This window comes from Neodiprion lecontei, unplaced genomic scaffold (assembly GCF_021901455.1).
Source record: "Neodiprion lecontei isolate iyNeoLeco1 unplaced genomic scaffold, iyNeoLeco1.1 ptg000065l, whole genome shotgun sequence".
NCBI classification, from domain to species: Eukaryota; Metazoa; Arthropoda; class Insecta; order Hymenoptera; family Diprionidae; genus Neodiprion; species Neodiprion lecontei.
In genome coordinates this window covers 173,132-245,220 of record NW_025791835.1, presented here as the reverse complement: position 1 = coordinate 245,220, position 72,089 = coordinate 173,132, and the positions used below count along the sequence as shown (strand labels likewise).

Genomic DNA, 72,089 nt, shown 5'->3' with positions numbered 1-72,089 from the left:
ACGTATCATCAAAGAAATGATCCATATCTTTAAGAACAAAAGGAACTCTGTTAACAAACGTACAGATATTGAACATCTTAGCCACCTATACTCTAACATTCTCTAGTTTACATTATCGTGTTTTCAAATCATTGGCGCCCCTTATTCCGATTGGTCACTGCCTTTGTACTCCATGACTTTCGAACATAGATCAAGTTCACACGTGATCAACATAGATTTACGGATCGATTCCCGCTAACCTTCACTTCCGTCCGAAATGCTGTACAACTAACAACACCTAAGCATGTACTGGTCGTCATTTTTTTTTGTGAGTAATCTTTTCAAAATTAATTGATCTTTTCCCAATTCCATCTCCTAAATTATTGATAACCTTTTTCTGACATATTTTCATTGCTCATCAACCAATTTCCTCTGATTAACCTATTTTCAAAATTTTGACATTTAACCTAAAACTGTCACTCTGACAGTTTCTTGAAACTGTTTAATCCTCACCTAATTTTGTACAACAACAAATATTGTTTTTAAACATATTCCTTGCTTTCAATTCAGATTTGTTATGCTGAAGCATCCTATTTTTTGTTAATTATTATAGAATTTATCCCTGAGGATGGTCGGCAGGGCCCGGCCGAAACGTCGACTCTTTTTATATTCACGTTTTTCAAAGTATTAAATCCTTCTTCTTCCTGACCGGATTTTCGACGAATTTTCATCTTCAATCTACCTCCTGGTCACGCACTTCTTTCCTAAACACAATGCATCGAAACGGCTTCGTGGACGTCTCGTACCACCGTGATCCTACTTCACACCGCACTTCTAACCTGTGATCACTTTCCTCTACAAATCACTCACAAACCAAGAAGATCTGGAACTACCGGCAAAAACTAGCACGTATCAAAAACCGTAAAGTGTTCCTTCTTAAATGTCGTCAATTTGGAATTATTCCCGAATTCCTAAATTTTAAAATCAAAAACCTTCAACATTTAACAAGTGAAAAAACCTTCATCAAAGCATTACGCTTTTTTCAACACAAGTGTCTATCGCTCGAAATTAAAACATGTTATCGACAGGAAAGGCTGTTAATCCAAGAACTTAATCGTAATATCAACTTTTTCTTCTCGAACCAATTCACAAATTTGGATTATAAAAACTTCAACTTGGACATAAACAAGGCCAATCGTTTATTCGATGCTATTAAGACAGATAATATTAGAAAATTTAACAAACTTAAATCTATACACACTCCTAAAGAGTTTCACAATAATAATTGGTGAGTTAACCTATCTAAAACAGAGTTACCCACTGAAATTAAGGATACCTTATCACTCGGTCCTAATTATGGTTTACCATTTAACAATATTGAGTTACCTATTGATGATATTGTAAGCAGTGTAGAATTAGCTCTTTTTAACAAAAGTGGAATCACCAAAGATAAAGTAAGATCAAATATTAGCCAACTCATTGGCAACAAACTTGGCAAAAATCCTCCCACTTCTCACTTTGAAATAACTTCCAAGGTTAAACAAACCAAAGAATTTTTAAAACAAAATAACCACCTAGTGGTCACCGATGCCGACAAAGGTAACATTACAGTCGTCATGGAAAAGATGGAGTTTGAACAAAAATGCCAAGATATCCTTAAAGACTCGACTACCTATGATCTTATCTCTCGTGATCCCACTTTAAAAGTACAAAAACAAGTCAACGATATGATAAGTCCATGGCAACAGAAAAAAAAATTTATAGATTCCAATTCTGCTAAACACCTCAAAACATACAACTCTCTTCCTCCCAAAATATATTTTCTACCAAAAATTCATAAAGAAAATGTTCCTCTCAGACCGATTGTTTCTAACATCAATTCCCCCACCTACAAAATTTCGAGATTTTGTTCTTGTGTCTTATCAAACATAACAGGCACATCAGACTATCACATCAAGGACACTTGGTCCTTTGTAAACAAAATCAGGGGAAAAACAATTCCGCCTGATCACCTGTTAGTATCCCTAGATGTCAAATCACTGTTTACCAACATTCCAACCAAACTAGCAATATCGATCATCAGTAAAAACTGGCCTAATTTGAAATGTCACACTAACTTTAATAAAAAAGAATTTCTAGCCGCCACCAAACTTTGTTTAGATTCATGCTATTTCGCCTACAAAGATAATTTCTACCAACAAATTTTTGGCGTAGCAATGGGCTCACCGATTAGCCCAGTAGTAGCGAATCTGGTACTCGAACATTTTGAAAAAAAAATCATTTCAAATCTTCCTTTCAGCCTACCTTTTTACTATCGGTACGTCGATGATATTAAAACGTGTGTCAAAAATGAAAATTTACAACTCCTTCTTAACAAATTTAACAACTTTCACCCACGTATTCAATTCACCTTCGAGTTGGAAAAAGATGGTAAAATCAGTTTTCTAGACACTATGGTAATCAACCACAATGACACCATAATCTTAGATTGGCACCATAAATCAACCTGGTCTGGGAGATACATTCATTTCAACTCACATCATCCTATAAAACACAAAAAATCTGTCGCCATATCCTTATTCGATCGCTGCCTTAGAATATCAAACCCTCAATTCCTCAAAAAGAATTTAAAACTTGTAGAAGCAACTCTTATTTCCAATGGCTACCCTATAAAATTCATCAATGATATTAAAAAGTATAGAATAGAAAAAATGTACAACTCGATTGATTGGAATGTAGACTCCAACAATCCAACTGATGTTAATGATAAATTTAAAAACTCTATCTCTATACCGTATATAGAAAATCTATCTAGCCAAATCAAAAAAATTCTTAATGACGAGGGAATTGAAATTACTTTTAGAATATCTAATACTACCAAACTGTCTCTGTTTTCTCATCTTAAATCTGTTACTCCTAATTTAGAGAAAATCAACTGTGTATATAAAATACCATGTCGAGACTGTAGCATGAGTTGTATTGGACAAACGTCACAACACCTAAAAAATAGAATTTCTGGTCACCGTTCTGATATTAAATGCCATGTCACTGACAGATGCGCTTTAGCAGATCATTCTTTGACCCTGGGTCACAATTTCGACTTCAACAACTCTATAACCCTAGCTACAGAACCGAATTGGTATAAACGTATCATCAAAGAAATGATCCATATCTTTAAGAACAAAAGGAACTCTGTTAACAAACGTACAGATATTGAACATCTTAGCCACCTATACTCTAACATTCTCTAGTTTACATTATCGTGTTTTCAAATCATTGGCGCCCCTTATTCCGATTGGTCACTGCCTTTGTACTCCATGACTTTCGAACATAGATCAAGTTCACACGTGATCAACATAGATTTACGGATCGATTCCCGCTAACCTTCACTTCCGTCCGAAATGCTGTACAACTAACAACACCTAAGCATGTACTGGTCGTCATTTTTTTTTTGTGAGTAATCTTTTCAAAATTAATTGATCTTTTCCCAATTCCATCTCCTAAATTATTGATAACCTTTTTCTGACATATTTTCATTGCTCATCAACCAATTTCCTCTGATTAACCTATTTTCAAAATTTTGACATTTAACCTAAAACTGTCACTCTGACAGTTTCTTGAAACTGTTTAATCCTCACCTAATTTTGTACAACAACAAATATTGTTTTTAAACATATTCCTTGCTTTCAATTCAGATTTGTTATGCTGAAGCATCCTATTTTTTGTTAATTATTATAGAATTTATCCCTGAGGATGGTCGGCAGGGCCCGGCCGAAACGTCGACTCTTTTTATATTCACGTTTTTCAAAGTATTAAATCCTTCTTCTTCCTGACCGGATTTTCGACGAATTTTCATCTTCAATCTACCTCCTGGTCACGAACTTCTTTCCTAAACACAATGCATCGAAACGGCTTCGTGGACGTCTCGTACCACCGTGATCCTACTTCACACCGCACTTCTAACCTGTGATCACTTTCCTCTACAAATCACTCACAAACCAAGAAGATCTGGAACTACCGGCAAAAACTAGCACGTATCAAAAACCGTAAAGTGTTCCTTCTTAAATGTCGTCAATTTGGAATTATTCCCGAATTCCTAAATTTTAAAATCAAAAACCTTCAACATTTAACAAGTGAAAAAACCTTCATCAAAGCATTACGCTTTTTTCAACACAAGTGTCTATCGCTCGAAATTAAAACATGTTATCGACAGGAAAGGCTGTTAATCCAAGAACTTAATCATAATATCAACTTTTTCTTCTCGAACCAATTCACAAATTTGGATTATAAAAACTTCAACTTGGACATAAACAAGGCCAATCGTTTATTCGATGCTATTAAGACAGATAATATTAGAAAATTTAACAAACTTAAATCTATACACACTCCTAAAGAGTTTCACAATAATAATTGGTGAGTTAACCTATCTAAAACAGAGTTACCCACTGAAATTAAGGATACCTTATTACTCGGTCCTAATTATGGTTTACCATTTAACAATATTGAGTTACCTATTGATGATATTGTAAGCAGTGTAGAATTAGCTCTTTTTAACAAAAGTGGAATCACCAAAGATAAAGTAAGATCAAATATTAGCCAACTCATTGGCAACAAACTTGGCAAAAATCCTCCCACTTCTCACTTTGAAATAACTTCCAAGGTTAAACAAACCAAAGAATTTTTAAAACAAAATAACCACCTAGTGGTCACCGATGCCGACAAAGGTAACATTACAGTTGTCATGGAAAAGATGGAGTTTGAACAAAAATGCCAAGATATCCTTAAAGACTCGACTACCTATGATCTTATCTCTCGTGATCCCACTTTAAAAGTACAAAAACAAGTCAACGATATGATAAGTCCATGGCAACAGAAAAAAAAATTTATAGATTCCAATTCTGCTAAACACCTCAAAACATACAACTCTCTTCCTCCCAAAATATATTTTCTACCAAAAATTCATAAAGAAAATGTTCCTCTCAGACCGATTGTTTCTAACATCAATTCCCCCACCTACAAAATTTCGAGATTTTGTTCTTGTGTCTTATCAAACATAACAGGCACATCAGACTATCACATCAAGGACACTTGGTCCTTTGTAAACAAAATCAGGGGAAAAACAATTCCGCCTGATCACCTGTTAGTATCCCTAGATGTCAAATCACTGTTTACCAACATTCCAACCAAACTAGCAATATCGATCATCAGTAAAAACTGGCCTAATTTGAAATGTCACACTAACTTTAATAAAAAAGAATTTCTAGCCGCCACCAAACTTTGTTTAGATTCATGCTATTTCGCCTACAAAGATAATTTCTACCAACAAATTTTTGGCGTAGCAATGGGCTCACCGATTAGCCCAGTAGTAGCGAATCTGGTACTCGAACATTTTGAAAAAAAAATCATTTCAAATCTTCCTTTCAGCCTACCTTTTTACTATCGGTACGTCGATGATATTAAAACGTGTGTCAAAAATGAAAATTTACAACTCCTTCTTAACAAATTTAACAACTTTCACCCACGTATTCAATTCACCTTCGAGTTGGAAAAAGATGGTAAAATCAGTTTTCTAGACACTATGGTAATCAACCACAATGACACCATAATCTTAGATTGGCACCATAAATCAACCTGGTCTGGGAGATACATTCATTTCAACTCACATCATCCTATAAAACACAAAAAATCTGTCGCCATATCCTTATTCGATCGCTGCCTTAGAATATCAAACCCTCAATTCCTCAAAAAGAATTTAAAACTTGTAGAAGCAACTCTTATTTCCAATGGCTACCCTATAAAATTCATCAATGATATTAAAAAGTATAGAATAGAAAAAATGTACAACTCGATTGATTGGAATGTAGACTCCAACAATCCAACTGATGTTAATGATAAATTTAAAAACTCTATCTCTATACCGTATATAGAAAATCTATCTAGCCAAATCAAAAAAATTCTTAATGACGAGGGAATTGAAATTACTTTTAGAATATCTAATACTACCAAACTGTCTCTGTTTTCTCATCTTAAATCTGTTACTCCTAATTTAGAGAAAATCAACTGTGTATATAAAATACCATGTCGAGACTGTAGCATGAGTTGTATTGGACAAACGTCACAACACCTAAAAAATAGAATTTCTGGTCACCGTTCTGATATTAAATGCCATGTCACTGACAGATGCGCTTTAGCAGATCATTCTTTGACCCTGGGTCACAATTTCGACTTCAACAACTCTATAACCCTAGCTACAGAACCGAATTGGTATAAACGTATCATCAAAGAAATGATCCATATCTTTAAGAACAAAAGGAACTCTGTTAACAAACGTACAGATATTGAACATCTTAGCCACCTATACTCTAACATTCTCTAGTTTACATTATCGTGTTTTCAAATCATTGGCGCCCCTTATTCCGATTGGTCACTGCCTTTGTACTCCATGACTTTCGAACATAGATCAAGTTCACACGTGATCAACATAGATTTACGGATCGATTCCCGCTAACCTTCACTTCCGTCCGAAATGCTGTACAACTAACAACACCTAAGCATGTACTGGTCGTCATTTTTTTTTTGTGAGTAATCTTTTCAAAATTAATTGATCTTTTCCCAATTCCATCTCCTAAATTATTGATAACCTTTTTCTGACATATTTTCATTGCTCATCAACCAATTTCCTCTGATTAACCTATTTTCAAAATTTTGACATTTAACCTAAAACTGTCACTCTGACAGTTTCTTGAAACTGTTTAATCCTCACCTAATTTTGTACAACAACAAATATTGTTTTTAAACATATTCCTTGCTTTCAATTCAGATTTGTTATGCTGAAGCATCCTATTTTTTGTTAATTATTATAGAATTTATCCCTGAGGATGGTCGGCAGGGCCCGGCCGAAACGTCGACTCTTTTTATATTCACGTTTTTCAAAGTATTAAATCCTTCTTCTTCCTGACCGGATTTTCGACGAATTTTCATCTTCAATCTACCTCCTGGTCACGAACTTCTTTCCTAAACACAATGCATCGAAACGGCTTCGTGGACGTCTCGTACCACCGTGATCCTACTTCACACCGCACTTCTAACCTGTGATCACTTTCCTCTACAAATCACTCACAAACCAAGAAGATCTGGAACTACCGGCAAAAACTAGCACGTATCAAAAACCGTAAAGTGTTCCTTCTTAAATGTCGTCAATTTGGAATTATTCCCGAATTCCTAAATTTTAAAATCAAAAACCTTCAACATTTAACAAGTGAAAAAACCTTCATCAAAGCATTACGCTTTTTTCAACACAAGTGTCTATCGCTCGAAATTAAAACATGTTATCGACAGGAAAGGCTGTTAATCCAAGAACTTAATCATAATATCAACTTTTTCTTCTCGAACCAATTCACAAATTTGGATTATAAAAACTTCAACTTGGACATAAACAAGGCCAATCGTTTATTCGATGCTATTAAGACAGATAATATTAGAAAATTTAACAAACTTAAATCTATACACACTCCTAAAGAGTTTCACAATAATAATTGGTGAGTTAACCTATCTAAAACAGAGTTACCCACTGAAATTAAGGATACCTTATCACTCGGTCCTAATTATGGTTTACCATTTAACAATATTGAGTTACCTATTGATGATATTGTAAGCAGTGTAGAATTAGCTCTTTTTAACAAAAGTGGAATCACCAAAGATAAAGTAAGATCAAATATTAGCCAACTCATTGGCAACAAACTTGGCAAAAATCCTCCCACTTCTCACTTTGAAATAACTTCCAAGGTTAAACAAACCAAAGAATTTTTAAAACAAAATAACCACCTAGTGGTCACCGATGCCGACAAAGGTAACATTACAGTCGTCATGGAAAAGATGGAGTTTGAACAAAAATGCCAAGATATCCTTAAAGACTCGACTACCTATGATCTTATCTCTCGTGATCCCACTTTAAAAGTACAAAAACAAGTCAACGATATGATAAGTCCATGGCAACAGAAAAAAAAATTTATAGATTCCAATTCTGCTAAACACCTCAAAACATACAACTCTCTTCCTCCCAAAATATATTTTCTACCAAAAATTCATAAAGAAAATGTTCCTCTCAGACCGATTGTTTCTAACATCAATTCCCCCACCTACAAAATTTCGAGATTTTGTTCTTGTGTCTTATCAAACATAACAGGTACATCAGACTATCACATCAAGGACACTTGGTCCTTTGTAAACAAAATCAGGGGAAAAACAATTCCGCCTGATCACCTGTTAGTATCCCTAGATGTCAAATCACTGTTTACCAACATTCCAACCAAACTAGCAATATCGATCATCAGTAAAAACTGGCCTAATTTGAAATGTCACACTAACATTAATAAAAAAGAATTTCTAGCCGCCACCAAACTTTGTTTAGATTCATGCTATTTCGCCTACAAAGATAATTTCTACCAACAAATTTTTGGCGTAGCAATGGGCTCACCGATTAGCCCAGTAGTAGCGAATCTGGTACTCGAACATTTTGAAAAAAAAATCATTTCAAATCTTCCTTTCAGCCTACCTTTTTACTATCGGTACGTCGATGATATTAAAACGTGTGTCAAAAATGAAAATTTACAACTCCTTCTTAACAAATTTAACAACTTTCACCCACGTATTCAATTCACCTTCGAGTTGGAAAAAGATGGTAAAATCAGTTTTCTAGACACTATGGTAATCAACCACAATGACACCATAATCTTAGATTGGCACCATAAATCAACCTGGTCTGGGAGATACATTCATTTCAACTCACATTATCCTATAAAACACGAAAAATCTGTCGCCATATCCTTATTCGATCGCTGCCTCAGAATATCAAACCCTCAATTCCTCAAAAAGAATTGAAAACTTGTAGAAACAATTCTTATTTCCAATGGCTACCCTATAAAATTCATCAATGATATCAAAAAGTATAGAATAGAAAAAATGTACAACTCGATTGATTGGAATGTAGACTCCAACAATCCAACTGATGTTAATGATAAATTTAAAAACTCTATCTCTATACCGTATATAGAAAATCTATCTAGTCAAATCAAAAAAATTCTTAATGACGAGGGAATTGAAATTACTTTTAGAATATCTAATACTACCAAACTGTCTCTGTTTTCTTATCTTAAATCTGTTACTCCTAATTTAGAGAAAATCAACTGTGTATATAAAATACCATGTCGAGACTGTAGCATGAGTTATATTGGACAAACGTCACAACACCTAAAAAATAGAATTTCTGGTCACCGTTCTAATATTAAATGCCATGTCACTGACAGATGCGCTTTAGCAGATCATTCTTTGACCCTGGGTCACAATTTCGACTTCAACAACTCTATAACCCTAGCTACAGAACCGAATTGGTATAAACGTATCATCAAAGAAATGATCCATATCTTTAAGAACAAAAGGAACTCTGTTAACAAACGTCCAGATATTGAACATCTTAGCCACCTATACTCTAACATTCTCTAGTTTACATTATCGTGTTTTCAAATCATTGGCGCCCCTTATTCCGATTGGTCACTGCCTTTGTACTCCATGACTTTCGAACATAGATCAAGTTCACACGTGATCAACATAGATTTACGGATCGATTCCCGCTAACCTTCACTTCCGTCCGAAATGCTGTACAACTAACAACACCTAAGCATGTACTGGTCGTCATTTTTTTTTGTGAGTAATCTTTTCAAAATTAATTGATCTTTTCCCAATTCCATCTCCTAAATTATTAATAACCTTTTTCTGACATATTTTCATTGCCCATCAACCAATTTCCTCTGATTAAACTATTTTCAAAATTTCGACATTTAACCTAAAACTGTCACTCTGACAGTTTCTTGAAACTGTTTAATCCTCACCTAATTTTGTACAACAACAAATATTGTTTTTAAACATATTCCTTGCTTTCAATTCAGATTTGTTATGCTGAAGCATCCTATTTTTTGTTAATTATTATAGAATTTATCCCTGAGGATGGTCGGCAGGGCCCGGCCGAAACGTCGACTCTTTTTATATTCACGTTTTTCAAAGTATTAAATCCTTCTTCTTCCTGACCGGATTTTCGACGAATTTTCATCTTCAATCTACCTCCTGGTCACGAACTTCTTTCCTAAACACAATGCATCGAAACGGCTTCGTGGACGTCTCGTACCACCGTGATCCTACTTCACACCGCACTTCTAACCTGTGATCACTTTCCTCTACAAATCACTCACAAACCAAGAAGATCTGGAACTACCGGCAAAAACAAGCACGTATCAAAAACCGTGAAGTGTTCCTTCTTAAATGTCGTCAATTTGGAATTATTCCCAACTTTCTAAATTTTAAAATCAAAAACCTTCAACATTTAACAAGTGAAAAAACCTTCATCAAAGCATTACGCTTTTTTCAACACAAGTGTCTATCGCTCGAAATTAAAACATGTTATCGACAGGAAAGGCTGTTAATCCAAGAACTTAATCATAATATCAACTTTTTCTTCTCGAACCAATTCACAAATTTGGATTATAAAAACTTCAACTTGGACATAATCAAGGCCAATCGTTTATTCAATGCTATTAAGACAGATAATATTAGAAAATTTAACAAACTTAAATCTATACACACTCCTAAAGAGTTTCACAATAATAATTGGTTAGTTAACCTATCTAAAACAGAGTTACCTACTGAAATTAAGGATACCTTATCACTCGGTCCTAATTATGGTTTACCATTTAACAATATTAAGTTACCTATTGATGATATTGTAAGCAGTGTAGAATTAGCTCTTTTTAACAAAAGTGGAATCACCAAAGATAAAGTAAGATCAAATATTAGCCAACTCATTGGCAACAAACTTTGCAAAAATCCTCCCACTTCTCACTTTGAAATAACTTCCAAGGTTAAACAAACCAAAGAATTTTTAAAACAAAATAACCACCTAGTGGTCACCGATGCCGACAAAGGTAACATTACAGTCGTCATGGAAAAGATGGAGTTTGAACAAAAATGCCAAGATATCCTTAAAGACTCGACTACCTATAATCTTATCTCTCGTGATCCCACTTTAAAAGTACAAAAACAAGTCAACGATATGATAAGTCCATGGCAACAGAAAAAAAAATTTATAGATTCCAATTCTGCTAAACACCTCAAAACATACAACTCTCTTCCTCCCAAAATATATTTTCTACCAAAAATTCATAAAGAAAATGTTCCTCTCAGACCGATTGTTTCTAACATCAATTCCCCCACCTACAAAATTTCGAGATTTTGTTCTTGTGTCTTATCAAACATAACAGGTACATCAGACTATCACATCAAGGACACTTGGTCCTTTGTAAACAAAATCAGGGGAAAAACAATTCCGCCTGATCACCTGTTAGTATCCCTAGATGTCAAATCACTGTTTACCAACATTCCAACCAAACTAGCAATATCGATCATCAGTAAAAACTGGCCTAATTTGAAATGTCACACTAACATTAATAAAAAAGAATTTCTAGCCGCCACCAAACTTTGTTTAGATTCATGCTATTTCGCCTACAAAGATACTTTCTACCAACAAATTTTTGGCGTAGCAATGGGCTCACCGATTAGCCCAGTAGTAGCGAATCTGGTACTCGAACATTTCGAAAAAAAAATCATTTCAAATCTTCCTTTCAGCCTACCTTTGTACTATCGGTACGTCGATGATATTATAACGTGTGTCAAAAATGAAAATTTACAACTCCTTCTTAACAAATTTAACAACTTTCACCCACGGATTCAATTCACCTTCGAGTTGGAAAAAGATGGTAAAATCAGTTTTCTAGACACTATGGTAATCAACCACAATGACACCATAATCTTAGATTGGCACCATAAATCAACCTGGTCTGGGAGATACATTCATTTCAACTCACATCATCCTATAAAACACAGAAAATCTGTCGCCATATCCTTATTCGATCGCTGCCTTAGAATATCAAACCCTCAATTCCTTAAAAAGAATTTAAAACTTGTAGAAACAACTCTTATTGCCAATGGCTACCCTATAAAATTCATCAATGATATCAAAAAGTATAGAATAGAAAAAATGTACAACTCGATTGATTGGAATGTAGACTCCAACAATCCAACTGATGTTAATGATAAATTTAAAAACTCTATCTGTTAAAGCGAGTAACAATAGAGGAATTCGGGATCTGGTCTGATACAGTTTGTCACAATAAAAGAGAAAAATAAAAAAAAAACTGCGCGCACTGAATTTGGCAAAAAACAAAAAAATTATAATGATATTTATTGTACACTATATACAGTTAGCGAATTACCCGAATAAATGCAATGCCAAGAGTAACACGTGGCAGCGAATGCACCCAAAACACAATTAATTAAATAATTGATTTAAAGCGAATTTACACACAGTAATTTTGGTTAACAGAAGCCAAGCAATTAGAAAAATTAGCTGAGAGAAGAACACGAGGTGATCTTGAGGTAGCCGAAAGAAGAATAATGGCGGAAACCGTTAGAAAACGAATCTTCTTCCCCGTGAGGAAGACTAAGCATGTCCCATAGCTAAGAGCCAATCAGAAAATTCATAGCGAATGACGTCAGAGAATAGCGAAATGCGCAAGTGTCAGTGAATTTGAACTAGAGATTCATTGATTGGCTATCGATTGTCGGGTGATCTGTGCTCTGCTTAGTGCTGCCTTCTTGCTGCGGGTAAGCCGAACTTCGCTTCGCCCGGGCAGTTTGGGTGTTGACTGAACATTCTCCCCCGGGTTGACGGCTGAGACGTCAAGATCTTCAATGGGCAGAACACATAGTTTCGCAATTGGTCGGGTCAATTCCGTGGTAGCTGTCTTCAGTGTCACTACGCGGGTATGTCCGTCCTTCCCTGGGTGGATAGCGATTACCCTAGCGAGTGGCCATTTGGTAGGTGGGAACCGCTCATCTGTGAGGAGCACCAGAGAGCCAACTTTGATGTCGTTGGACGCCCGATGCCATTTGGAGATGCCCTGATGACGTTGAAGCACTTCGTTGCTCCAACGTCTCCAAAACTGTTGCAACAGTTGCTGTAGCAACTTGTACCCAGTTAGCGTCGATTCCGTTGTTGAAGGTAGCGAAGGTTCCGGAACAGCGGTGAGTGGTTCTCCAATGAGGAAGTGACCTGGAGTTAGTGGTTCCAGGTCGGCAGGATCTTCCGAGAGTGGGGCGAGAGGCCGAGAATTTACCACGGCTTCGATCTGTGTCAACACCGTAGTGAGCTGCTCGTAAGTCATCAGATGCTCTCCGATAGTTCTTGTGAGATGGAATTTGATAGACTTGACGGCAGCTTCCCATTTACCTCCAAAGTGCGGAGCTCCAGGCGGATTGAACTTCCAGGTTGTGCCATCTGTAGCCAGTAAATGTGAAAGTTCTCCCAGTGATTTTGATCCTGATGCGAATTCAGCCCTTAGAGTTGCATCTGCACCCACAAAGTTTGTACCACAGTCCGAATAAATGGTGTGGCAGACGCCCCGGCGACTTGCGAACCTCCGATACGCTGCGATGAATGCGCCTGTAGAGTAGTCCGTGACGAGTTCCAGATGTATAGCGGAGGTCGTGAAGCACACGAAAACTGCAATCCACCCCTTGTAAGTTTTCGCTCCACGACCCTGGAAGGTTTTCAGAGTGACTGGCCCAGCGTAGTCTAATCCTGTATGTAGAAACGCTCGTGCGGGAGTCACTCTAGAGGGGGGCAGTTGTCCCATCAATTGCTGTGCTCGAACACCTCGGTGTCTAGCACAGACTACGCAGCGTAAGATGTGAGATCTGACTGGTACGCGGCCACCAATAATCCAGTAGGATTGGCGTAACGCAGCCAGAGTCAATTGCGTTCCCCCGTGAAAGTTCCGTTTGTGTGCATGATCGATGAGGAGTGACGTCAGCAGTGAGTATCTAGGCAGAATCGCTGGATTTTTCTGCTGACTGTCCAATAGCGAATTTTTCAAGCGGCCACCGACTCTCAAAATTCCGTGATAGTCGACAAAGGGGGTCAGCTTGGCGAGTGGGTGATTTTTTGGTAGGAATCCCCCGTCAGAAAGCAGCTTGAGTTCCGATGAGAAGTACTGGCCTTGTGTATATTTGACCAGTAGCCATTTTGCGGGTTCCAGGTCTCCAGCAGATAGCGGGGTGGCTAGTGAGGACTGTGGCACCTTTTTCATTCGGCTGATGGCACGTAGACAGATTCCAAGCGTTCGAACCAGCGAAACCCAGCGAGAAAAGCGTTCTAAGAGAATTTGCAGAGGATGTGAATCTGTTTTAGCGAATGTCATGAAGGTTAGACCTGGTCTCTCTTCCTGATGAGTTGCGGTCGTAGCAGGTGGTTCAATAGTTGGCCAGTTTTCTTGGGACAAACTGAGCCATTTTGGACCCGACCACCAAAGCGGGTGTTTCAGCAGTTTGCCAACTGACAGTCCTCGCGAAGCACAGTCAGCTGGATTACTTTTCCCAGCGATAAAGGTCCAGCGGCTTCCAGGAAGAGTGTCTTGTATTTTCGCAACCCTGTTGCGTACGTAAGTTTTCCAGCGAGAGGGTTGACTTTGTATCCAAGCGAGGGTTACTGCAGAGTCAGTCCACAAATAGATTGGTATTTGCTCCAAGTTAAGTGTTTTTCGCACGTAGAGAGTAAGTCTGGTGAGAAGTACGGCAGCGTTCAACTCCAAACGTGGAATTGTGAGTGGTTTCAGAGGGGCTACTTGAGTTTTGGAGCATAAAAGTGCAACTGACGAATTCCCCTGAAGATCCGTCACCTTCAGGTAGACCACCGCAGCCATAGCGAGTTGGGATGCGTCTGAGAACCCGTGGAGCTCTGCAGACACATTCTCCTTGAGATTAATCCATCTGTTTACCCGGAGGTTAGCAAGGTTGGTGAGGTCCGCTCGAAATACCGTCCACTTGTGGAGTTGTGTCGGAGCCAATTGATCATCCCAGCCCAGTTTTTCAAGCCAGAGTTCTTGCATGATCACCTTGGCTTTGATGATGATCGGAGCGAGGAAACCGAGAGGATCATACAGACGAGCAATTTCAGACAAGATTGCCCGTTTTGTTGCTGGAGGATCTTCAGCCAAGTGATAGTTGAACTGGAATACATCGTGGTGAGGATTCCAGCCAACTCCGAGGACCTTCACCGTAGTATCTCCGATTTCCCGTAGCGAGTTCACTGGTTGATCGTTTGGTGACATTGTAGCGAGTAACCGAGCGCTGTTACTTGACCATTTTGTTAATGGGAAGCATCCAGCTGCACAGAGTTCCCTGGTTTGTTTAGCGATTGCAATCGCTTCCGTCTCTGTGTCAGCTCCCCCGTAGATGTCATCTACGTAGCGGGTTTCAGTCATTGGAGCTACTGCCAGCGGGTATTTGGATCCTTCGTCCTCTACTAGTTGCAGTAGAGTCCTGACAGAAAGATAAGGAGCACAAGTTGTGCCGTATGTGACCGTAGTGAGGGTGTACGCTTGCTGAGAATTGTCCTTGGTCTTCCAGAGGATGGACTGTAACGGCCAGTCCTTCGGATCTATGTCAATTTGCCGAAACATCTTTGTGATGTCGGATCCAAAAAGTATTGGAAACCGACGAATGCGGAGTAGTACATCGCAGATGTCTACTTGTATTTTTGGCCCAACGTGTAAGATCCCATTCAGCGAAACTCCTGATGAGGTGTTGCATGATCCATTGAACACTACTCTGAGCTTTGTAGTAGTGCTCTGTTCCTTGAGGACACCGTGATGAGGTAGGAAGCAATGTTGTTCCGGTAGATCTGCCATAGAAATGTGTTTCATGTGACCCATGTTCTCGTACTCAGACATAAAGTTGTGGTAGAGGTCACTGTAAGTAGTGTCCGTGCTCATCCGTTTCAAAACCCGACGCAGTGAAAATTGTGCGGATCTCAGTGAATTCCCAAGTGCTTCTACCTTGTCCTTGAGTGGCAAGTGCACCACGTAACGCCCATTTGGGTGACGATAATGTGTGGATCTAAAGTGAGCTTCACATTCGTCCTCCTGCTCACTATAGCGAATGTGCTGCTCATCATGCGGTTCTTCCTGGTCCCAGAATCTGGAGATCAGATCCGGTAGCTGATCGTCGGCTGACACGTGCAGAGAATTGGCCGAATATTTCGTAGCAGTTGGATTGACTGAGCCGTAGACAATCCAGCCCAAGAGGGTTGACTGAGCAATTGGCGAATCAACAGGCCCTTTGCGAATCTTCTCATTCATGATGAAAGCTGCAGGTGCTGCTCCCAAAATGATGTCAATTGGTCTGGACTGCAGAAATTGCGGGTCAGCCAATTGCAGTCCCAGTAGATGCGACCATTTCTTGTCGATAAGGGTGTATGACGGCAAGTCTACCGCCAACACAGAGAGAATGTGGGCCTGTATTTTTAGCGAATTCTTCCCATATAGCGAATGTAGCTCAACAGTGCATGAGCCCAATGTGCGGCCAGCAGATGTGTTGCCGATGGCCCGTAGGCCCACGTTTGCGGATTTCAGAGGAAGTCCCAGTTTCTTGTGCAGCGAATTCGTCATGAATGACAGCTCAGAACCTTGATCTATCAGAAGTCTGGCTGTCAGAGGAGCTCCCGTTGTCGAATATACCCTGCAAGTTGCTGTAGCAAGTAAGGCTATTGTTTCCAGAGAATTGAGCCCTGAGCTGCCCGAAGCAGCGGTCGGTTGAGGATTAGCCCGAGATTCTTCATGGATGGCCGTGTGGTGCTTGTTGCCACAGTGGCGACATCTTGTAGTGGTGCGGCAGTCCTGTGAGCGGTGGCGTCCCAAACAATTCCAGCACAGTCGATGATCTTGAACCATAGTACGGCGCTGTGCGACAGAGGCAACCTTAAATTGCTGACAGTACAAAATAAAGTGCTTTTGCCTACACAGTTGGCAGATGCCTGGTTCATCTGTAGCCTCTTTAGGTGTATAGTATACTTGAGCGGTGGAACCAGAGGGGGTACTTGCAGTCTTGCTGGAATGTGAGGGTGACCGTGTGTTTGGGGGCTTGCTAGAGGTTTTTAGCAGCTTGGAGGTTGAAGCCTTGTCCTCCTTGGGTGAGGTTGGTCGTGAGGTGACTCCGATGGCGCTGATCTCCCAGGCGCGTACCTTCCCGATGAGGAAGTCTTGTAATTTCTGGTACGCCGGCAGCTCATTCGAGATGCCCAGGGTACTCTCCCACTCCTCCCTAAGTTCTGGTACCAGACGTCTGAGGGTGACGAAAACCAGGATAGGGTCCCAGTCCGCAATGGAGACTCGTAAGGTTCCCATCGCATCGATAATTTTCTGTGTCTGTAATACAAGTGCGTTTAGCTGAGGTGCCGAGTGATTAGGCACTGGCTCTGTGGTGAGGAGTTCCTCCAAGTAGGTGTTGAGAAGCCGACGAGGGTTATCATAACGCGCGACGAGGAGATCCCAAGCAGCAGGGAATGCCTCGTCTGTAAGAGGCACGTTTGCGATGAGTGCCAGTGCATCGTCCTTGAGTTGCGTCTTGAGGTAGGACATGCGCTGTGCCCCAGTGAGTTGCTCGGCATCAATTATGAGGGTGGTGAATAAGTCCCTAAACCCACGCCATTTCGTATAATCCCCGTCGAATGTCGGTAGTTTTATGTGAGGCAATTTAGTAGAGGATGGCCCAGTCGCGAAAAATTGTGTAGCATCTGCATGCCTAGGTGTCGCCTCTGCCTTCAGGGAGTTCACCTTGGCCTCCAAGCGGGTCTGCAGGCTCCCGTACAGCGTTGCACCACGTTGATAGACCTGAGCGGTGTGGTACTCATGTTCGAGCACTTCTTCGTGCTCCTCGTAAATGCGTTCGTGCAAGGCCTCAATACGGTCGACGGTTCTATTGACTAAAGCCAACTGGGCCATGGCTTGCTCGAGAGACATCGCCTGAAGTGCCTCAGGCGTGAGTCTTTGATCAATGTTGGCCAGAGAATCAACCCGGTCCTGCTGCAGCGCAGCCTTGTTGTTGAGAGACATGATGCGAATAACAGTGCTGGTGACCCGGAACTAAGTTTTCGGTCAAATGATACGGAAAAGTTCTATGTACCGGTGTACACTGACCGCCAAAGGCGACACCCGATGTGTCCAGCGATGCCTTTGACACTTAGCTTTTCACCAGATTGGCACTGCACAGCGAATACACCAAATGCTGAACACGAATTGTTAACGTGAGAAATAACCCAGAGAATAAGCCAAGCACAATTCTATTGTGACCAAACCAGCACCGATCCGGCTCGAAGGACCAAATGTTAAAGCGAGTAACAATAGAGGAATTCGGGATCTGGTCTGATACAGTTTGTCACAATAAAAGAGAAAAATAAAAAAAAAACTGCGCGCACTGAATTTGGCAAAAAACAAAAAAATTATAATGATATTTATTGTACACTATATACAGTTAGCGAATTACCCGAATAAATGCAATGCCAAGAGTAACACGTGGCAGCGAATGCACCCAAAACACAATTAATTAAATAATTGATTTAAAGCGAATTTACACACAGTAATTTTGGTTAACAGAAGCCAAGCAATTAGAAAAATTAGCTGAGAGAAGAACACGAGGTGATCTTGAGGTAGCCGAAAGAAGAATAATGGCGGAAACCGTTAGAAAACGAATCTTCTTCCCCGTGAGGAAGACTAAGCATGTCCCATAGCTAAGAGCCAATCAGAAAATTCATAGCGAATGACGTCAGAGAATAGCGAAATGCGCAAGTGTCAGTGAATTTGAACTAGAGATTCATTGATTGGCTATCGATTGTCGGGTGATCTGTGCTCTGCTTAGTGCTGCCTTCTTGCTGCGGGTAAGCCGAACTTCGCTTCGCCCGGGCAGTTTGGGTGTTGACTGAACACTATCTCTATACCGTATATAGAAAATCTATCTAGCCAAATCAAAAAAATTCTTAATGACGAGGGAATTGAAATTACTTTTAGAATATCTAATACTACCAAACTGTCTCTGTTTTTTCATCTTAAATCTGTTACTTCTCATTTAGAGAAAATCAACTGTGTATATAAAATACCATGTCGAGACTGTAGCATGAGTTATATTGGACAAACGTCACAACACCTAAAAAATAGAATTTCTGGTCACCGTTCTAATATTAAATGCCATGTCACTGACAGATGCGCTTTAGCAGATCATTCTTTGACCCTGGGTCACAATTTCGACTTCAACAACTCTATAACCCTAGCTACAGAACCGAATTGGTATGAACGTATCATCAAAGAAATGATCCATATCTTTAAGAACAAAAGGAACTCTGTTAACAAACGTACAGATATTGAACATCTTAGCCACCTATACTCTAACATTCTCTAGTTTACATTATCGTGTTTTCAAATCATTGGCGCCCCTTATTCCGATTGGTCACTGCCTTTGTACTCCATGACTTTCGAACATAAATCAAGTTCACACGTGATCAACATAGATTTACGGATCGATTCCCGCTAACCTTCACTTCCGTCCGAAATGCTGTACAACTAACAACACCTAAGCATGTACTGGTCGTCATTTTTTTTTGTGAGTAATCTTTTCAAAATTAATTGATCTTTTCCCAATTCCATCTCCTAAATTAATAATAACCTTTTTCTGACATATTTTCATTGCTCATCAACCAATTTCCTCTGATTAACCTATTTTCAAAATTTTGACATTTAACCTAAAACTGTCACTCTGACAGTTTCTTGAAACTGTTTAATCTTCACCTAATTTTGTACAACAACAAATATTGTTTTTAAACATATTCCTTGCTTTCAATTCAGATTTGTTATGCTGAAGCATCCTATTTTTTGTTAATTATTATAGAATTTATCCCTGAGGATGGTCGGCAGGGCCCGGCCGAAACGTCGACTCTTTTTATATTCACGTTTTTCAAAGTATTAAATCCTTCTTCTTCCTGACCGGATTTTCGACGAATTTTCATCTTCAATCTACCTCCTGGTCACGAACTTTTTTCCTAAACACAATGCATCGAAACGGCTTCGTGGACGTCTCGTACCACCGTGATCCTACTTCACACCGCACTTCTAACCTGAGATCACTTTCCTCTACAAATCACTCACAAACCAAGAAGATCTGGAACTACCGGCAAAAACTAGCACGTATCAAAAACCGTAAAGTGTTCCTTCTTAAATGTCGTCAATTTGGAATTATTCCCAACTTTCTAAATTTTAAAATCTAAAACCTTCAACATTTAACAAGTGAAAAAACCTTCATCAAAGCATTACGCTTTTTTCAACACAAGTGTCTATCGCTCGAAATTAAAACATGTTATCGACAGGAAAGGCTGTTAATCCAAGAACTTAATCATAATATCAACTTTTTCTTCTCGAACCAATTCACAAATTTGGATTATAAAAACTTCAACTTGGACATAAACAAGGCCAATCATTTATTCAATGCTATTAAGACAGATGATATTAGAAAATTTAACAAACTTAAATCTATACACACTCCTAAAGAGTTTCACAATAATAATTGGTTAGTTAACCTATCTAAAACAGAGTTACCTACTGAAATTAAGGATACCTTATCACTCGGTCCTAATTATGGTTTACCATTTAACAATATTAAGTTACCTATTGATGATATTGTAAGCAGTGTAGAATTAGCTCTTTTTAACAAAAGTGGAATCACCAAAGATAAAGTAAGATCAAATATTAGCCAACTCATTGGCAACAAACTTTGCAAAAATCCTCCCACTTCTCACTTTGAAATAACTTCCAAGGTTAAACAAACCAAAGAATTTTTAAAACAAAATAACCACCTAGTGGTCACCGATGCCGACAAAGGTAACATTACAGTCGTCATGGAAAAGATGGAGTTTGAACAAAAATGCCAAGATATCCTTAAAGACTCGACTACCTATAATCTTATCTCTCGTGATCCCACTTTAAAAGTACAAAAACAAGTCAACGATATGATAAGTCCATGGCAACAGAAAAAAAAATTTATAGATTCCAATTCTGCTAAACACCTCAAAACATACAACTCTCTTCCTCCCAAAATATATTTTCTACCAAAAATTCATAAAGAAAATGTTCCTCTCAGACCGATTGTTTCTAACATCAATTCCCCCACCTACAAAATTTCGAGATTTTGTTCTTGTGTCTTATCAAACATAACAGGTACATCAGACTATCACATCAAGGACACTTGGTCCTTTGTAAACAAAATCAGGGGAAAAACAATTCCGCCTGATCACCTGTTAGTATCCCTAGATGTCAAATCACTGTTTACCAACATTCCAACCTAACTAGCAATATCGATCATCAGTAAAAACTGGCCTAATTTGAAATGTCACACTAACATTAATAAAAAAGAATTTCTAGCCGCCACCAAACTTTGTTTAGATTCATGCTATTTCGCCTACAAAGATAATTTCTACCAACAAATTTTTGGCGTAGCAATGGGCTCACCGATTAGCCCAGTAGTAGCGAATCTGGTACTCGAACATTTTGAAAAAAAAATCATTTCAAATCTTCCTTTCAGCCTACCTTTTTACTATCGGTACGTCGATGATATTATAACGTGTGTCAAAAATGAAAATTTACAACTCCTTCTTAACAAATTTAACAACTTTCACCCACGGATTCAATTCACCTTCGAGTTGGAAAAAGATGGTAAAATCAGTTTTCTAGACACTATGGTAATCAACCACAATGACACCATAATCTTAGATTGGCACCATAAATCAACCTGGTCTGGGAGATACATTCATTTCAACTCACATCATCCTATAAAACACAGAAAATCTGTCGCCATATCCTTATTCGATCGCTGCCTTAGAATATCAAACCCTCAATTCCTTAAAAAGAATTCAAAACTTGTAGAAACAACTCTTATTGCCAATGGCTACCCTATAAAATTCATCAATGATATCAAAAAGTATAGAATAGAAAAAATGTACAACTCGATTGATTGGAATGTAGACTCCAACAATCCAACTGATGTTAATGATAAATTTAAAAACTCTATCTCTATACCGTATATAGAAAATCTATCTAGCCAAATCAAAAAAATTCTTAATGACGAGGGAATTGAAATTACTTTTAGAATATCTAATACTACCAAACTGTCTCTGTTTTTTCATCTTAAATCTGTTACTTCTCATTTAGAGAAAATCAACTGTGTATATAAAATACCATGTCGAGACTGTAGCATGAGTTATATTGGACAAACGTCACAACACCTAAAAAATAGAATTTCTGGTCACCGTTCTAATATTAAATGCCATGTCACTGACAGATGCGCTTTAGCAGATCATTCTTTGACCCTGGGTCACAATTTCGACTTCAACAACTCTATAACCCTAGCTACAGAACCGAATTGGTATGAACGTATCATCAAAGAAATGATCCATATCTTTAAGAACAAAAGGAACTCTGTTAACAAACGTACAGATATTGAACATCTTAGCCACCTATACTCTAACATTCTCTAGTTTACATTATCGTGTTTTCAAATCATTGGCGCCCCTTATTCCGATTGGTCACTGCCTTTGTACTCCATGACTTTCGAACATAGATCAAGTTCACACGTGATCAACATAGATTTACGGATCGATTCCCGCTAACCTTCACTTCCGTCCGAAATGCTGTACAACTAACAACACCTAAGCATGTACTGGTCGTCATTTTTTTTTGTGAGTAATCTTTTCAAAATTAATTGATCTTTTCCCAATTCCAACTCCTAAATTATTAATAACCTTTTTCTGACATATTTTCATTGCTCATCAACCAATTTCCTCTGATTAACCTATTTTCAAAATTTTGACATTTAACCTAAAACTGTCACTCTGACAGTTTCTTGAAACTGTTTAATCTTTACCTAATTTTGTACAACAACAAATATTGTTTTTAAACATATTCCTTGCTTTTAATTCAGATTTGTTATGCTGAAGCATCCTATTTTTTGTTAATTATTATAGAATTTATCCCTGAGGATGGTCGGCAGGGCCCGGCCGAAACGTCGACTCTTTTTATATTCACGTTTTTCAAAGTATTAAATCCTTCTTCTTTCTGACCGGATTTTCGACGAATTTTCATCTTCAATCTACCTCCTGGTCACGAACTTCTTTCCTAAACACAATGCATCGAAACGGCTTCGTGGACGTCTCGTACCACCGTGATCCTACTTCACACCGCACTTCTAACCTGAGATCACTTTCCTCTACAAATCACTCACAAACCAAGAAGATCTGGAACTACCGGCAAAAACTAGCACGTATCAAAAACCGTAAGGTGTTCCTTCTTAAATGTCGTCAATTTGGAATTATTCCCAACTTTCTAAATTTTAAAATCAAAAACCTTCAACATTTAACAAGTGAAAAAACCTTCATCAAAGCATTACGCTTTTTTCAACACAAGTGTCTATCGCTCGAAATTAAAACATGTTATCGACAGGAAAGGCTGTTAATCCAAGAACTTAATCATAATATCAACTTTTTCCTCTCGAACCAATTCACAAATTTGGATTATAAAAACTTCAACTAAAACATAAACAAGGCCAATCGTTTATTCAATGCTATTAAGACAGATGATATTAGAAAATTTAACAAACTTAAATCTATACACACTCCTAAAGAGTTTCACAATAATAATTGGTTAGTTAACCTATCTAAAACAGAGTTACCTACTGAAATTAAGGATACCTTATCACTCGGTCCTAATTATGGTTTACCATTCAACAATATTAAGTTACCTATTGATGATATTGTAAGCAGTGTAGAATTAGCTCTTTTTAACAAAAGTGGAATCACCAAAGATAAAGTAAGATCAAATATTAGCCAACTCATTGGCAACAAACTTGGCAAAAATCCTCCCACTTCTCACTTTGAAATAACTTCCAAGGTTAAACAAACCAAAGAATTTTTAAAACAAAATAACCACCTGGTGGTCACCGATGCCGACAAAGGTAACATTACAGTCGTCATGGAAAAGATGGAGTTTGAACAAAAATGCCAAGATATCCTTAAAGACTCGACTACCTATAATCTTATCTCTCGTGATCCCACTTTAAAAGTACAAAAACAAGTCAACGATATGATTAGTCCATGGCAACAGAAAAAAAAATTTATAGATTCCAATTCTGCTAAACACCTCAAAACATACAACTCTCTTCCTCCCAAAATATATTTTCTACCAAAAATTCATAAAGAAAATGTTCCTCTCAGACCGATTGTTTCTAACATCAATTCCCCCACCTACAAAATTTCGAGATTTTGTTCTTGTGTCTTATCAAACATAACAGGTACATCAGACTATCACATCAAGGACACTTGGTCCTTTGTAAACAAAATCAGGGGAAAAACAATTCCGCCTGATCACCTGTTAGTATCCCTAGATGTCAAATCACTGTTTACCAACATTCCAACCTAACTAGCAATATCGATCATCAGTAAAAACTGGCCTAATTTGAAATGTCACACTAACATTAATAAAAAAGAATTTCTAGCCGCCACCAAACTTTGTTTAGATTCATGCTATTTCGCCTACAAAGATAATTTCTACCAACAAATTTTTGGCGTAGCAATGGGCTCACCGATTAGCCCAGTAGTAGCGAATCTGGTACTCGAACATTTTGAAAAAAAAATCATTTCAAATCTTCCTTTCAGCCTACCTTTTTACTATCGGTACGTCGATGATATTATAACGTGTGTCAAAAATGAAAATTTACAACTCCTTCTTAACAAATTTAACAACTTTCACCCACGGATTCAATTCACCTTCGAGTTGGAAAAAGATGGTAAAATCAGTTTTCTAGACACTATGGTAATCAACCACAATGACACCATAATCTTAGATTGGCACCATAAATCAACCTGGTCTGGGAGATACATTCATTTCAACTCACATCATCCTATAAAACACAGAAAATCTGTCGCCATATCCTTATTCGATCGCTGCCTTAGAATATCAAACCCTCAATTCCTTAAAAAGAATTTAAAACTTGTAGAAACAACTCTTATTTCCAATGGCTACCCTATAAAATTCATCAATGATATCAAAAAGTATAGAATAGAAAAAATGTACAACTCGATTGATTGGAATGTAGACTCCAACAATCCAACTGATGTTAATGATAAATTTAAAAACTCTATCTCTATACCGTATATAGAAAATCTATCTAGCCAAATCAAAAAAATTCTTAATGACGAGGGAATTGAAATTACTTTTAGAATATCTAATACTACCAAACTGTCTCTGTTTTCTCATCTTAAATCTGTTACTCCTAATTTAGAGAAAATCAACTGTGTATATAAAATACCATGTCGAGACTGTAGCATGAGTTATATTGGACAAACGTCACAACACCTAAAAAATAGAATTTCTGGTCACCGTTCTAATATTAAATGCCATGTCACTGACAGATGCGCTTTAGCAGATCATTCTTTGACCCTGGGTCACAATTTCGACTTCAACAACTCTATAACCCTAGCTACAGACCCGAATTGGTATAAACGTATCATCAAAGAAATGATCCATATCTTTAAGAACAAAAGGAACTCTGTTAACAAACGTACAGATATTGAACATCTTAGCCACCTATACTCTAACATTCTCTAGTTTACATTATCGTGTTTTCAAATCATTGGCGCCCCTTATTCCGATTGGTCACTGCCTTTGTACTCCATGACTTTCGAACATAGATCAAGTTCACACGTGATCAACATAGATTTACGGATCGATTCCCGCTAACCTTCACTTCCGTCCGAAATGCTGTACAACTAACAACACCTAAGCATGTACTGGTCGTCATTTTTTTTTGTGAGTAATCTTTTCAAAATTAATTGATCTTTTCCCAATTCCATCTCCTAAATTATTAATAACCTTTTTCTGACATATTTTCATTGCTCATCAACCAATTTCCTCTGATTAACCTATTTTCAAAATTTTGACATTTAACCTAAAACTGTCACTCTGACAGTTTCTTGAAACTGTTTAATCTTCACCTAATTTTGTACAACAACAAATATTGTTTTTAAACATATTCCTTGCTTTCAATTCAGATTTGTTATGCTGAAGCATCCTATTTTTTGTTAATTATTATAGAATTTATCCCTGAGGATGGTCGGCAGGGCCCGGCCGAAACGTCGACTCTTTTTATATTCACGTTTTTCAAAGTATTAAATCCTTCTTCTTCCTGACCGGATTTTCGACGAATTTTCATCTTCAATCTACCTCCTGGTCACGAACTTCTTTCCTAAACACAATGCATCGAAACGGCTTCGTGGACGTCTCGTACCACCGTGATCCTACTTCACACCGCACTTCTAACCTGAGATCACTTTCCTCTACAAATCACTCACAAACCAAGAAGATCTGGAACTACCGGCAAAAACTAGCACGTATCAAAAACCGTAAGGTGTTCCTTCTTAAATGTCGTCAATTTGGAATTATTCCCAACTTTCTAAATTTTAAAATCAAAAACCTTCAACATTTAACAAGTGAAAAAACCTTCATCAAAGCATTACGCTTTTTTCAACACAAGTGTCTATCGCTCGAAATTAAAACATGTTATCGACAGGAAAGGCTGTTAATCCAAGAACTTAATCATAATATCAACTTTTTCCTCTCGAACCAATTCACAAATTTGGATTATAAAAACTTCAACTTGAACATAAACAAGGCCAATCGTTTATTCAATGCTATTAAGACAGATGATATTAGAAAATTTAACAAACTTAAATCTATACACACTCCTAAAGAGTTTCACAATAATAATTGGTTAGTTAACCTATCTAAAACAGAGTTACCTACTGAAATTAAGGATACCTTATCACTCGGTCCTAATTATGGTTTACCATTCAACAATATTAAGTTACCTATTGATGATATTGTAAGCAGTGTAGAATTAGCTCTTTTTAACAAAAGTGGAATCACCAAAGATAAAGTAAGATCAAATATTAGCCAACTCATTGGCAACAAACTTGGCAAAAATCCTCCCACTTCTCACTTTGAAATAACTTCCAAGGTTAAACAAACCAAAGAATTTTTAAAACAAAATAACCACCTGGTGGTCACCGATGCCGACAAAGGTAACATTACAGTCGTCATGGAAAAGATGGAGTTTGAACAAAAATGCCAAGATATCCTTAAAGACTCGACTACCTATAATCTTATCTCTCGTGATCCCACTTTAAAAGTACAAAAACAAGTCAACGATATGATAAGTCCATGGCAACAGAAAAAAAAATTTATAGATTCCAATTCTGCTAAACACCTCAAAACATACAACTCTCTTCCTCCCAAAATATATTTTCTACCAAAAATTCATAAAGAAAATGTTCCTCTCAGACCGATTGTTTCTAACATCAATTCCCCCACCTACAAAATTTCGAGATTTTGTTCTTGTGTCTTATCAAACATAACAGGTACATCAGACTATCACATCAAGGACACTTGGTCCTTTGTAAACAAAATCAGGGGAAAAACAATTCCGCCTGATCACCTGTTAGTATCCCTAGATGTCAAATCACTGTTTACCAACATTCCAACCTAACTAGCAATATCGATCATCAGTAAAAACTGGCCTAATTTGAAATGTCACACTAACATTAATAAAAAAGAATTTCTAGCCGCCACCAAACTTTGTTTAGATTCATGCTATTTCGCCTACAAAGATAATTTCTACCAACAAATTTTTGGCGTAGCAATGGGCTCACCGATTAGCCCAGTAGTAGCGAATCTGGTACTCGAACATTTTGAAAAAAAAATCATTTCAAATCTTCCTTTCAGCCTACCTTTTTACTATCGGTACGTCGATGATATTATAACGTGTGTCAAAAATGAAAATTTACAACTCCTTCTTAACAAATTTAACAACTTTCACCCACGGATTCAATTCACCTTCGAGTTGGAAAAAGATGGTAAAATCAGTTTTCTAGACACTATGGTAATCAACCACAATGACACCATAATCTTAGATTGGCACCATAAATCAACCTGGTCTGGGAGATACATTCATTTCAACTCACATCATCCTATAAAACACAGAAAATCTGTCGCCATATCCTTATTCGATCGCTGCCTTAGAATATCAAACCCTCAATTCCTTAAAAAGAATTTAAAACTTGTAGAAACAACTCTTATTTCCAATGGCTACCCTATAAAATTCATCAATGATATCAAAAAGTATAGAATAGAAAAAATGTACAACTCGATTGATTGGAATGTAGACTCCAACAATCCAACTGATGTTAATGATAAATTTAAAAACTCTATCTCTATACCGTATATAGAAAATCTATCTAGCCAAATCAAAAAAATTCTTAATGACGAGGGAATTGAAATTACTTTTAGAATATCTAATACTACCAAACTGTCTCTGTTTTCTCATCTTAAATCTGTTACTCCTAATTTAGAGAAAATCAACTGTGTATATAAAATACCATGTCGAGACTGTAGCATGAGTTATATTGGACAAACGTCACAACACCTAAAAAATAGAATTTCTGGTCACCGTTCTAATATTAAATGCCATGTCACTGACAGATGCGCTTTAGCAGATCATTCTTTGACCCTGGGTCACAATTTCGACTTCAACAACTCTATAACCCTAGCTACAGACCCGAATTGGTATAAACGTATCATCAAAGAAATGATCCATATCTTTAAGAACAAAAGGAACTCTGTTAACAAACGTACAGATATTGAACATCTTAGCCACCTATACTCTAACATTCTCTAGTTTACATTATCGTGTTTTCAAATCATTGGCGCCCCTTATTCCGATTGGTCACTGCCTTTGTACTCCATGACTTTCGAACATAGATCAAGTTCACACGTGATCAACATAGATTTACGGATCGATTCCCGCTAACCTTCACTTCCGTCCGAAATGCTGTACAACTAACAACACCTAAGCATGTACTGGTCGTCATTTTTTTTTGTGAGTAATCTTTTCAAAATTAATTGATCTTTTCCCAATTCCATCTCCTAAATTATTAATAACCTTTTTCTGACATATTTTCATTGCTCATCAACCAATTTCCTCTGATTAACCTATTTTCAAAATTTTGACATTTAACCTAAAACTGTCACTCTGACAGTTTCTTGAAACTGTTTAATCTTCACCTAATTTTGTACAACAACAAATATTGTTTTTAAACATATTCCTTGCTTTCAATTCAGATTTGTTATGCTGAAGCATCCTATTTTTTGTTAATTATTATAGAATTTATCCCTGAGGATGGTCGGCAGGGCCCGGCCGAAACGTCGACTCTTTTTATATTCACGTTTTTCAAAGTATTAAATCCTTCTTCTTCCTGACCGGATTTTCGACGAATTTTCATCTTCAATCTACCTCCTGGTCACGAACTTCTTTCCTAAACACAATGCATCGAAACGGCTTCGTGGACGTCTCGTACCACCGTGATCCTACTTCACACCGCACTTCTAACCTGAGATCACTTTCGTCTACAAATCACTCACAAACCAAGAAGATCTGGAACTACCGGCAAAAACTAGCACGTATCAAAAACCGTAAGGTGTTCCTTCTTAAATGTCGTCAATTTGGAATTATTCCCAACTTTCTAAATTTTAAAATCAAAAACCTTCAACATTTAACAAGTGAAAAAACCTTCATCAAAGCATTACGCTTTTTTCAACACAAGTGTCTATCGCTCGAAATTAAAACATGTTATCGACAGGAAAGGCTGTTAATCCAAGAACTTAATCATAATATCAACTTTTTCTTCTCGAACCAATTCACAAATTTGGATTATAAAAACTTCAACTTGGACATAAACAAGGCCAATCGTTTATTCAATGCTATTAAGACAGATGATATTAGAAAATTTAACAAACTTAAATCTATACACACTCCTAAAGAGTTTCACAATAATAATTGGTTAGTTAACCTATCTAAAACAGAGTTACCTACTGAAATTAAGGATACCTTATCACTCGGTCCTAATTATGGTTTACCATTTAACAATATTAAGTTACCTATTGATGATATTGTAAGCAGTGTAGAATTAGCTCTTTTTAACAAAAGTGGAATCACCAAAGATAAAGTAAGATCAAATATTAGCCAACTCATTGGCAACAAACTTGGCGAAAATCCTCCCACTTCTCACTTTGAAATAACTTCTAAGGTTAAACAAACCAAAGAATTTCTAAAACAAAATAACCACCTGGTGGTCACCGATGCCGACAAAGGTAACATTACAGTCGTCATGGAAAAGATGGAGTTTGAACAAAAATGCCAAGATATCCTTAAAGACTCGACTACCTATAATCTTATCTCTCGTGATCCCACTTTAAAAGTACAAAAACAAGTCAACGATATGATAAGTCTATGGCAACAGAAAAAATTTATAGATTCCAATTCTGCTAAACACCTCAAAACATACAACTCTCTTCCTCCCAAAATATATTTTCTACCAAAAATTCATAAAGAAAATGTTCCTCTCAGACCGATATTTTCTAACATCAATTCCCCCACCTACAAAATTTCGAGATTTTGTTCTTGTGTCTTATCAAACATAACAGGTACATCAGACTATCACATCAAGGACACTTGGTCCTTTGTAAACAAAATCAGGGGAAAAACAATTCCGCCTGATCACCTGTTAGTATCCCTAGATGTCAAATCACTGTTTACCAACATTCCAACCTAACTAGCAATATCGATCATCAGTAAAAACTGGCCTAATTTGAAATGTCACACTAACATTAATAAAAAAGAATTTCTAGCCGCCACCAAACTTTGTTTAGATTCATGCTATTTCGCCTACAAAGATAATTTCTACCAACAAATTTTTGGCGTAGCAATGGGCTCACCGATTAGCCCAGTAGTAGCGAATCTGGTACTCGAACATTTTGAAAAAAAAATCATTTCAAATCTTCCTTTCAGCCTACCTTTTTACTATCGGTACGTCGATGATATTATAACGTGTGTCAAAAATGAAAATTTACAACTCCTTCTTAACAAATTTAACAACTTTCACCCACGGATTCAATTCACCTTCGAGTTGGAAAAAGATGGTAAAATCAGTTTTCTAGACACTATGGTAATCAACCACAATGACACCATAATCTTAGATTGGCACCATAAATCAACCTGGTCTGGGAGATACATTCATTTCAACTCACATCATCCTATAAAACACAGAAAATCTGTCGCCATATCCTTATTCGATCGCTGCCTTAGAATATCAAACCCTCAATTCCTCAAAAAGAATTTAAAACTTGTAGAAACAACTCTTATTTCCAATGGCTACCCTATAAAATTCATCAATGATATCAAAAAGTATAGAATAGAAAAAATGTACAACTCGATTGATTGGAATGTAGACTCCAACGATCCAACTGATGTAAATGATAAATTTAAAAACTCTATCTCTATACCGTATATAGAAAATCTATCTAGCCAAATCAAAAAAATTCTTAATGACGAGGGAATTGAAATTACTTTTAGAATATCTAATACTACCAAACTGTCTCTGTTTTCTCATCTTAAATCTGTTACTCCTAATTTAGAGAAAATCAACTGTGTATATAAAATACCATGTCGAGACTGTAGCATGAGTTATATTGGACAAACGTCACAACACCTAAAAAATAGAATTTCTGGTCACCGTTCTAATATTAAATGCCATGTCACTGACAGATGCGCTTTAGCAGATCATTCTTTGACCCTGGGTCACAATTTCGACTTCAACAACTCTATAACCCTAGCTACAGAACCGAATTGGTATAAACGTATCATCAAAGAAATGATCCATATCTTTAAGAACAAAAGGAACTCTGTTAACAAACGTACAGATATTGAACATCCTAGCCACCTATACTCTAACATTCTCTAGTTTACATTATCGTGTTTTCAAATCATTGGCGCCCCTTATTCCGATTGGTCACTGCCTTTGTACTCCATGACTTTCGAACATAGATCAAGTTCACACGTGATCAACATAGATTTACGGATCGATTCCCGCTAACCTTCACTTCCGTCCGAAATGCTGTACAACTAACAACACCTAAGCATGTACTGGTCGTCATTTTTTTTTGTGAGTAATCTTTTCAAAATTAATTGATCTTTTCCCAATTCCAACTCCTAAATTATTAATAACCTTTTTCTGACATATTTTCATTGCTCATCAACCAATTTCCTCTGATTAACCTATTTTCAAAATTTTGACATTTAACCTAAAACTGTCACTCTGACAGTTTCTTGAAACTGTTTAATCTTTACCTAATTTTGTACAACAACAAATATTGTTTTTAAACATATTCCTTGCTTTCAATTCAGATTTGTTATGCTGAAGCATCCTATTTTTTGTTAATTATTATAGAATTTATCCCTGAGGATGGTCGGCAGGGCCCGGCCGAAACGTCGACTCTTTTTATATTCACGTTTTTCAAAGTATTAAATCCTTCTTCTTCCTGACCGGATTTTCGACGAATTTTCATCTTCAATCTACCTCCTGGTCACGAACTTCTTTCCTAAACACAATGCATCGAAACGGCTTCGTGGACGTCTCGTACCACCGTGATCCTACTTCACACCGCACTTCTAACCTGAGATCACTTTCCTCTACAAATCACTCACAAACCAAGAAGATCTGGAACTACCGGCAAAAACTAGCACGTATCAAAAACCGTAAGGTGTTCCTTCTTAAATGTCGTCAATTTGAAATTATTCCCAACTTTCTAAATTTTAAAATCAAAAACCTTCAACATTTAACAAGTGAAAAAACCTTCATCAAAGCATTACGCTTTTTTCAACACAAGTGTCTATCGCTCGAAATTAAAACATGTTATCGACAGGAAAGGCTGTTAATCCAAGAACTTAATCATAATATCAACTTTTTCCTCTCGAACCAATTCACAAATTTGGATTATAAAAACTTCAACTTGAACATAAACAAGGCCAATCGTTTATTCAATGCTATTAAGACAGATGATATTAGAAAATTTAACAAACTTAAATCTATACACACTCCTAAAGAGTTTCACAATAATAATTGGTTAGTTAACCTATCTAAAACAGAGTTACCTACTGAAATTGAGGATACCTTATCACTCGGTCCTAATTATGGTTTACCATTTAACAATATTAAGTTACCTATTGATGATATTGTAAGCAGTGTAGAATTAGCTCTTTTTAACAAAAGTGGAATCACCAAAGATAAAGTAAGATCAAATATTAGCCAACTCATTGGCAACAAACTTGGCAAAAATCCTCCCACTTCTCACTTTGAAATAACTTCCAAGGTTAAACAAACCAAAGAATTTTTAAAACAAAATAACCACCTGGTGGTCACCGATGCCGACAAAGGTAACATTACAGTCGTCATGGAAAAGATGGAGTTTGAACAAAAATGCCAAGATATCCTTAAAGACTCGACTACCTATAATCTTATCTCTCGTGATCCCACTTTAAAAGTACAAAAACAAGTCAACGATATGATATGTCCATGGCAACAGAAAAAAAAATTTATAGATTCCAATTCTGCTAAACACCTCAAAACATACAACTCTCTTCCTCCCAAAATATATTTTCTACCAAAAATTCATAAAGAAAATGTTCCTCTCAGACCGATTGTTTCTAACATCAATTCCCCCACCTACAAAATTTCGAGATTTTGTTCTTGTGTCTTATCAAACATAACAGGTACATCAGACTATCACATCAAGGACACTTGGTCCTTTGTAAACAAAATCAGGGGAAAAACAATTCCGCCTGATCACCTGTTAGTATCCCTAGATGTCAAATCACTGTTTACCAACATTCCAACCAAACTAGCAATATCGATCATCAGTAAAAACTGGCCTAATTTGAAATGTCACACTAACATTAATAAAAAAGAATTTCTAGCCGCCACCAAACTTTGTTTAGATTCATGCTATTTCGCCTACAAAGATAATTTCTACCAACAAATTTTTGGCGTAGCAATGGGCTCACCGATTAGCCCAGTAGTAGCGAATCTGGTACTCGAACATTTTGAAAAAAAAATCATTTCAAATCTTCCTTTCAGCCTACCTTTTTACTATCGGTACGTCGATGATATTATAACGTGTGTCAAAAATGAAAATTTACAACTCCTTCTTAACAAATTTAACAACTTTCACCCACGTATTCAATTCACCTTCGAGTTGGAAAAAGATGGTAAAATCAGTTTTCTAGACACTATGGTAATCAACCACAATGACACCATAATCTTAGATTGGCACCATAAATCAACCTGGTCTGGGAGATACATTCATTTCAACTCACATCATCCTATAAAACACAAAAAATCTGTCGCCATATCCTTATTCGATCGCTGCCTTAGAATATCAAACCCTCAATTCCTCAAAAAGAATTTGAAACTTGTAGAAACAACTCTTATTTCCAATGGCTACCCTATAAAATTCATCAATGATATCAAAAAGTATAGAATAGAAAAAATGTACAACTCGATTGATTGGAATGTAGACTCCAACAATCCAACTGATGTTAATGATAAATTTAAAAACTCTATCTCTATACCGTATATAGAAAATCTATCTAGCCAAATCAAAAAAATTCTTAATGACGAGGGAATTGAAATTACTTTTAGAATATCTAATACTACCAAACTGTCTCTGTTTTTTCATCTTAAATCTGTTACTCCTAATTTAGAGAAAATCAACTGTGTATATAAAATACCATGTCGAGACTGTAGCATGAGTTATATTGGACAAACGTCACAACACCTAAAAAATAGAATTTCTGGTCACCGTTCTAATATTAAATGCCATGTCACTGACAGATGCGCTTTAGCAGATCATTCTTTGACCCTGGGTCACAATTTCGACTTCAACAACTCTATAACCCTAGCTACAGAACCGAATTGGTATAAACGTATCATCAAAGAAATGATCCATATCTTTAAGAACAAAAGGAACTCTGTTAACAAACGTACAGATATTGAACATCTTAGCCACCTATACTCTAACATTCTCTAGTTTACATTATCGTGTTTTCAAATCATTGGCGCTTCTTATTCCGATTGGTCACTGCCTTTGTACTCCATGACTTTCGAACATAGATCAAGTTCACACGTGATCAACATAGATTTACGGATCGATTCCCGCTAACCTTCACTTCCGTCCGAAATGCTGTACAACTAACAACACCTAAGCATGTACTGGTCGTCATTTTTTTTTGTGAGTAATCTTTTCAAAATTAATTGATCTTTTCCCAATTCCATCTCCTAAATTATTAATAACCTTTTTCTGACATATTTTCATTGCTCATCAACCAATTTCCTCTGATTAACCTATTTTCAAAATTTTGACATTTAACCTAAAACTGTCACTCTGACAGTTTCTTGAAACTGTTTAATCTTCACCTAATTTTGTACAACAACAAATATTGTTTTTAAACATATTTCTTGCTTTCAATTCAGATTTGTTATGCTGAAGCATCCTATTTTTTGTTAATTATTATAGAATTTATCCCTGAGGATGGTCGGCAGGGCCCGGCCGAAACGTCGACTCTTTTTATATTCACGTTTTTCAAAGTATTAAATCCTTCTTCTTCCTGACCGAATTTTCGACGAATTTTCATCTTCAATCTACCTCCTGGTCACGAACTTCTTTCCTAAACACAATGCATCGAAACGGCTCCGTGGACGTCTCGTACCACCGTGATCCTACTTCACACCGCACTTCTAACCTGAGATCACTTTCCTCTACAAATCACTCACAAACCAAGAAGATCTGGAACTACCGGCAAAAACTAGCACGTATCAAAAACCGTAAGGTGTTCCTTCTTAAATGTCGTCAATTTGGAATTATTCCCAACTTTCTAAATTTTAAAATCAAAAACCTTCAACATTTAACAAGTGAAAAAACCTTCATCAAAGCATTACGCTTTTTTCAACACAAGTGTCTATCGCTCGAAATTAAAACATGTTATCGACAGGAAAGGCTGTTAATCCAAGAACTTAATCATAATATCAACTTTTTCCTCTCGAACCAATTCACAAATTTGGATTATAAAAACTTCAACTTGAACATAAACAAGGCCAATCGTTTATTCAATGCTATTAAGACAGATGATATTAGAAAATTTAACAAACTTAAATCTATACACACTCCTAAAGAGTTTCACAATAATAATTGGTTAGTTAACCTATCTAAAACAGAGTTACCTACTGAAATTAAGGATACCTTATCACTCGGTCCTAATTATGGTTTACCATTTAACAATATTAAGTTACCTATTGATGATATTGTAAGCAGTGTAGAATTAGCTCTTTTTAACAAAAGTGGAATCACCAAAGATAAAGTAAGATCAAATATTAGCCAACTCATTGGCAACAAACTTGGCAAAAATCCTCCCACTTCTCACTTTGAAATAACTTCCAAGGTTGAACAAACCAAAGAATTTTTAAAACAAAATAACCACCTGGTGGTCACCGATGCCGACAAAGGTAACATTACAGTCGTCATGGAAAAGATGGAGTTTGAACAAAAATGCCAAGATATCCTTAAAGACTCGACCACCTATAATCTTATCTCTCGTGATCCCACTTTAAAAGTACAAAAACAAGTCAACGATATGATATGTCCATGGCAACAGAAAAAAAAATTTATAGATTCCAATTCTGCTAAACACCTCAAAACATACAACTCTCTTCCTCCCAAAATATATTTTCTACCAAAAATTCATAAAGAAAATGTTCCTCTCAGACCGATTGTTTCTAACATCAATTCCCCCACCTACAAAATTTCGAGATTTTGTTCTTGTGTCTTATCAAACATAACAGGTACATCAGACTATCACATCAAGGACACTTGGTCCTTTGTAAACAAAATCAGGGGAAAAACAATTCCGCCTGATCACCTGTTAGTATCCCTAGATGTCAAATCACTGTTTACCAACATTCCAACCAAACTAGCAATATCGATCATCAGTAAAAACTGGCCTAATTTGAAATGTCACACTTACATTAATAAAAAAGAATTTCTAGCCGCCACCAAACTTTGTTTAGATTCATGCTATTTCGCCTACAAAGATAATTTCTACCAACAAATTTTTGGCGTAGCAATGGGCTCACCGATTAGCCCAGTAGTAGCGAATCTGGTACTCGAACATTTTGAAAAAAAAATCATTTCAAATCTTCCTTTCAGCCTACCTTTTTACTATCGGTACGTCGATGATATTATAACGTGTGTCAAAAATGAAAATTTACAACTCCTTCTTAACAAATTTAACAACTTTCACCCACGTATTCAATTCACCTTCGAGTTGGAAAAAGATGGTAAAATCAGTTTTCTAGACACTATGGTAATCAACCACAATGACACCATAATCTTAGATTGGCACCATAAATCAACCTGGTCTGGGAGATACATTCATTTCAACTCACATCATCCTATAAAACACAAAAAATCTGTCGCCATATCCTTATTCGATCGCTGCCTTAGAATATCAAACCCTCAATTCCTCAAAAAGAATTTGAAACTTGTAGAAACAACTCTTATTTCCAATGGCTACCCTATAAAATTCATCAATGATATCAAAAAGTATAGAATAGAAAAAATGTACAACTCGATTGATTGGAATGTAGACTCCAACAATCCAACTGATGTTAATGATAAATTTAAAAACTCTATCTCTATACCGTATATAGAAAATCTATCTAGCCAAATCAAAAAAATTCTTAATGACGAGGGAATTGAAATTACTTTTAGAATATCTAATACTACCAAACTGTCTCTGTTTTCTCATCTTAAATCTGTTACTCCTAATTTAGAGAAAATCAACTGTGTATATAAAATACCATGTCGAGACTGTAGCATGAGTTATATTGGACAAACGTCACAACACCTAAAAAATAGAATTTCTGGTCACCGTTCTAATATTAAATGCCATGTCACTGACAGATGCGCTTTAGCAGATCATTCTTTGACCCTGGGTCACAATTTCGACTTCAACAACTCTATAACCCTAGCTACAGAACCGAATTGGTATAAACGTATCATCAAAGAAATGATCCATATCTTTAAGAACAAAAGGAACTCTGTTAACAAACGTACAGATATTGAACATCTTAGCCACCTATACTCTAACATTCTCTAGTTTACATTATCGTGTTTTCAAATCATTGGCGCCCCTTATTCCGATTGGTCACTGCCTTTGTACTCCATGACTTTCGAACATAGATCAAGTTCACACGTGATCAACATAGATTTACGGATCGATTCCCGCTAACCTTCACTTCCGTCCGAAATGCTGTACAACTAACAACACCTAGGCATGTACTGGTCGTCATTTTTTTTTGTGAGTAATCTTTTCAAAATTAATTGATCTTTTCCCAATTCCATCTCCTAAATTATTAATAACCTTTTTCTGACATATTTTCATTGCTCATCAACCAATTTCCTCTGATTAACCTATTTTCAAAATTTTGACATTTAACCTAAAACTGTCACTCTGACAGTTTCTTGAAACTGTTTAATCTTCACCTAATTTTGTACAACAACAAATATTGTTTTTAAACATATTCCTTGCTTTCAATTCAGATTTGTTATGCTGAAGCATCCTATTTTTTGTTAATTATTATAGAATTTATCCCTGAGGATGGTCGGCAGGGCCCGGCCGAAACGTCGACTCTTTTTATATTCACGTTTTTCAAAGTATTAAATCCTTCTTCTTCCTGACCGAATTTTCGACGAATTTTCATCTTCAATCTACCTCCTGGTCACGAACTTCTTTCCCAAACACAATGCATCGAAACGGCTCCGTGGACGTCTCGTACCACCGTGATCCTACTTCACACCGCACTTCTAACCTGAGATCACTTTCCTCTACAAATCACTCACAAACCAAGAAGATCTGGAACTACCGGCAAAAACTAGCACGTATCAAAAACCGTAAAGTGTTCCTTCTTAAATGTCGTCAATTTGGAATTATTTCCAACTTTCTAAATTTTAAAATCAAAAACCTTCAACATTTAACAAGTGAAAAAACCTTCATCAAAGCATTACGCTTTTTTCAACACAAGTGTCTATCGCTCAAAATTAAAACATGTTATCGACAGGAAAGGCTGTTAATCCAAGAACTTAATCATAATATCAACTTTTTCTTCTCGAACCAATTCACAAATTTGGATTATAAAAACTTCAACTTGGACATAAACAAGGCCAATCGTTTATTCAATGCTATTAAGACAGATAATATTAGAAAATTTAACAAACTTAAATCTATACACACTCCTAAAGAGTTTCACAATAATAATTGGTGAGTTAACCTATCTAAAACAGAGTTACCCACTGAAATTAAGGATACCTTATCACTCGGTCCTAATTATGGTTTACCATTTAACAATATTGAGTTACCTATTGATGATATTGTAAGCAGTGTAGAATTAGCTCTTTTTAACAAAAGTGGAATCACCAAAGATAAAGTAAGATCAAATATTAGCCAACTCATTGGCAACAAACTTGGCAAAAATCCTCCCACTTCTCACTTTGAAATAACTTCCAAGGTTAAACAAACCAAAGAATTTTTAAAACAAAATAACCACCTAGTGGTCACCGATGCCGACAAAGGTAACATTACAGTCGTCATGGAAAAGATGGAGTTTGAACAAAAATGCCAAGATATCCTTAAAGACTCGACTACCTATGATCTTATCTCTCGTGATCCCACTTTAAAAGTACAAAAACAAGTCAACGATATGATAAGTCCATGGCAACAGAAAAAAAAATCTATAGATTCCAATTCTGCTAAACACCTCAAAACATACAACTCTCTTCCTCCCAAAATATATTTTCTACCAAAAATTCATAAAGAAAATGTTCCTCTCAGACCGATTGTTTCTAACATCAATTCCCCCACCTACAAAATTTCGAGATTTTGTTCTTGTGTCTTATCAAACATAACAGGCACATCAGACTATCACATCAAGGACACTTGGTCCTTTGTAAACAAAATCAGGGGAAAAACAATTCCGCCTGATCACCTGTTAGTATCCCTAGATGTCAAATCACTGTTTACCAACATTCCAACCAAACTAGCAATATCGATCATCAGTAAAAACTGGCCTAATTTGAAATGTCACACTAACTTTAATAAAAAAGAATTTCTAGCCGCCACCAAACTTTGTTTAGATTCATGCTATTTCGCCTACAAAGATAATTTCTACCAACAAATTTTTGGCGTAGCAATGGGCTCACCGATTAGCCCAGTAGTAGCGAATCTGGTACTCGAACATTTTGAAAAAAAAATCATTTCAAATCTTCCTTTCAGCCTACCTTTTTACTATCGGTACGTCGATGATATTAAAACGTGTGTCAAAAATGAAAATTTACAACTCCTTCTTAACAAATTTAACAACTTTCACCCACGTATTCAATTCACCTTCGAGTTGGAAAAAGATGGTAAAATCAGTTTTCTAGACACTATGGTAATCAACCACAATGACACCATAATCTTAGATTGGCACCATAAATCAACCTGGTCTGGGAGATACATTCATTTCAACTCACATCATCCTATAAAACACAAAAAATCTGTCGCCATATCCTTATTCGATCGCTGCCTTAGAATATCAAACCCTCAATTCCTCAAAAAGAATTTAAAACTTGTAGAAGCAACTCTTATTTCCAATGGCTACCCTATAAAATTCATCAATGATATTAAAAAGTATAGAATAGAAAAAATGTACAACTCGATTGATTGGAATGTAGACTCCAACAATCCAACTGATGTTAATGATAAATTTAAAAACTCTATCTCTATACCGTATATAGAAAATCTATCTAGCCAAATCAAAAAAATTCTTAATGACGAGGGAATTGAAATTACTTTTAGAATATCTAATACTACCAAACTGTCTCTGTTTTCTCATCTTAAATCTGTTACTCCTAATTTAGAGAAAATCAACTGTGTATATAAAATACCATGTCGAGACTGTAGCATGAGTTGTATTGGACAAACGTCACAACACCTAAAAAATAGAATTTCTGGTCACCGTTCTGATATTAAATGCCATGTCACTGACAGATGCGCTTTAGCAGATCATTCTTTGACCCTGGGTCACAATTTCGACTTCAACAACTCTATAACCCTAGCTACAGAACCGAATTGGTATAAACGTATCATCAAAGAAATGATCCATATCTTTAAGAACAAAAGGAACTCTGTTAACAAACGTACAGATATTGAACATCTTAGCCACCTATACTCTAACATTCTCTAGTTTACATTATCGTGTTTTCAAATCATTGGCGCCCCTTATTCCGATTGGTCACTGCCTTTGTACTCCATGACTTTCGAACATAAATCAAGTTCACACGTGATCAACATAGATTTACGGATCGATTCCCGCTAACCTTCACTTCCGTCCGAAATGCTGTACAACTAACAACACCTAAGCATGTACTGGTCGTCATTTTTTTTTGTGAGTAATCTTTTCAAAATTAATTGATCTTTTCCCAATTCCATCTCCTAAATTATTAATAACCTTTTTCTGACATATTTTCATTGCTCATCAACCAATTTCCTCTGATTAACCTATTTTCAAAATTTTGACATTTAACCTAAAACTGTCACTCTGACAGTTTCTTGAAACTGTTTAATCTTCACCTAATTTTGTACAACAACAAATATTGTTTTTAAACATATTCCTTGCTTTCAATTCAGATTTGTTATGCTGAAGCATCCTATTTTTTGTTAATTATTATAGAATTTATCCCTGAGGATGGTCGGCAGGGCCCGGCCGAAACGTCGACTCTTTTTATATTCACGTTTTTCAAAGTATTAAATCCTTCTTCTTCCTGACCGGATTTTCGACGAATTTTCATCTTCAATCTACCTCCTGGTCACGAACTTTTTTCCTAAACACAATGCATCGAAACGGCTTCGTGGACGTCTCGTACCACCGTGATCCTACTTCACACCGCACTTCTAACCTGAGATCACTTTCCTCTACAAATCACTCACAAACCAAGAAGATCTGGAACTACCGGCAAAAACTAGCACGTATCAAAAACCGTAAAGTGTTCCTTCTCAAATGTCGTCAATTTGGAATTATTCCCAACTTTCTAAATTTTAAAATCTAAAACCTTCAACATTTAACAAGTGAAAAAACCTTCATCAAAGCATTACGCTTTTTTCAACACAAGTGTCTATCGCTCGAAATTAAAACATGTTATCGACAGGAAAGGCTGTTAATCCAAGAACTTAATCATAATATCAACTTTTTCTTCTCGAACCAATTCACAAATTTGGATTATAAAAACTTCAACTTGGACATAAACAAGGCCAATCATTTATTCAATGCTATTAAGACAGATGATATTAGAAAATTTAACAAACTTAAATCTATACACACTCCTAAAGAGTTTCACAATAATAATTGGTTAGTTAACCTATCTAAAACAGAGTTACCTACTGAAATTAAGGATACCTTATCACTCGGTCCTAATTATGGTTTACCATTTAACAATATTAAGTTACCTATTGATGATATTGTAAGCAGTGTAGAATTAGCTCTTTTTAACAAAAGTGGAATCACCAAAGATAAAGTAAGATCAAATATTAGCCAACTCATTGGCAACAAACTTGGCGAAAATCCTCCCACTTCTCACTTTGAAATAACTTCCAAGGTTAAACAAACCAAAGAATTTCTAAAACAAAATAACCACCTGGTGGTCACCGATGCCGACAAAGGTAACATTACAGTCGTCATGGAAAAGATGGAGTTTGAACAAAAATGCCAAGATATCCTTAAAGACTCGACTACCTATAATCTTATCTCTCGTGATCCCACTTTAAAAGTACAAAAACAAGTCAACGATATGATAAGTCTATGGCAACAGAAAAAATTTATAGATTCCAATTCTGCTAAACACCTCAAAACATACAACTCTCTTCCTCCCAAAATATATTTTCTACCAAAAATTCATAAAGAAAATGTTCCTCTCAGACCGATTGTTTCTAACATCAATTCCCCCACCTACAAAATTTCGAGATTTTGTTCTTGTGTCTTATCAAACATAACAGGTACATCAGACTATCACATCAAGGACACTTGGTCCTTTGTAAACAAAATCAGGGGAAAAACAATTCCGCCTGATCACCTGTTAGTATCCCTAGATGTCAAATCACTGTTTACCAACATTCCAACCTAACTAGCAATATCGATCATCAGTAAAAACTGGCCTAATTTGAAATGTCACACTAACATTAATAAAAAAGAATTTCTAGCCGCCACCAAACTTTGTTTAGATTCATGCTATTTCGCCTACAAAGATAATTTCTACCAACAAATTTTTGGCGTAGCAATGGGCTCACCGATTAGCCCAGTAGTAGCGAATCTGGTACTCGAACATTTTGAAAAAAAAATCATTTCAAATCTTCCTTTCAGCCTACCTTTTTACTATCGGTACGTCGATGATATTATAACGTGTGTCAAAAATGAAAATTTACAACTCCTTCTTAACAAATTTAACAACTTTCACCCACGGATTCAATTCACCTTCGAGTTGGAAAAAGATGGTAAAATCAGTTTTCTAGACACTATGGTAATCAACCACAATGACACCATAATCTTAGATTGGCACCATAAATCAACCTGGTCTGGGAGATACATTCATTTCAACTCACATCATCCTATAAAACACAGAAAATCTGTCGCCATATCCTTATTCGATCGCTGCCTTAGAATATCAAACCCTCAATTCCTCAAAAAGAATTTAAAACTTGTAGAAACAACTCTTATTTCCAATGGCTACCCTATAAAATTCATCAATGATATCAAAAAGTATAGAATAGAAAAAATGTACAACTCGATTGATTGGAATGTAGACTCCAACAATCCAACTGATGTTAATGATAAATTTAAAAACTCTATCTCTATACCGTATATAGAAAATCTATCTAGCCAAATCAAAAAAATTCTTAATGACGAGGGAATTGAAATTACTTTTAGAATATCTAATACTACCAAACTGTCTCTGTTTTCTCATCTTAAATCTGTTACTCCTAATTTAGAGAAAATCAACTGTGTATATAAAATACCATGTCGAGACTGTAGCATGAGTTATATTGGACAAACGTCACAACACCTAAAAAATAGAATTTCTGGTCACCGTTCTAATATTAAATGCCATGTCACTGACAGATGCGCTTTAGCAGATCATTCTTTGACCCTGGGTCACAATTTCGACTTCAACAACTCTATAACCCTAGCTACAGAACCGAATTGGTATAAACGTATCATCAAAGAAATGATCCATATCTTTAAGAACAAAAGGAACTCTGTTAACAAACGTACAGATATTGAACATCTTAGCCACCTATACTCTAACATTCTCTAGTTTACATTATCGTGTTTTCAAATCATTGGCGCCCCTTATTCCGATTGGTCACTGCCTTTGTACTCCATGACTTTCGAACATAGATCAAGTTCACACGTGATCAACATAGATTTACGGATCGATTCCCGCTAACCTTCACTTCCGTCCGAAATGCTGTACAACTAACAACACCTAAGCATGTACTGGTCGTCATTTTTTTTTGTGAGTAATCTTTTCAAAATTAATTGATCTTTTCCCAATTCCAACTCCTAAATTATTAATAACCTTTTTCTGACATATTTTCATTGCTCATCAACCAATTTCCTCTGATTAACCTATTTTCAAAATTTTGACATTTAACCTAAAACTGTCACTCTGACAGTTTCTTGAAACTGTTTAATCTTTACCTAATTTTGGACAACAACAAATATTGTTTTTAAACATATTCCTTGCTTTTAATTCAGATTTGTTATGCTGAAGCATCCTATTTTTTGTTAATTATTATAGAATTTATCCCTGAGGATGGTTGGCAGGGCCCGGCCGAAACGTCGACTCTTTTTATATTCACGTTTTTCAAAGTATTAAATCCTTCTTCTTTCTGACCGGATTTTCGACGAATTTTCATCTTCAATCTACCTCCTGGTCACGAACTTCTTTCCTAAACACAATGCATCGAAACGGCTTCGTGGACGTCTCGTACCACCGTGATCCTACTTCACACCGCACTTCTAACCTGAGATCACTTTCCTCTACAAATCACTCACAAACCAAGAAGATCTGGAACTACCGGCAAAAACTAGCACGTATCAAAAACCGTAAGGTGTTCCTTCTTAAATGTCGTCAATTTGGAATTATTCCCAACTTTCTAAATTTTAAAATCAAAAACCTTCAACATTTAACAAGTGAAAAAACCTTCATCAAAGCATTACGCTTTTTTCAACACAAGTGTCTATCGCTCGAAATTAAAACATGTTATCGACAGGAAAGGCTGTTAATCCAAGAACTTAATCATAATATCAACTTTTTCCTCTCGAACCAATTCACAAATTTGGATTATAAAAACTTCAACTTGAACATAAACAAGGCCAATCGTTTATTCAATGCTATTAAGACAGATGATATTAGAAAATTTAACAAACTTAAATCTATACACACTCCTAAAGAGTTTCACAATAATAATTGGTTAGTTAACCTATCTAAAACAGAGTTACCTACTGAAATTAAGGATACCTTATCACTCGGTCCTAATTATGGTTTACCATTCAACAATATTAAGTTACCTATTGATGATATTGTAAGCAGTGTAGAATTAGCTCTTTTTAACAAAAGTGGAATCACCAAAGATAAAGTAAGATCAAATATTAGCCAACTCATTGGCAACAAACTTGGCAAAAATCCTCCCACTTCTCACTTTGAAATAACTTCCAAGGTTAAACAAACCAAAGAATTTTTAAAACAAAATAACCACCTGGTGGTCACCGATGCCGACAAAGGTAACATTACAGTCGTCATGGAAAAGATGGAGTTTGAACAAAAATGCCAAGATATCCTTAAAGACTCGACTACCTATAATCTTATCTCTCGTGATCCCACTTTAAAAGTACAAAAACAAGTCAACGATATGATAAGTCCATGGCAACAGAAAAAAAAATTTATAGATTCCAATTCTGCTAAACACCTCAAAACATACAACTCTCTTCCTCCCAAAATATATTTTCTACCAAAAATTCATAAAGAAAATGTTCCTCTCAGACCGATTGTTTCTAACATCAATTCCCCCACCTACAAAATTTCGAGATTTTGTTCTTGTGTCTTATCAAACATAACAGGTACATCAGACTATCACATCAAGGACACTTGGTCCTTTGTAAACAAAATCAGGGGAAAAACAATTCCGCCTGATCACCTGTTAGTATCCCTAGATGTCAAATCACTGTTTACCAACATTCCAACCTAACTAGCAATATCGATCATCAGTAAAAACTGGCCTAATTTGAAATGTCACACTAACATTAATAAAAAAGAATTTCTAGCCGCCACCAAACTTTGTTTAGATTCATGCTATTTCGCCTACAAAGATAATTTCTACCAACAAATTTTTGGCGTAGCAATGGGCTCACCGATTAGCCCAGTAGTAGCGAATCTGGTACTCGAACATTTTGAAAAAAAAATCATTTCAAATCTTCCTTTCAGCCTACCTTTTTACTATCGGTACGTCGATGATATTATAACGTGTGTCAAAAATGAAAATTTACAACTCCTTCTTAACAAATTTAACAACTTTCACCCACGGATTCAATTCACCTTCGAGTTGGAAAAAGATGGTAAAATCAGTTTTCTAGACACTATGGTAATCAACCACAATGACACCATAATCTTAGATTGGCACCATAAATCAACCTGGTCTGGGAGATACATTCATTTCAACTCACATCATCCTATAAAACACAGAAAATCTGTCGCCATATCCTTATTCGATCGCTGCCTTAGGATATCAAACCCTCAATTCCTTAAAAAGAATTTAAAACTTGTAGAAACAACTCTTATTTCCAATGGCTACCCTATAAAATTCATCAATGATATCAAAAAGTATAGAATAGAAAAAATGTACAACTCGATTGATTGGAATGTAGACTCCAACAATCCAACTGATGTTAATGATAAATTTAAAAACTCTATCTCTATACCGTATATAGAAAATCTATCTAGCCAAATCAAAAAAATTCTTAATGACGAGGGAATTGAAATTACTTTTAGAATATCTAATACTACCAAACTGTCTCTGTTTTCTCATCTTAAATCTGTTACTCCTAATTTAGAGAAAATCAACTGTGTATATAAAATACCATGTCGAGACTGTAGCATGAGTTATATTGGACAAACGTCACAACACCTAAAAAATAGAATTTCTGGTCACCGTTCTAATATTAAATGCCATGTCACTGACAGATGCGCTTTAGCAGATCATTCTTTGACCCTGGGTCACAATTTCGACTTCAACAACTCTATAACCCTAGCTACAGACCCGAATTGGTATAAACGTATCATCAAAGAAATGATCCATATCTTTAAGAACAAAAGGAACTCTGTTAACAAACGTACAGATATTGAACATCTTAGCCACCTATACTCTAACATTCTCTAGTTTACATTATCGTGTTTTCAAATCATTGGCGCCCCTTATTCCGATTGGTCACTGCCTTTGTACTCCATGACTTTCGAACATAGATCAAGTTCACACGTGATCAACATAGATTTACGGATCGATTCCCGCTAACCTTCACTTCCGTCCGAAATGCTGTACAACTAACAACACCTAAGCATGTACTGGTCGTCATTTTTTTTTGTGAGTAATCTTTTCAAAATTAATTGATCTTTTCCCAATTCCATCTCCTAAATTATTAATAACCTTTTTCTGACATATTTTCATTGCTCATCAACCAATTTCCTCTGATTAACCTATTTTCAAAATTTTGACATTTAACCTAAAACTGTCACTCTGACAGTTTCTTGAAACTGTTTAATCTTCACCTAATTTTGTACAACAACAAATATTGTTTTTAAACATATTCCTTGCTTTCAATTCAGATTTGTTATGCTGAAGCATCCTATTTTTTGTTAATTATTATAGAATTTATCCCTGAGGATGGTCGGCAGGGCCCGGCCGAAACGTCGACTCTTTTTATATTCACGTTTTTCAAAGTATTAAATCCTTCTTCTTCCTGACCGGATTTTCGACGAATTTTCATCTTCAATCTACCTCCTGGTCACGAACTTCTTTCCTAAACACAATGCATCGAAACGGCTTCGTGGACGTCTCGTACCACCGTGATCCTACTTCACACCGCACTTCTAACCTGAGATCACTTTCGTCTACAAATCACTCACAAACCAAGAAGATCTGGAACTACCGGCAAAAACTAGCACGTATCAAAAACCGTAAGGTGTTCCTTCTTAAATGTCGTCAATTTGGAATTATTCCCAACTTTCTAAATTTTAAAATCAAAAACCTTCAACATTTAACAAGTGAAAAAACCTTCATCAAAGCATTACGCTTTTTTCAACACAAGTGTCTATCGCTCGAAATTAAAACATGTTATCGACAGGAAAGGCTGTTAATCCAAGAACTTAATCATAATATCAACTTTTTCTTCTCGAACCAATTCACAAATTTGGATTATAAAAACTTCAACTTGGACATAAACAAGGCCAATCGTTTATTCAATGCTATTAAGACAGATGATATTAGAAAATTTAACAAACTTAAATCTATACACACTCCTAAAGAGTTTCACAATAATAATTGGTTAGTTAACCTATCTAAAACAGAGTTACCTACTGAAATTAAGGATACCTTATCACTCGGTCCTAATTATGGTTTACCATTTAACAATATTAAGTTACCTATTGATGATATTGTAAGCAGTGTAGAATTAGCTCTTTTTAACAAAAGTGGAATCACCAAAGATAAAGTAAGATCAAATATTAGCCAACTCATTGGCAACAAACTTGGCGAAAATCCTCCCACTTCTCACTTTGAAATAACTTCTAAGGTTAAACAAACCAAAGAATTTCTAAAACAAAATAACCACCTGGTGGTCACCGATGCCGACAAAGGTAACATTACAGTCGTCATGGAAAAGATGGAGTTTGAACAAAAATGCCAAGATATCCTTAAAGACTCGACTACCTATAATCTTATCTCTCGTGATCCCACTTTAAAAGTACAAAAACAAGTCAACGATATGATAAGTCTATGGCAACAGAAAAAATTTATAGATTCCAATTCTGCTAAACACCTCAAAACATACAACTCTCTTCCTCCCAAAATATATTTTCTACCAAAAATTCATAAAGAAAATGTTCCTCTCAGACCGATATTTTCTAACATCAATTCCCCCACCTACAAAATTTCGAGATTTTGTTCTTGTGTCTTATCAAACATAACAGGTACATCAGACTATCACATCAAGGACACTTGGTCCTTTGTAAACAAAATCAGGGGAAAAACAATTCCGCCTGATCACCTGTTAGTATCCCTAGATGTCAAATCACTGTTTACCAACATTCCAACCTAACTAGCAATATCGATCATCAGTAAAAACTGGCCTAATTTGAAATGTCACACTAACATTAATAAAAAAGAATTTCTAGCCGCCACCAAACTTTGTTTAGATTCATGCTATTTCGCCTACAAAGATAATTTCTACCAACAAATTTTTGGCGTAGCAATGGGCTCACCGATTAGCCCAGTAGTAGCGAATCTGGTACTCGAACATTTTGAAAAAAAAATCATTTCAAATCTTCCTTTCAGCCTACCTTTTTACTATCGGTACGTCGATGATATTATAACGTGTGTCAAAAATGAAAATTTACAACTCCTTCTTAACAAATTTAACAACTTTCACCCACGGATTCAATTCACCTTCGAGTTGGAAAAAGATGGTAAAATCAGTTTTCTAGACACTATGGTAATCAACCACAATGACACCATAATCTTAGATTGGCACCATAAATCAACCTGGTCTGGGAGATACATTCATTTCAACTCACATCATCCTATAAAACACAGAAAATCTGTCGCCATATCCTTATTCGATCGCTGCCTTAGAATATCAAACCCTCAATTCCTCAAAAAGAATTTGAAACTTGTAGAAACAACTCTTATTTCCAATGGCTACCCTATAAAATTCATCAATGATATCAAAAAGTATAGAATAGAAAAAATGTACAACTCGATTGATTGGAATGTAGACTCCAACAATCCAACTGATGTTAATGATAAATTTAAAAACTCTATCTCTATACCGTATATAGAAAATCTATCTAGCCAAATCAAAAAAATTCTTAATGACGAGGGAATTGAAATTACTTTTAGAATATCTAATACTACCAAACTGTCTCTGTTTTCTCATCTTAAATCTGTTACTCCTAATTTAGAGAAAATCAACTGTGTATATAAAATACCATGTCGAGACTGTAGCATGAGTTATATTGGACAAACGTCACAACACCTAAAAAATAGAATTTCTGGTCACCGTTCTAATATTAAATGCCATGTCACTGACAGATGCGCTTTAGCAGATCATTCTTTGACCCTGGGTCACAATTTCGACTTCAACAACTCTATAACCCTAGCTACAGAACCGAATTGGTATAAACGTATCATCAAAGAAATGATCCATATCTTTAAGAACAAAAGGAACTCTGTTAACAAACGTACAGATATTGAACATCTTAGCCACCTATACTCTAACATTCTCTAGTTTACATTATCGTGTTTTCAAATCATTGGCGCCCCTTATTCCGATTGGTCACTGCCTTTGTACTCCATGACTTTCGAACATAGATCAAGTTCACACGTGATCAACATAGATTTACGGATCGATTCCCGCTAACCTTCACTTCCGTCCGAAATGCTGTACAACTAACAACACCTAGGCATGTACTGGTCGTCATTTTTTTTTGTGAGTAATCTTTTCAAAATTAATTGATCTTTTCCCAATTCCATCTCCTAAATTATTAATAACCTTTTTCTGACATATTTTCATTGCTCATCAACCAATTTCCTCTGATTAACCTATTTTCAAAATTTTGACATTTAACCTAAAACTGTCACTCTGACAGTTTCTTGAAACTGTTTAATCTTCACCTAATTTTGTACAACAACAAATATTGTTTTTAAACATATTCCTTGCTTTCAATTCAGATTTGTTATGCTGAAGCATCCTATTTTTTGTTAATTATTATAGAATTTATCCCTGAGGATGGTCGGCAGGGCCCGGCCGAAACGTCGACTCTTTTTATATTCACGTTTTTCAAAGTATTAAATCCTTCTTCTTCCTGACCGAATTTTCGACGAATTTTCATCTTCAATCTACCTCCTGGTCACGAACTTCTTTCCCAAACACAATGCATCGAAACGGCTCCGTGGACGTCTCGTACCACCGTGATCCTACTTCACACCGCACTTCTAACCTGAGATCACTTTCCTCTACAAATCACTCACAAACCAAGAAGATCTGGAACTACCGGCAAAAACTAGCACGTATCAAAAACCGTAAAGTGTTCCTTCTTAAATGTCGTCAATTTGGAATTATTTCCAACTTTCTAAATTTTAAAATCAAAAACCTTCAACATTTAACAAGTGAAAAAACCTTCATCAAAGCATTACGCTTTTTTCAACACAAGTGTCTATCGCTCAAAATTAAAACATGTTATCGACAGGAAAGGCTGTTAATCCAAGAACTTAATCATAATATCAACTTTTTCTTCTCGAACCAATTCACAAATTTGGATTATAAAAACTTCAACTTGGACATAAACAAGGCCAATCGTTTATTCAATGCTATTAAGACAGATAATATTAGAAAATTTAACAAACTTAAATCTATACACACTCCTAAAGAGTTTCACAATAATAATTGGTGAGTTAACCTATCTAAAACAGAGTTACCCACTGAAATTAAGGATACCTTATCACTCGGTCCTAATTATGGTTTACCATTTAACAATATTGAGTTACCTATTGATGATATTGTAAGCAGTGTAGAATTAGCTCTTTTTAACAAAAGTGGAATCACCAAAGATAAAGTAAGATCAAATATTAGCCAACTCATTGGCAACAAACTTGGCAAAAATCCTCCCACTTCTCACTTTGAAATAACTTCCAAGGTTAAACAAACCAAAGAATTTTTAAAACAAAATAACCACCTAGTGGTCACCGATGCCGACAAAGGTAACATTACAGTCGTCATGGAAAAGATGGAGTTTGAACAAAAATGCCAAGATATCCTTAAAGACTCGACTACCTATGATCTTATCTCTCGTGATCCCACTTTAAAAGTACAAAAACAAGTCAACGATATGATAAGTCCATGGCAACAGAAAAAAAAATCTATAGATTCCAATTCTGCTAAACACCTCAAAACATACAACTCTCTTCCTCCCAAAATATATTTTCTACCAAAAATTCATAAAGAAAATGTTCCTCTCAGACCGATTGTTTCTAACATCAATTCCCCCACCTACAAAATTTCGAGATTTTGTTCTTGTGTCTTATCAAACATAACAGGCACATCAGACTATCACATCAAGGACACTTGGTCCTTTGTAAACAAAATCAGGGGAAAAACAATTCCGCCTGATCACCTGTTAGTATCCCTAGATGTCAAATCACTGTTTACCAACATTCCAACCAAACTAGCAATATCGATCATCAGTAAAAACTGGCCTAATTTGAAATGTCACACTAACTTTAATAAAAAAGAATTTCTAGCCGCCACCAAACTTTGTTTAGATTCATGCTATTTCGCCTACAAAGATAATTTCTACCAACAAATTTTTGGCGTAGCAATGGGCTCACCGATTAGCCCAGTAGTAGCGAATCTGGTACTCGAACATTTTGAAAAAAAAATCATTTCAAATCTTCCTTTCAGCCTACCTTTTTACTATCGGTACGTCGATGATATTAAAACGTGTGTCAAAAATGAAAATTTACAACTCCTTCTTAACAAATTTAACAACTTTCACCCACGTATTCAATTCACCTTCGAGTTGGAAAAAGATGGTAAAATCAGTTTTCTAGACACTATGGTAATCAACCACAATGACACCATAATCTTAGATTGGCACCATAAATCAACCTGGTCTGGGAGATACATTCATTTCAACTCACATCATCCTATAAAACACAAAAAATCTGTCGCCATATCCTTATTCGATCGCTGCCTTAGAATATCAAACCCTCAATTCCTCAAAAAGAATTTAAAACTTGTAGAAGCAACTCTTATTTCCAATGGCTACCCTATAAAATTCATCAATGATATTAAAAAGTATAGAATAGAAAAAATGTACAACTCGATTGATTGGAATGTAGACTCCAACAATCCAACTGATGTTAATGATAAATTTAAAAACTCTATCTCTATACCGTATATAGAAAATCTATCTAGCCAAATCAAAAAAATTCTTAATGACGAGGGAATTGAAATTACTTTTAGAATATCTAATACTACCAAACTGTCTCTGTTTTCTCATCTTAAATCTGTTACTCCTAATTTAGAGAAAATCAACTGTGTATATAAAATACCATGTCGAGACTGTAGCATGAGTTGTATTGGACAAACGTCACAACACCTAAAAAATAGAATTTCTGGTCACCGTTCTGATATTAAATGCCATGTCACTGACAGATGCGCTTTAGCAGATCATTCTTTGACCCTGGGTCACAATTTCGACTTCAACAACTCTATAACCCTAGCTACAGAACCGAATTGGTATAAACGTATCATCAAAGAAATGATCCATATCTTTAAGAACAAAAGGAACTCTGTTAACAAACGTACAGATATTGAACATCTTAGCCACCTATACTCTAACATTCTCTAGTTTACATTATCGTGTTTTCAAATCATTGGCGCCCCTTATTCCGATTGGTCACTGCCTTTGTACTCCATGACTTTCGAACATAAATCAAGTTCACACGTGATCAACATAGATTTACGGATCGATTCCCGCTAACCTTCACTTCCGTCCGAAATGCTGTACAACTAACAACACCTAAGCATGTACTGGTCGTCATTTTTTTTTGTGAGTAATCTTTTCAAAATTAATTGATCTTTTCCCAATTCCATCTCCTAAATTATTAATAACCTTTTTCTGACATATTTTCATTGCTCATCAACCAATTTCCTCTGATTAACCTATTTTCAAAATTTTGACATTTAACCTAAAACTGTCACTCTGACAGTTTCTTGAAACTGTTTAATCTTCACCTAATTTTGTACAACAACAAATATTGTTTTTAAACATATTCCTTGCTTTCAATTCAGATTTGTTATGCTGAAGCATCCTATTTTTTGTTAATTATTATAGAATTTATCCCTGAGGATGGTCGGCAGGGCCCGGCCGAAACGTCGACTCTTTTTATATTCACGTTTTTCAAAGTATTAAATCCTTCTTCTTCCTGACCGGATTTTCGACGAATTTTCATCTTCAATCTACCTCCTGGTCACGAACTTTTTTCCTAAACACAATGCATCGAAACGGCTTCGTGGACGTCTCGTACCACCGTGATCCTACTTCACACCGCACTTCTAACCTGAGATCACTTTCCTCTACAAATCACTCACAAACCAAGAAGATCTGGAACTACCGGCAAAAACTAGCACGTATCAAAAACCGTAAAGTGTTCCTTCTCAAATGTCGTCAATTTGGAATTATTCCCAACTTTCTAAATTTTAAAATCTAAAACCTTCAACATTTAACAAGTGAAAAAACCTTCATCAAAGCATTACGCTTTTTTCAACACAAGTGTCTATCGCTCGAAATTAAAACATGTTATCGACAGGAAAGGCTGTTAATCCAAGAACTTAATCATAATATCAACTTTTTCTTCTCGAACCAATTCACAAATTTGGATTATAAAAACTTCAACTTGGACATAAACAAGGCCAATCATTTATTCAATGCTATTAAGACAGATGATATTAGAAAATTTAACAAACTTAAATCTATACACACTCCTAAAGAGTTTCACAATAATAATTGGTTAGTTAACCTATCTAAAACAGAGTTACCTACTGAAATTAAGGATACCTTATCACTCGGTCCTAATTATGGTTTACCATTTAACAATATTAAGTTACCTATTGATGATATTGTAAGCAGTGTAGAATTAGCTCTTTTTAACAAAAGTGGAATCACCAAAGATAAAGTAAGATCAAATATTAGCCAACTCATTGGCAACAAACTTGGCGAAAATCCTCCCACTTCTCACTTTGAAATAACTTCCAAGGTTAAACAAACCAAAGAATTTCTAAAACAAAATAACCACCTGGTGGTCACCGATGCCGACAAAGGTAACATTACAGTCGTCATGGAAAAGATGGAGTTTGAACAAAAATGCCAAGATATCCTTAAAGACTCGACTACCTATAATCTTATCTCTCGTGATCCCACTTTAAAAGTACAAAAACAAGTCAACGATATGATAAGTCTATGGCAACAGAAAAAATTTATAGATTCCAATTCTGCTAAACACCTCAAAACATACAACTCTCTTCCTCCCAAAATATATTTTCTACCAAAAATTCATAAAGAAAATGTTCCTCTCAGACCGATTGTTTCTAACATCAATTCCCCCACCTACAAAATTTCGAGATTTTGTTCTTGTGTCTTATCAAACATAACAGGTACATCAGACTATCACATCAAGGACACTTGGTCCTTTGTAAACAAAATCAGGGGAAAAACAATTCCGCCTGATCACCTGTTAGTATCCCTAGATGTCAAATCACTGTTTACCAACATTCCAACCTAACTAGCAATATCGATCATCAGTAAAAACTGGCCTAATTTGAAATGTCACACTAACATTAATAAAAAAGAATTTCTAGCCGCCACCAAACTTTGTTTAGATTCATGCTATTTCGCCTACAAAGATAATTTCTACCAACAAATTTTTGGCGTAGCAATGGGCTCACCGATTAGCCCAGTAGTAGCGAATCTGGTACTCGAACATTTTGAAAAAAAAATCATTTCAAATCTTCCTTTCAGCCTACCTTTTTACTATCGGTACGTCGATGATATTATAACGTGTGTCAAAAATGAAAATTTACAACTCCTTCTTAACAAATTTAACAACTTTCACCCACGGATTCAATTCACCTTCGAGTTGGAAAAAGATGGTAAAATCAGTTTTCTAGACACTATGGTAATCAACCACAATGACACCATAATCTTAGATTGGCACCATAAATCAACCTGGTCTGGGAGATACATTCATTTCAACTCACATCATCCTATAAAACACAGAAAATCTGTCGCCATATCCTTATTCGATCGCTGCCTTAGAATATCAAACCCTCAATTCCTCAAAAAGAATTTAAAACTTGTAGAAACAACTCTTATTTCCAATGGCTACCCTATAAAATTCATCAATGATATCAAAAAGTATAGAATAGAAAAAATGTACAACTCGATTGATTGGAATGTAGACTCCAACAATCCAACTGATGTTAATGATAAATTTAAAAACTCTATCTCTATACCGTATATAGAAAATCTATCTAGCCAAATCAAAAAAATTCTTAATGACGAGGGAATTGAAATTACTTTTAGAATATCTAATACTACCAAACTGTCTCTGTTTTCTCATCTTAAATCTGTTACTCCTAATTTAGAGAAAATCAACTGTGTATATAAAATACCATGTCGAGACTGTAGCATGAGTTATATTGGACAAACGTCACAACACCTAAAAAATAGAATTTCTGGTCACCGTTCTAATATTAAATGCCATGTCACTGACAGATGCGCTTTAGCAGATCATTCTTTGACCCTGGGTCACAATTTCGACTTCAACAACTCTATAACCCTAGCTACAGAACCGAATTGGTATAAACGTATCATCAAAGAAATGATCCATATCTTTAAGAACAAAAGGAACTCTGTTAACAAACGTACAGATATTGAACATCTTAGCCACCTATACTCTAACATTCTCTAGTTTACATTATCGTGTTTTCAAATCATTGGCGCCCCTTATTCCGATTGGTCACTGCCTTTGTACTCCATGACTTTCGAACATAGATCAAGTTCACACGTGATCAACATAGATTTACGGATCGATTCCCGCTAACCTTCACTTCCGTCCGAAATGCTGTACAACTAACAACACCTAAGCATGTACTGGTCGTCATTTTTTTTTGTGAGTAATCTTTTCAAAATTAATTGATCTTTTCCCAATTCCAACTCCTAAATTATTAATAACCTTTTTCTGACATATTTTCATTGCTCATCAACCAATTTCCTCTGATTAACCTATTTTCAAAATTTTGACATTTAACCTAAAACTGTCACTCTGACAGTTTCTTGAAACTGTTTAATCTTTACCTAATTTTGGACAACAACAAATATTGTTTTTAAACATATTCCTTGCTTTTAATTCAGATTTGTTATGCTGAAGCATCCTATTTTTTGTTAATTATTATAGAATTTATCCCTGAGGATGGTTGGCAGGGCCCGGCCGAAACGTCGACTCTTTTTATATTCACGTTTTTCAAAGTATTAAATCCTTCTTCTTTCTGACCGGATTTTCGACGAATTTTCATCTTCAATCTACCTCCTGGTCACGAACTTCTTTCCTAAACACAATGCATCGAAACGGCTTCGTGGACGTCTCGTACCACCGTGATCCTACTTCACACCGCACTTCTAACCTGAGATCACTTTCCTCTACAAATCACTCACAAACCAAGAAGATCTGGAACTACCGGCAAAAACTAGCACGTATCAAAAACCGTAAGGTGTTCCTTCTTAAATGTCGTCAATTTGGAATTATTCCCAACTTTCTAAATTTTAAAATCAAAAACCTTCAACATTTAACAAGTGAAAAAACCTTCATCAAAGCATTACGCTTTTTTCAACACAAGTGTCTATCGCTCGAAATTAAAACATGTTATCGACAGGAAAGGCTGTTAATCCAAGAACTTAATCATAATATCAACTTTTTCCTCTCGAACCAATTCACAAATTTGGATTATAAAAACTTCAACTTGAACATAAACAAGGCCAATCGTTTATTCAATGCTATTAAGACAGATGATATTAGAAAATTTAACAAACTTAAATCTATACACACTCCTAAAGAGTTTCACAATAATAATTGGTTAGTTAACCTATCTAAAACAGAGTTACCTACTGAAATTAAGGATACCTTATCACTCGGTCCTAATTATGGTTTACCATTCAACAATATTAAGTTACCTATTGATGATATTGTAAGCAGTGTAGAATTAGCTCTTTTTAACAAAAGTGGAATCACCAAAGATAAAGTAAGATCAAATATTAGCCAACTCATTGGCAACAAACTTGGCAAAAATCCTCCCACTTCTCACTTTGAAATAACTTCCAAGGTTAAACAAACCAAAGAATTTTTAAAACAAAATAACCACCTGGTGGTCACCGATGCCGACAAAGGTAACATTACAGTCGTCATGGAAAAGATGGAGTTTGAACAAAAATGCCAAGATATCCTTAAAGACTCGACTACCTATAATCTTATCTCTCGTGATCCCACTTTAAAAGTACAAAAACAAGTCAACGATATGATAAGTCCATGGCAACAGAAAAAAAAATTTATAGATTCCAATTCTGCTAAACACCTCAAAACATACAACTCTCTTCCTCCCAAAATATATTTTCTACCAAAAATTCATAAAGAAAATGTTCCTCTCAGACCGATTGTTTCTAACATCAATTCCCCCACCTACAAAATTTCGAGATTTTGTTCTTGTGTCTTATCAAACATAACAGGTACATCAGACTATCACATCAAGGACACTTGGTCCTTTGTAAACAAAATCAGGGGAAAAACAATTCCGCCTGATCACCTGTTAGTATCCCTAGATGTCAAATCACTGTTTACCAACATTCCAACCTAACTAGCAATATCGATCATCAGTAAAAACTGGCCTAATTTGAAATGTCACACTAACATTAATAAAAAAGAATTTCTAGCCGCCACCAAACTTTGTTTAGATTCATGCTATTTCGCCTACAAAGATAATTTCTACCAACAAATTTTTGGCGTAGCAATGGGCTCACCGATTAGCCCAGTAGTAGCGAATCTGGTACTCGAACATTTTGAAAAAAAAATCATTTCAAATCTTCCTTTCAGCCTACCTTTTTACTATCGGTACGTCGATGATATTATAACGTGTGTCAAAAATGAAAATTTACAACTCCTTCTTAACAAATTTAACAACTTTCACCCACGGATTCAATTCACCTTCGAGTTGGAAAAAGATGGTAAAATCAGTTTTCTAGACACTATGGTAATCAACCACAATGACACCATAATCTTAGATTGGCACCATAAATCAACCTGGTCTGGGAGATACATTCATTTCAACTCACATCATCCTATAAAACACAGAAAATCTGTCGCCATATCCTTATTCGATCGCTGCCTTAGGATATCAAACCCTCAATTCCTTAAAAAGAATTTAAAACTTGTAGAAACAACTCTTATTTCCAATGGCTACCCTATAAAATTCATCAATGATATCAAAAAGTATAGAATAGAAAAAATGTACAACTCGATTGATTGGAATGTAGACTCCAACAATCCAACTGATGTTAATGATAAATTTAAAAACTCTATCTCTATACCGTATATAGAAAATCTATCTAGCCAAATCAAAAAAATTCTTAATGACGAGGGAATTGAAATTACTTTTAGAATATCTAATACTACCAAACTGTCTCTGTTTTCTCATCTTAAATCTGTTACTCCTAATTTAGAGAAAATCAACTGTGTATATAAAATACCATGTCGAGACTGTAGCATGAGTTATATTGGACAAACGTCACAACACCTAAAAAATAGAATTTCTGGTCACCGTTCTAATATTAAATGCCATGTCACTGACAGATGCGCTTTAGCAGATCATTCTTTGACCCTGGGTCACAATTTCGACTTCAACAACTCTATAACCCTAGCTACAGACCCGAATTGGTATAAACGTATCATCAAAGAAATGATCCATATCTTTAAGAACAAAAGGAACTCTGTTAACAAACGTACAGATATTGAACATCTTAGCCACCTATACTCTAACATTCTCTAGTTTACATTATCGTGTTTTCAAATCATTGGCGCCCCTTATTCCGATTGGTCACTGCCTTTGTACTCCATGACTTTCGAACATAGATCAAGTTCACACGTGATCAACATAGATTTACGGATCGATTCCCGCTAACCTTCACTTCCGTCCGAAATGCTGTACAACTAACAACACCTAAGCATGTACTGGTCGTCATTTTTTTTTGTGAGTAATCTTTTCAAAATTAATTGATCTTTTCCCAATTCCATCTCCTAAATTATTAATAACCTTTTTCTGACATATTTTCATTGCTCATCAACCAATTTCCTCTGATTAACCTATTTTCAAAATTTTGACATTTAACCTAAAACTGTCACTCTGACAGTTTCTTGAAACTGTTTAATCTTCACCTAATTTTGTACAACAACAAATATTGTTTTTAAACATATTCCTTGCTTTCAATTCAGATTTGTTATGCTGAAGCATCCTATTTTTTGTTAATTATTATAGAATTTATCCCTGAGGATGGTCGGCAGGGCCCGGCCGAAACGTCGACTCTTTTTATATTCACGTTTTTCAAAGTATTAAATCCTTCTTCTTCCTGACCGGATTTTCGACGAATTTTCATCTTCAATCTACCTCCTGGTCACGAACTTCTTTCCTAAACACAATGCATCGAAACGGCTTCGTGGACGTCTCGTACCACCGTGATCCTACTTCACACCGCACTTCTAACCTGAGATCACTTTCCTCTACAAATCACTCACAAACCAAGAAGATCTGGAACTACCGGCAAAAACTAGCACGTATCAAAAACCGTAAGGTGTTCCTTCTTAAATGTCGTCAATTTGGAATTATTCCCAACTTTCTAAATTTTAAAATCAAAAACCTTCAACATTTAACAAGTGAAAAAACCTTCATCAAAGCATTACGCTTTTTTCAACACAAGTGTCTATCGCTCGAAATTAAAACATGTTATCGACAGGAAAGGCTGTTAATCCAAGAACTTAATCATAATATCAACTTTTTCCTCTCGAACCAATTCACAAATTTGGATTATAAAAACTTCAACTTGAACATAAACAAGGCCAATCGTTTATTCAATGCTATTAAGACAGATGATATTAGAAAATTTAACAAACTTAAATCTATACACACTCCTAAAGAGTTTCACAATAATAATTGGTTAGTTAACCTATCTAAAACAGAGTTACCTACTGAAATTAAGGATACCTTATCACTCGGTCCTAATTATGGTTTACCATTTAACAATATTAAGTTACCTATTGATGATATTGTAAGCAGTGTAGAATTAGCTCTTTTTAACAAAAGTGGAATCACCAAAGATAAAGTAAGATCAAATATTAGCCAACTCATTGGCAACAAACTTGGCAAAAATCCTCCCACTTCTCACTTTGAAATAACTTCCAAGGTTAAACAAACCAAAGAATTTTTAAAACAAAATAACCACCTGGTGGTCACCGATGCCGACAAAGGTAACATTACAGTCGTCATGGAAAAGATGGAGTTTGAACAAAAATGCCAAGATATCCTTAAAGACTCGACTACCTATAATCTTATCTCTCGTGATCCCACTTTAAAAGTACAAAAACAAGTCAACGATATGATATGTCCATGGCAACAGAAAAAAAAATTTATAGATTCCAATTCTGCTAAACACCTCAAAACATACAACTCTCTTCCTCCCAAAATATATTTTCTACCAAAAATTCATAAAGAAAATGTTCCTCTCAGACCGATTGTTTCTAACATCAATTCCCCCACCTACAAAATTTCGAGATTTTGTTCTTGTGTCTTATCAAACATAACAGGTACATCAGACTATCACATCAAGGACACTTGGTCCTTTGTAAACAAAATCAGGGGAAAAACAATTCCGCCTGATCACCTGTTAGTATCCCTAGATGTCAAATCACTGTTTACCAACATTCCAACCAAACTAGCAATATCGATCATCAGTAAAAACTGGCCTAATTTGAAATGTCACACTAACATTAATAAAAAAGAATTTCTAGCCGCCACCAAACTTTGTTTAGATTCATGCTATTTCGCCTACAAAGATAATTTCTACCAACAAATTTTTGGCGTAGCAATGGGCTCACCGATTAGCCCAGTAGTAGCGAATCTGGTACTCGAACATTTTGAAAAAAAAATCATTTCAAATCTTCCTTTCAGCCTACCTTTTTACTATCGGTACGTCGATGATATTATAACGTGTGTCAAAAATGAAAATTTACAACTCCTTCTTAACAAATTTAACAACTTTCACCCACGTATTCAATTCACCTTCGAGTTGGAAAAAGATGGTAAAATCAGTTTTCTAGACACTATGGTAATCAACCACAATGACACCATAATCTTAGATTGGCACCATAAATCAACCTGGTCTGGGAGATACATTCATTTCAACTCACATCATCCTATAAAACACAAAAAATCTGTCGCCATATCCTTATTCGATCGCTGCCTTAGAATATCAAACCCTCAATTCCTCAAAAAGAATTTGAAACTTGTAGAAACAACTCTTATTTCCAATGGCTACCCTATAAAATTCATCAATGATATCAAAAAGTATAGAATAGAAAAAATGTACAACTCGATTGATTGGAATGTAGACTCCAACAATCCAACTGATGTTAATGATAAATTTAAAAACTCTATCTCTATACCGTATATAGAAAATCTATCTAGCCAAATCAAAAAAATTCTTAATGACGAGGGAATTGAAATTACTTTTAGAATATCTAATACTACCAAACTGTCTCTGTTTTCTCATCTTAAATCTGTTACTCCTAATTTAGAGAAAATCAACTGTGTATATAAAATACCATGTCGAGACTGTAGCATGAGTTATATTGGACAAACGTCACAACACCTAAAAAATAGAATTTCTGGTCACCGTTCTAATATTAAATGCCATGTCACTGACAGATGCGCTTTAGCAGATCATTCTTTGACCCTGGGTCACAATTTCGACTTCAACAACTCTATAACCCTAGCTACAGACCCGAATTGGTATAAACGTATCATCAAAGAAATGATCCATATCTTTAAGAACAAAAGGAACTCTGTTAACAAACGTACAGATATTGAACATCTTAGCCACCTATACTCTAACATTCTCTAGTTTACATTATCGTGTTTTCAAATCATTGGCGCCCCTTATTCCGATTGGTCACTGCCTTTGTACTCCATGACTTTCGAACATAGATCAAGTTCACACGTGATCAACATAGATTTACGGATCGATTCCCGCTAACCTTCACTTCCGTCCGAAATGCTGTACAACTAACAACACCTAAGCATGTACTGGTCGTCATTTTTTTTTGTGAGTAATCTTTTCAAAATTAATTGATCTTTTCCCAATTCCATCTCCTAAATTATTAATAACCTTTTTCTGACATATTTTCATTGCTCATCAACCAATTTCCTCTGATTAACCTATTTTCAAAATTTTGACATTTAACCTAAAACTGTCACTCTGACAGTTTCTTGAAACTGTTTAATCTTCACCTAATTTTGTACAACAACAAATATTGTTTTTAAACATATTCCTTGCTTTCAATTCAGATTTGTTATGCTGAAGCATCCTATTTTTTGTTAATTATTATAGAATTTATCCCTGAGGATGGTCGGCAGGGCCCGGCCGAAACGTCGACTCTTTTTATATTCACGTTTTTCAAAGTATTAAATCCTTCTTCTTCCTGACCGAATTTTCGACGAATTTTCATCTTCAATCTACCTCCTGGTCACGAACTTCTTTCCTAAACACAATGCATCGAAACGGCTCCGTGGACGTCTCGTACCACCGTGATCCTACTTCACACCGCACTTCTAACCTGAGATCACTTTCCTCTACAAATCACTCACAAACCAAGAAGATCTGGAACTACCGGCAAAAACTAGCACGTATCAAAAACCGTAAGGTGTTCCTTCTTAAATGTCGTCAATTTGGAATTATTCCCAACTTTCTAAATTTTAAAATCAAAAACCTTCAACATTTAACAAGTGAAAAAACCTTCATCAAAGCATTACGCTTTTTTCAACACAAGTGTCTATCGCTCGAAATTAAAACATGTTATCGACAGGAAAGGCTGTTAATCCAAGAACTTAATCATAATATCAACTTTTTCCTCTCGAACCAATTCACAAATTTGGATTATAAAAACTTCAACTTGAACATAAACAAGGCCAATCGTTTATTCAATGCTATTAAGACAGATGATATTAGAAAATTTAACAAACTTAAATCTATACACACTCCTAAAGAGTTTCACAATAATAATTGGTTAGTTAACCTATCTAAAACAGAGTTACCTACTGAAATTAAGGATACCTTATCACTCGGTCCTAATTATGGTTTACCATTTAACAATATTAAGTTACCTATTGATGATATTGTAAGCAGTGTAGAATTAGCTCTTTTTAACAAAAGTGGAATCACCAAAGATAAAGTAAGATCAAATATTAGCCAACTCATTGGCAACAAACTTGGCAAAAATCCTCCCACTTCTCACTTTGAAATAACTTCCAAGGTTAAACAAACCAAAGAATTTTTAAAACAAAATAACCACCTGGTGGTCACCGATGCCGACAAAGGTAACATTACAGTCGTCATGGAAAAGATGGAGTTTGAACAAAAATGCCAAGATATCCTTAAAGACTCTACTACCTATAATCTTATCTCTCGTGATCCCACTTTAAAAGTACAAAAACAAGTCAACGATATGATATGTCCATGGCAACAGAAAAAAAAATTTATAGATTCCAATTCTGCTAAACACCTCAAAACATACAACTCTCTTCCTCCCAAAATATATTTTCTACCAAAAATTCATAAAGAAAATGTTCCTCTCAGACCGATTGTTTCTAACATCAATTCCCCCACCTACAAAATTTCGAGATTTTGTTCTTGTGTCTTATCAAACATAACAGGTACATCAGACTATCACATCAAGGACACTTGGTCCTTTGTAAACAAAATCAGGGGAAAAACAATTCCGCCTGATCACCTGTTAGTATCCCTAGATGTCAAATCACTGTTTACCAACATTCCAACCAAACTAGCAATATCGATCATCAGTAAAAACTGGCCTAATTTGAAATGTCACACTAACATTAATAAAAAAGAATTTCTAGCCGCCACCAAACTTTGTTTAGATTCATGCTATTTCGCCTACAAAGATAATTTCTACCAACAAATTTTTGGCGTAGCAATGGGCTCACCGATTAGCCCAGTAGTAGCGAATCTGGTACTCGAACATTTTGAAAAAAAAATCATTTCAAATCTTCCTTTCAGCCTACCTTTTTACTATCGGTACGTCGATGATATTATAACGTGTGTCAAAAATGAAAATTTACAACTCCTTCTTAACAAATTTAACAACTTTCACCCACGTATTCAATTCACCTTCGAGTTGGAAAAAGATGGTAAAATCAGTTTTCTAGACACTATGGTAATCAACCACAATGACACCATAATCTTAGATTGGCACCATAAATCAACCTGGTCTGGGAGATACATTCATTTCAACTCACATCATCCTATAAAACACAAAAAATCTGTCGCCATATCCTTATTCGATCGCTGCCTTAGAATATCAAACCCTCAATTCCTCAAAAAGAATTTGAAACTTGTAGAAACAACTCTTATTTCCAATGGCTACCCTATAAAATTCATCAATGATATCAAAAAGTATAGAATAGAAAAAATGTACAACTCGATTGATTGGAATGTAGACTCCAACAATCCAACTGATGTTAATGATAAATTTAAAAACTCTATCTCTATACCGTATATAGAAAATCTATCTAGCCAAATCAAAAAAATTCTTAATGACGAGGGAATTGAAATTACTTTTAGAATATCTAATACTACCAAACTGTCTCTGTTTTTTCATCTTAAATCTGTTACTCCTAATTTAGAGAAAATCAACTGTGTATATAAAATACCATGTCGAGACTGTAGCATGAGTTATATTGGACAAACGTCACAACACCTAAAAAATAGAATTTCTGGTCACCGTTCTAATATTAAATGCCATGTCACTGACAGATGCGCTTTAGCAGATCATTCTTTGACCCTGGGTCACAATTTCGACTTCAACAACTCTATAACCCTAGCTACAGAACCGAATTGGTATAAACGTATCATCAAAGAAATGATCCATATCTTTAAGAACAAAAGGAACTCTGTTAACAAACGTACAGATATTGAACATCTTAGCCACCTATACTCTAACATTCTCTAGTTTACATTATCGTGTTTTCAAATCATTGGCGCTTCTTATTCCGATTGGTCACTGCCTTTGTACTCCATGACTTTCGAACATAGATCAAGTTCACACGTGATCAACATAGATTTACGGATCGATTCCCGCTAACCTTCACTTCCGTCCGAAATGCTGTACAACTAACAACACCTAAGCATGTACTGGTCGTCATTTTTTTTTGTGAGTAATCTTTTCAAAATTAATTGATCTTTTCCCAATTCCATCTCCTAAATTATTAATAACCTTTTTCTGACATATTTTCATTGCTCATCAACCAATTTCCTCTGATTAACCTATTTTCAAAATTTTGACATTTAACCTAAAACTGTCACTCTGACAGTTTCTTGAAACTGTTTAATCTTCACCTAATTTTGTACAACAACAAATATTGTTTTTAAACATATTTCTTGCTTTCAATTCAGATTTGTTATGCTGAAGCATCCTATTTTTTGTTAATTATTATAGAATTTATCCCTGAGGATGGTCGGCAGGGCCCGGCCGAAACGTCGACTCTTTTTATATTCACGTTTTTCAAAGTATTAAATCCTTCTTCTTCCTGACCGAATTTTCGACGAATTTTCATCTTCAATCTACCTCCTGGTCACGAACTTCTTTCCTAAACACAATGCATCGAAACGGCTCCGTGGACGTCTCGTACCACCGTGATCCTACTTCACACCGCACTTCTAACCTGAGATCACTTTCCTCTACAAATCACTCACAAACCAAGAAGATCTGGAACTACCGGCAAAAACTAGCACGTATCAAAAACCGTAAAGTGTTCCTTCTTAAATGTCGTCAATTTGGAATTATTTCCAACTTTCTAAATTTTAAAATCAAAAACCTTTAACATTTAACAAGTGAAAAAACCTTCATCAAAGCATTACGCTTTTTTCAACACAAGTGTCTATCGCTCGAAATTAAAACATGTTATCGACAGGAAAGGCTGTTAATCCAAGAACTTAATCATAATATCAACTTTTTCTTCTCGAACCAATTCACAAATTTGGATTATAAAAACTTCAACTTGGACATAAACAAGGCCAATCGTTTATTCAATGCTATTAAGACAGATAATATTAGAAAATTTAACAAACTTAAATCTATACACACTCCTAAAGAGTTTCACAATAATAATTGGTTAGTTAACCTATCTAAAACAGAGTTACCTACTGAAATTAAGGATACCTTATCACTCGGTCCTAATTATGGTTTACCATTTAACAATATTAAGTTACCTATTGATGATATTGTAAGCAGTGTAGAATTAGCTCTTTTTAACAAAAGTGGAATCACCAAAGATAAAGTAAGATCAAATATTAGCCAACTCATTGGCAACAAACTTGGCAAAAATCCTCCCACTTCTCACTTTGAAATAACTTCCAAGGTTAAACAAACCAAAGAATTTTTAAAACAAAATAACCACCTAGTGGTCACCGATGCCGACAAAGGTAACATTACAGTCGTCATAGAAAAGATGGAGTTTGAACAAAAATGCCAAGATATCCTTAAAGACTCGACTACCTATAATCTTATCTCTCGTGATCCCACTTTAAAAGTACAAAAACAAGTCAACGATATGATAAGTCCATGGCAACAGAAAAAAAAATTTATAGATTCCAATTCTGCTAAACACCTCAAAACATACAACTCTCTTTCTCCCAAAATATATTTTCTACCAAAAATTCATAAAGAAAATGTTCCTCTCAGACCGATTGTTTCTAACATCAATTCCCCCACCTACAAAATTTCGAGATTTTGTTCTTGTGTCTTATCAAACATAACAGGTACATCAGACTATCACATCAAGGACACTTGGTCCTTTGTAAACAAAATCAGGGGAAAAACAATTCCGCCTGATCACCTGTTAGTATCCCTAGATGTCAAATCACTGTTTACCAACATTCCAACCAAACTAGCAATATCGATCATCAGTAAAAACTGGCCTAATTTGAAATGTCACACTAACATTAATAAAAAAGAATTTCTAGCCGCCACCAAACTTTGTTTAGATTCATGCTATTCCGCCTACAAAGATAATTTCTACCAACAAATTTTTGGCGTAGCAATGGGCTCACCGATTAGCCCAGTAGTAGCGAATCTGGTACTCGAACATTTTGAAAAAAAAATCATTTCAAATCTTCCTTTCAGCCTACCTTTTTACTATCGGTACGTCGATGATATTATAACGTGTGTCAAAAATGAAAATTTACAACTCCTTCTTAACAAATTTAACAACTTTCACCCACGGATTCAATTCACCTTCGAGTTGGAAAAAGATGGTAAAATCAGTTTTCTAGACACTATGGTAATCAACCACAATGACGCCATAATCTTAGATTGGCACCATAAATCAACCTGGTCTGGGAGATACATTCATTTCAACTCACATCATCCTATGAAACACAAAAAATCTGTCGCCATATCCTTATTCGATCGCTGCCTTAGAATATCAAACCCTCAATTCCTCAAAAAGAATTTGAAACTTGTAGAAACAACTCTTATTTCCAATGGCTACCCTATAAAATTCATCAATGATATCAAAAAGTATAGAATAGAAAAAATGTACAACTCGATTGATTGGAATGTAGACTCCAACAATCCAACTGATGTTAATGATAAATTTAAAAACTCTATCTCTATACCGTATATAGAAAATCTATCTAGCCAAATCAAAAAAATTCTTAATGACGAGGGAATTGAAATTACTTTTAGAATATCTAATACTACCAAACTGTCTCTGTTTTCTCATCTTAAATCTGTTACTCCTAATTTAGAGAAAATCAACTGTGTATATAAAATACCATGTCGAGACTGTAGCATGAGTTATATTGGACAAACGTCACAACACCTAAAAAATAGAATTTCTGGTCACCGTTCTAATATTAAATGCCATGTCACTGACAGATGCGCTTTAGCAGATCATTCTTTGACCCTGGGTCACAATTTCGACTTCAACAACTCTATAACCCTAGCTACAGAACCGAATTGGTATAAACGTATCATCAAAGAAATGATCCATATCTTTAAGAACAAAAGGAACTCTGTTAACAAACGTACAGATATTGAACATCTTAGCCACCTATACTCTAACATTCTCTAGTTTACATTATCGTGTTTTCAAATCATTGGCGCCCCTTATTCCGATTGGTCACTGCCTTTGTACTCCATGACTTTCGAACATAGATCAAGTTCACACGTGATCAACATAGATTTACGGATCGATTCCCGCTAACCTTCACTTCCGTCCGAAATGCTGTACAACTAACAACACCTAAGCATGTACTGGTCGTCATTTTTTTTTGTGAGTAATCTTTTCAAAATTAATTGATCTTTTCCCAATTCCATCTCCTAAATTATTAATAACCTTTTTCTGACATATTTTCATTGCTCATCAACCAATTTCCTCTGATTAACCTATTTTCAAAATTTTGACATTTAACCTAAAACTGTCACTCTGACAGTTTCTTGAAACTGTTTAATCTTCACCTAATTTTGTACAACAACAAATATTGTTTTTAAACATATTCCTTGCTTTCAATTCAGATTTGTTATGCTGAAGCATCCTATTTTTTGTTAATTATTATAGAATTTATCCCTGAGGATGGTCGGCAGGGCCCGGCCGAAACGTCGACTCTTTTTATATTCACGTTTTTCAAAGTATTAAATCCTTCTTCTTCCTGACCGGATTTTCGACGAATTTTCATCTTCAATCTACCTCCTGGTCACGAACTTCTTTCCTAAACACAATGCATCGAAACGGCTTCGTGGACGTCTCGTACCACCGTGATCCTACTTCACACCGCACTTCTAACCTGAGATCACTTTCCTCTACAAATCACTCACAAACCAAGAAGATCTGGAACTACCGGCAAAAACTAGCACGTATCAAAAACCGTAAAGTGTTCCTTCTTAAATGTCGTCAATTTGGAATTATTCCCAACTTTCTAAATTTTAAAATCAAAAACCTTCAACATTTAACAAGTGAAAAAACCTTCATCAAAGCATTACGCTTTTTTCAACACAAGTGTCTATCGCTCGAAATTAAAACATGTTATCGACAGGAAAGGCTGTTAATCCAAGAACTTAATCATAATATCAACTTTTTCTTCTCGAACCAATTCACAAATTTGGATTATAAATACTTCAACTTGGACATAAACAAGGCCAATCGTTTATTCAATGCTATTAAGACAGATAATATTAGAAAATTTAACAAACTTAAATCTATACACACTCCTAAAGAGTTTCACAATAATAATTGGTTAGTTAACCTATCTAAAACAGAGTTACCTACTGAAATTAAGGATACCTTATCACTCGGTCCTAATTATGGTTTACCATTTAACAATATTAAGTTACCTATTGATGATATTGTAAGCAGTGTAGAATTAGCTCTTTTTAACAAAAGTGGAATCACCAAAGATAAAGTAAGATCAAATATTAGCCAACTCATTGGCAACAAACTTGGCAAAAATCCTCCCACTTCTCACTTTGAAATAACTTCCAAGGTTAAACAAACCAAAGAATTTTTAAAACAAAATAACCACCTAGTGGTCACCGATGCCGACAAAGGTAACATTACAGTCGTCATAGAAAAGATGGAGTTTGAACAAAAATGCCAAGATATCCTTAAAGACTCGACTACCTATAATCTTATCTCTCGTGATCCCACTTTAAAAGTACAAAAACAAGTCAACGATATGATAAGTCCATGGCAACAGAAAAAAAAATTTATAGATTCCAATTCTGCTAAACACCTCAAAACATACAACTCTCTTTCTCCCAAAATATATTTTCTACCAAAAATTCATAAAGAAAATGTTCCTCTCAGACCGATTGTTTCTAACATCAATTCCCCCACCTACAAAATTTCGAGATTTTGTTCTTGTGTCTTATCAAACATAACAGGTACATCAGACTATCACATCAAGGACACTTGGTCCTTTGTAAACAAAATCAGGGGAAAAACAATTCCGCCTGATCACCTGTTAGTATCCCTAGATGTCAAATCACTGTTTACCAACATTCCAACCAAACTAGCAATATCGATCATCAGTAAAAACTGGCCTAATTTGAAAAGTCACACTAACATTAATAAAAAAGAATTTCTAGCCGCCACCAAACTTTGTTCAGATTCATGCTATTTCGCCTACGAAGATAATTTCTACCAACTAATTTTTGGCGTAGCAATGGGCTCACCGATTAGCCCAGTAGTAGCGAATCTGGTACTCGAACATTTTGAAAGAAAAATCATTTCAAATCTTCCTTTCAGCCTACCTTTTTACTATCGGTACGTCGATGATATTATAACGTGTGTCAAAAATGAAAATTTACAACTCCTTCTTAACAAATTTGACAACTTTCACCCACGTATTCAATTCACCTTCGAGTTGGAAAAAGATGGTAAAATCAGTTTTCTAGACACTATGGTAATCAACCACAATGAGACCATAATCTTAGATTGGCACCATAAATCAACCTGGTCTGGGAGATACATTCATTTCAACTCACATCATCCTATAAAACACAAAAAATCTGTCGCCATATCCTTATTCGATCGCTGCCTTAGAATATCAAACCCTCAATTCCTCAAAAAGAATTTAAAATTTGTAGAAACAACTCTTATTTCCAATGGCTACCCTATAAAATTCATCAATGATATCAAAAAGTATAGAATAGAAAAAATGTACAACTCGATTGATTGGAATGTAGACTCCAACAATCCAACTGATGTTAATGATAAATTTAAAAACTCTATCTCTATACCGTATATAGAAAATCTATCTAGCCAAATCAAAAAAATTCTTAATGACGAGGGAATTGAAATTACTTTTAGAATATCTAATACTACCAAACTGTCTCTGTTTTCTCATCTTAAGTCTGTTACTCCTAATTTAGAGAAA

The 72,089-nt window shown here is 35.6% G+C and overlaps 1 protein-coding gene across 1 annotated transcript; it reads right to left on the bottom strand.

Moving 5' to 3' along the window:
- Positions 1–12,626: 12,626 nt before the first annotated feature.
- Positions 12,627–17,975, bottom strand: LOC124295708. Its single transcript, XM_046746259.1, has one exon. It carries the CDS (start codon positions 17,973–17,975, stop codon positions 12,627–12,629), a length of 5,349 nt encoding a protein of 1,782 aa, XP_046602215.1.
- Between the last annotated feature and the right edge of the window lie 54,114 nt (positions 17,976–72,089).

Coding starts and splice junctions, on each gene's coding strand:
- LOC124295708 (XM_046746259.1), bottom strand. CDS start 17,975: ATGTCTCTCAACAACAAGGCTGCGCTGCAGCAGGACCGGGTTGATTCT.